Source organism: Benincasa hispida, chromosome 1 (assembly GCF_027475165.1).
Source record: "Benincasa hispida cultivar pf3 chromosome 1, pf3_genome.v1.1, whole genome shotgun sequence".
NCBI lineage: Eukaryota > Viridiplantae > Streptophyta > Magnoliopsida > Cucurbitales > Cucurbitaceae > Benincasa > Benincasa hispida.
The window spans coordinates 84052082-84124170 of record NC_143478.1 but is presented as its reverse complement, the minus strand read 5'-3'; the positions used below and the strand labels follow the sequence as shown (position 1 = coordinate 84124170).

General features: G+C 35.2%; 2 protein-coding genes and 2 pseudogenes across 5 annotated transcripts; 2 read left to right on the top strand and 2 right to left on the bottom strand.

The window, feature by feature from the left end:
- Nucleotides 1-10437: 10437 nt before the first annotated feature.
- Nucleotides 10438-11464, top strand: LOC150038785 (uncharacterized; annotated as a pseudogene).
- Nucleotides 11465-38688: 27224 nt separating this feature from the next.
- LOC150038784 (uncharacterized) lies at nucleotides 38689-41420 on the top strand (annotated as a pseudogene).
- A 10232-nt stretch (nucleotides 41421-51652) lies between these two features.
- On the bottom strand, nucleotides 51653-54911 carry LOC120090001 (uncharacterized). The gene is made up of 2 exons (XM_039047471.2): nucleotides 53843-54911; nucleotides 51653-52187 (listed from the first exon to the last, which is right to left on the bottom strand). Exons 1-2 carry the CDS (start codon nucleotides 54061-54063, stop codon nucleotides 51746-51748), a joined length of 663 nt encoding a protein of 220 aa, XP_038903399.1. The 5' UTR covers nucleotides 54064-54911; the 3' UTR covers nucleotides 51653-51745.
- A 144-nt stretch (nucleotides 54912-55055) lies between these two features.
- LOC120089982 (E3 ubiquitin-protein ligase DA2L-like) lies at nucleotides 55056-64185 on the bottom strand. Of its 4 annotated transcripts, none has more exons than XM_090316697.1 (11): nucleotides 63741-64158; nucleotides 63401-63530; nucleotides 63075-63152; nucleotides 62465-62905; nucleotides 62072-62123; nucleotides 61949-61994; nucleotides 61759-61840; nucleotides 61500-61644; nucleotides 61295-61403; nucleotides 57908-57974; nucleotides 55056-56137 (listed from the first exon to the last, which is right to left on the bottom strand). In XM_090316697.1, the coding sequence occupies exons 4-11, from the start codon at nucleotides 62654-62656 to the stop codon at nucleotides 55511-55513; spliced, it is 1320 nt and encodes a 439-aa protein (XP_090172823.1). In that variant the 5' UTR covers nucleotides 62657-62905; nucleotides 63075-63152; nucleotides 63401-63530; nucleotides 63741-64158; the 3' UTR covers nucleotides 55056-55510. The 4 variants fall into 4 exon arrangements, with proteins under 4 accessions (XP_090172823.1, XP_038903377.1, XP_038903386.1 ...); XM_039047449.2 differs by having other exon boundaries at nucleotides 57908-57983; nucleotides 63741-64153; XM_039047458.2 differs by lacking the exon at nucleotides 63401-63530 and having other exon boundaries at nucleotides 63741-64185.
- Between the last annotated feature and the right edge of the window lie 7904 nt (nucleotides 64186-72089).

The following is a 72089-nucleotide window of genomic DNA, read 5'->3' as shown; positions in this document are numbered from 1 at the left end:
TTTCTTTTACTGCAAGTTTCACATGGTACTAAGATGATGCATGAGAAAGGAAGAGAACAGAGAGTGGTTTTTTTTTTCGTGGAGGTGCCTGGAAATGAAAGAAATTGAGAGAGGGATTTTAAGGGAGAGAGAAAGAGAGATGGTGATTCTTAGGGCTTTTTTTCCCAATTTTTTTAACAAAGTTTATAATATATATATATATATATATATATATATATATATATATATATATATATATATTATATATTTTTTCTTTTTTTTTTTTTCCAAATTCTTCATTTTTTTCACTTTTTTTTTTCACCTTTTTTTTCTTTCTTTAATAACTTTTTTTTCTTCTTTTTTTTCTTCTTTTTTTTCTTTTTTTTTTTAACCATCTTTTTATTTGCATCACTTTATACTTCATCTTTTTTCAATAATAACTCGTTTTCTTTTTCTTTACGTAAGTTAGAACAATTGCGCCCCAATATTTTGGAGATGAAATGAAAACATACCAATATTTTAAAGATGAAGCGAAGCCGCACCAATATGTTGGGATGAAGCGAAGCCGCACCAATATCTTGGAGATGAAGTGAAGCCGCACCAATATCTTGGAGATGAAGCGAAGCCGCACTTATCTTGGAGATGATCGAAGTTGCACCAATATCTTGGAGATGAAGCGAAGCCGTACCATATCTTGGAGATGAAATGAAGTCGCACTAATATCTTGGAGTGAAGTGAAGTCGCACCAATATCTTGGAGATGAAGCGAAGCCGCGCTTGACTTGTGAAGATGAAGCGAAGCCACGTTTGACTTGTGAAAATGAAGCGAAGCCGCACTTTGACTTATGAAGATGAAGTAAAGCCACACTTTGACTTATGAAGATGAAGCGAAGCCCTGCCTTGACTTATGAAGATGAAGCGAATCGTGCCAGACTTTAGAGATGAAGTGAGCCATGCCAGACTTTGAAGATGAAGCGAGCCATGCTAGACTTTGGAGATGAAGCAAGCCACGCCGGACTTTGGAAAACTTTGGAGATGAAATGTAACGACCCAAATTTGTATGCATACAGGAAATTAAATGTCAAATAATAAGCAGGACGAAATTTTATTTAAAGGGGTGGAAATTTAGAAGAAAAAAAATAATAAATAAAATAAATAAAATAAATAAAATAAATAAATAAATTGGAAATTGGAAATTTATTCATTATCCAAAAGATAATGAATAAGGGAGCAAGCGAGAGCGAGAAAGTGGGAGAGAGCGAGAGCCACACCAGCGAGAAAACTGGAGAAAACGAGATTCTGAGAAGAGAGCTGCGGGATCGAAGAAAGAATTGGAGAGCGAGAAACCCAGCGAGTGATGCTAGCGAGAGTAGAGAGAGCGAGATCCCTGGAGAGAGCGAGATTGAAGGAAAATTGGAGAGAGCGAGAATTGTAGCAAGGAAGTTGGAGAGTAAAGAGAGCTATTCTTAGCGAGACAGTAGGAAAGAGTGGGAGCAGGAGCAAGAGCGAGAAAGCTGGAGAAAGCGAGACGGAAGAGAAAATTTGAGAGCGAGAGTGGAGAGAGCGGGATTTCCAGCAAGAAAGCTGGACAGAGTAAATTCCTAGTGAGAAAACGGGAGACAGCGAGATTTTAAGAGCAGAGTGAGCGAGATTTGGACAGAAGCACGAATTATGCGTTGAATTTGGCCACGATCTTATAGATTATACATAGAAAAACCATCAAATTGAATACAAACAAATAATGATGACGTAAGGGCAAACGTTAGCCAAGATTAGGTGTCTTATTGAGAGGAAACCATAAACCGTAAATAATTTTAAAGAAGCCACCTGTACGATGATTTGTCACACTGAGAAGAGCTGAAAACTACTATAAATAGGACCCTTTGCCGAAGATTTAACCCATTCTCAAACAAATCTCAGTAACAAAGAATCGTGTGAAAAAGTAAGTGTGAGTGAGGAAGTTCTGTGAGATTAAAAGAGAAAAGCTCAGATAAAGTGCTGCCCAAATTTCTTCTTTTGATTTAAAAAGGGAAAACTCTGCTGATAAAATCATAAAGAATTATAAGGAATAATTAGATCACAGTCAAGGTAAGTAGTTTATCTCACCCTCTCTTTAAATGTTCTATGGTAGTGTACCTTTATTATGTTGCATGGTTATGTTAATTGTTATATTGCATTACATGTTTAGAACACGTTTCTCTACAAGGGACCCCATGCATTATGTTTGTTCACGATTATGTTAAAATCAAGTTTTAATTAGGTGTAAGTTATGCTTTCAGTCTAATCTTATGGTTATGCTAATGGTTGATGTTGGATGCGACTCTGACCCTACTGACTGCATGACCCGCTAATCATCAGATGGTTAGTTTCCGCTTAGGTCCTCATCTTCCTATCAGGGTGGAGAGATTTATGTTGGAAGCATAACGTTTATGCTAATGGTTGATATTGGATGCGACTCTGACCCTACTGACTGCATGACCCGCTAATCATCAGATGGGTTAGTTTCCGCTTAAGTCCTCATCTTTCTATCAGGGCGGAGAGATTTATGTTGGAAGCATAACGTTTATGCTAATGGTTGATGTTGGATGCGACTCTGGCCCTATTGACTGCATGACCCGCTAATCATCAGATGGGTTAGTTTTCGCTTAGGTCCTCATCTTTCTATCAGGGCGAAGAGATTTATGTTGGAAGCATAACCGACCACTACATGTTATTATACGTTTTCGGTCCCAATCATATATTTTCATGACATGTTGCTTGTGATTGTGCATTTGGTCACTACCCTACATGAGAACTACTTACTGGGTATATTATATACTCATCCTATATTTTTACAGACTTTGTAGGTAAGGACACAGCGTAGATGGCAGAGTTGGACGTCGCTCAAATGGCTAACCATCAAACTCACTATTATAGGCACATGCATTTTGTACCACCACGCTAATGTTTTATGGATCCTGGTGTTTTGATAAATAAATTTTTTTATAGTTTTCTACCTAATTAATAAAATTTAGATATGTTCTTTAAAATTTCAACCAAAACTCATCTCATGATAGAAAAGTCTAAGTATGCATGTCGTAGCGGTCGGATCATAAGGTGTAAGGATCCGGGCGTTACATGAAGACATTGAAGATGGAGTCAAGCCATGCACACCGACCATGAACTTGAAGATGGAGTCGAGCCATGTACACCGACTTAGAACTTGAAGATGGAGCGGAGCCCTGCACACCGACCTTGAATGTGAAGAGGGAGCGAAGCCACACACACTGACCTTGAACTTGAAGATGGAGCAGAGCCAGACACATCGACCTTGAACTTGAAGATGGAAGCAGAGCCATGAACACTGATCTTAAACTTGAAGATGGAAGCGGAGCCATGCACACCGATCTTGAACTTGAAGATGGAAGCGAAGCCATGCACACCGCCCTTAAACTTAAAGATGGAAGCGGAGCCATGAACACCAATTTTAAACTTGAAGATGGAAGCAGAGCCATGCACACCGATCTTGAACTTGAAGATGGAAGAGGGGTCATGCCCGTCAATCTTGAACTTGAAGATGGCAGCATCGATGGAGCGTCTGAACTTGAAGATGGAGAAGCATCGACAAGACCTTCGCATTTGAGTTTGACAAAGCATTAGCGAATTCTCTACACTTGAGCTTGAAGAATCGACAAACCCTCCACATTTTGGCTTAAAGCATCAGCTAATCCTCCGCACTTGAGCTTGTAGCATCGACGAATCCTTCGCAGTTGAGTTTGACAAAGCATTGATGAATCTTCACATTAAGCTCCACTTTGTGACTTTGAGCATGAAGATAGCATTGCAAAGCCTCCAGACTTGAGCACGAAGATGAAGCATCGATGAAATCTCTGAACTTGAAGATGGAGGAGCATCGATGAAGCCTCTGAACTTGAAGATTGTAGAGCATCGACGAAGCCTCTGAACTTGAAGATAGAGGAGCATCCAAGTTTGATTTTGAAGAGGAAACGAAGCGCATTCCAAGTGTGTGCTTTTTATTTACTATGCTAGCTTCTTAAGACGGATGAACATCTTCAATCCGTTGTTTTGCCCCAATAGGGATGAACTTCTTCAATCTGGAGTGTCATTCTTTAACAGGGATGATCAACATCAATCTTGTAGTATCATACTTAGGTGGTTGTGGTACCCTTTCTGATGGACTAAACTTAAATTTCTTTAAGTTGCCTTCGTACCCTTAAAGAAAGGGATCAAATCATGATGTAGTTTAAGTTTTTTTTTTTTTAACTGGACTGAACTTGAAGTTTCTTTCAAGCTTCCTACGTACTCTTTATAATGATAGAGATAAAGTCATAACATAGTACAAAAAGAATGTTTTTTTTTTATGTGCAATTGAACTTAAATTTCTCTAAGTTGGCAACATACCGTTTATAATGACAGAGATGAAGTCGTAACATAGTTCGTACAAAGTTTTTTTTTTTTTTTTTTTTGGGGGGGGGTGCGTTTACATTTTAAGCTCATGCGTGCCAGGAGCATCATGCAGTTTAGGCTCTTGCGATGAGGAGCTTTTACATTTAAATTTCAAAAGCTCTTATTTCATCATGGCTTTCATCATCCTCTTCATTTGTAGGATTCGTCAATATGATGAGTTTTTGCTTCACTATCAAGGAACCTTCTATACCTATGTTAGCAGAAAATTTCCTCTTCATGCGTGAAGGGACACGACTGTAAATCTTTTCATCGTTGTTTTCTTCATGGAATAATGTTGCCTTCAAGATTTTCATCCTTCCTTTATGTTGATCGTTTTTTGGTCTTGAGACGATCAAAAGTAGATGTTGAAGATCGATATTTCTTTGATGTGGATATACTTAGCCTTTTGAAGGTTGAAGTTCATGTAGGAGTCACTAGAAGAAATTTGGGCTTTAATGTCGGTTGGAAAAAGTTAAATCGAATGTATAATGTCGATTTAAAAAAAACGGATCTTTAATGTTGGTTTTAAACCGACATTGAAGATGGGCTTTAATGTCGGTTTAAAACCGACATTAAAGGTGTAATTTTTTTTTCTTTTTTTATTAAATAATATATCCCTAATATCACGCTCCTTCTCAATTTCTTTACACCCAAACCCTATCTCGCCCGTGCCATGGCTCGTTCTTCACCTTTCTTCGCTCGTCATCGATCTCCTTCACGTCGTCGCTCACCGTGTCCATCGATCTCCTTCACGCCCTCGATCTCCTTCTTCACTCGTCCGTCGATCTCCTTCACGCCGTCGATCTCCTTCTCTTCCATGAGAGGTGATTATTTAAACCTCTAATCATTTGCAACTCCTTTCATGTTTGAGCAGTGTTGGAATTTTGAGCAGTGTTATTTGAACCTCTGAGCAGAGGTGATTAGTTAAACCTCTGATCATTTGCAACTCCGTTCATGTTTGAGCAGTGTTAGAAGTTTGAGCAGTGTTGGAAATTGATCAGTGTTTAAGTTCTTTTTTCCTTTCCATATACATTCTTTCACAAAACCATTTACAGGGTTATTCTGAATAATCTTTCATTTCAAATGATAAAAGAAGCAAGTGAAAATTTCGATACAATGTAAACTATATACATGTTTGTAAGCAAATTTCTTTTGAATTCATCGTTTAGCTTGTAAAATGAGTTTATTATGTTGATGAAATTTTGTTCATTTGATTTTGGTTGCTACAATTTTTCAAGGATAGAACCAAAGGGAAGGGGAAATTTTATTAGGAGTGTTAATTACTCAACAGATGATGTATATTTTACTTTTTCTTATATAAATTCGCAATTTCTATAGATTATGTTAATGGCATTAATTTGACTTCTCAATTGTTGTTTGTGATAATGTCTGACTGAATAAAACCCAATAGTTTTAGTAGAGAGAGTGTGAGATTGTTGGATGGTTAGGGTTGATAATTGAAGTCATTTTTAGCTTGCCCACTTGAGGAAATGACATCTGCCAAACTTATAGATTAAGCCCTCTGGTCAAACTAGTTGGATACTTTTGATTCCTTTTGCTAAATGATGGAGAACTCTGATGATATTGAGGCTTGAATACAACAGACTCTAAATCTTTGTTTGGTTTTTGTGAATCATTATCAGGTGTGAGCTTCTAGAGATTGAAAGGGCCAAACAAGTAAGAAAGATGAAAGTTTCTTTTTCTTTTTCCTTTACATAAAACATCGAAAATGAGGTGATGTATTATGCAGCAGTTATCAATCAATGTAGCTCCTAATTGGTATGCCTGTTTTATTTTGCTTAATAGATGTTTGAACTAATTGGATAATGGTTTCACTATCTCGTTTTCTCTATGCTTAATTCGCTTGGAATTAAAGAGTGCAAACTTTGAATTGTTAGTGAAGTATTTTAGCCTTTGAGTTTGCTTGTTCAATTGCATAGTTAGAATTAAACATTTGTTGCTTTCAGTTAGATATTACTTGTATTTTCTGAACACAACTTCTTACTTTATTATTCAGAATAACTCTGGAATTTTGTTTTTTGGCTTTTCTTTTCATCGATAGGAACGGAGTCCTTGATATTGACTCATACACAATCTAAGGACACGGTTTATTGTGATATTTGTTTGGATTGATATTTGTTTTGATTCAATACTTGATTTTGAGTGAAGTTTTTCATTTGTTGGGTGCAAGTTTGACGTGTAAGGCTAAATTTTGATACTTGGGGATTTGGAAGGAAGATAGGAAAATTGCATTGGATGTGTTTTAAGAAGGTTGACAAGTGGAGAAGGTGCACCCAACACAAAAAGGACTTCATAACAACATGAATAACGAGGACAAGGTAATATTTATAAGATGCTTATCTTAAAAGTCTAGTTGTTCTAAATTTGTTGATGTTGCATATTTTACAATCATAATTTTATGCTTTTAAATTTTTCTTTTTATTTTATTATTTTATTTTATTTTTGTAGATTAAGTTGCATATTTTAAAATCATGGATAAGTCATGGATGAAAATGAATAGAATGTCAGCTGAGTATGGTTTAGGGGTCGAGGTGTTTATTAAAAATGGTCTACAACGTTCAAATATACTGAATGTCATGAGTTGTTCATGTTTGAAGTGTGTTAATGCAAAGATTCTAGTGAACAAAATATGAGAACACTTATTTTTTAATGGTATAGATCAAAGCTATCATACATGGATTTTTCATGGTGAATCATTACCGATTAAGAGAAACAATGAAAATGTGTCTACTAGTGAAAGAGACTCGTTGATGAGAATGATGTTGATGTTGATGACACAATTGGAATGTTTAAGGCTGCATACAATAACTATTTTAGTGGAAAATCTGATAATTTTGAAGAATTATTAGATGATGCGAAGAAACCATTGTAACCAAATTGTAAAACTTTTTCCAAAATATCTACATTGGTAAAGTTATATAATTTAAAAGCTAAATTTGGATGGAGCGATAAGAGTTTCACTGAGTTGTTAGAATTAATTCATGACATATTACCTAGTCCTAATGAAATTCCAACTTCTACTTATGAAGCAAAAAAGATGTTGGGTACTCTTGGAATGAAGTACGAGAAGATTCATGTATGTAGAAATGATTGTTGCTTGTCTAGAAAAGAACTCTCTAATGCAAATGTATGCCTCATTTATGGTACGTCAAGATGGAAGCTTCAAAAGAATTTAAACGAAAGGGCTAAGAATATCCCAGCAAAAGTCATGTGGTATTTCCCCCCAATTCCAAGATTTGAAAGAATGTTTCGAAGTAAAGAAACAGCAAGTTTATTGACGTGGTATGCTAAAAAAAAAAGAAATAGATGGTTTATTAAAACATCCCAAAGATGCCCTATCGTGGAAAAAATAGACAATTTGTGGCCAAAGCTTGGGTCAGAACCTAGAAATCTTCGTCTTGCTCTTTCGACAGATGGGGTAAATCCACGTGGAGATCATAGTAGTAGATATAGTTATTGGCCAATGATGTTAGTGACGTACAATCTACCTCCATGGTTGTGCATGAAGCAAAAAAAATTTATGTTGACTGCACTAATATCTGCTCCTAAACAACCGGGAAATGACATAGATGTTTATTTAGCTCCATCAATAGATGACTTGAAAAAACTTTGGAAAGATGGGGTAGAATGTTACGATGCATATGAAGAACAACTTTTCATGCTTAAAGCCATTTTATTATGGACTATTAATGATTTTCCTGCGTATGGTAACTTATGTGGTTGTACGGTTAAAGGACATCATGCATAATTTGTGGAGAGAATACTTCATCCACTTATTTACCAAAAGGGAAGAGAATGTCATATCTCGGGCATCGCAAGTTTCTACCCCGCCATCATCCATATAGAAAACAAAATAAAGCTTTTAATGGCGCACAAGAATTATAATTTGGTCCAAAACCATTGAGTGGGGAAGAAATTCTTGTAGAAACAAGTAAGTATCAATATTCATTTGGTAGGAAAAGTATCAAAGAAAAGAATAGTGGAGATAGCACTTCAACTTATTGGAAGAAAAAATCTATTCTTTTCGAGTTAGAATACTGGAAGTATCTTGACGTGCGATATTGTTTAGACATGATGCATATTGAAAAGAATGTATGTGCAAATCTTATTGGCACATTGCTTGATATTCCTAGTAAAACAAAAGATGGAATAAAGACTCAATTAGATTTGGTGGAACTGAACATTAAATCAGAGTTAGCCCCTCAAGTAGGAGAGAAAAAAGTCTTTTTACTCCCACATGTTATACATTAACACGAGCTGAGAAATTGAGCTTTTGTAAGGTACTATAAAAAATTAAAGTACCTGAAGGCTATTCTTGAACATTCAAAGTTTAGTGTCGCTCACAGATTTGAAACTTTACGGACTTAAGTCGAATGACCATCACATTCTTATGCAACAATTATTACCAGTAGCCATTCGTGATATTTTACCCAAACATGTAAAACTTGCAATTACTCGCCTATGCTTCTTCTTTAATGCTATATGTTGCAAGGTGATCGATTCATCTTAGTTAAAGGGTATGCAAGAGGATATTGTTGACACTCTATGCCTCTTAGAGAAGTATTTTCCTCCATCATTCTTCACAATAATGGTACACCTTGTAATGCATCTCATAAGAGAAGTTGAGTTTTGTGGACTTGTTTATTTGAGGTGGATGTATCCTTTTGAACGATACATGAAAGTGTTGAAAACTTATGTACGAAATAGAAATCAACCAGAAGGATGTGTTGGAGAAAATTATATTGTTGAAGAGACTATAGAGTTTTGTTCTGAATTTGTATATGGTGTTAATTCTATTGGGCTAAACTCATCAACAAAGAAAGCGAATTCAAACATTGATAGAGCATTGTCAGCTGCTTCTTTTATCAGATCGAGTAAGGATGAGTTGGATCAAGCTCATCTTTATGTCATTCAAAATGTAAATGATGTGCTTCCTTACGTCGAGTATGTAGATCTTCATCTTATTCTCGTTTTAGGTTACTTTATTATTCAATAATCTACTAACTTTGACATTTATAATAGGCAACATATGGATATTTTGTCTAAGCTCAATTATGGTAAAAATGAAAGTAGAAAGTGGCTTCAAGAAAAGCATAATCGTACATTCAGTCGGTGGTTGTCCACACGGGTAATCTCTAGAGACCTACTATTTGATGTATAATTAAATGTTAACTACTAAAATATTATGAAATATATCGTAGGTTGCACTAGCTCTCGAAGTTCCCAAAAATTCCATATCGCCTTCTTTGAGATGGATAGCTAATGAACCTTGTCCAACTGTGGCAAAATATTCTGGTTATGTGGTCAATTGTTACTACTATCACACAAACAATCGTGATGATGTTAGAAGGGTTCAAAATAGTGAAGTTAGTATAACGGCTAGCACAATGCAAGTCTCTAATGCTAAGGATAAAAGGCTCGTCATGTCAGATATAACCTTTTATGGTGTAATACAAGAAATGTGGGAGCTTGACTATCATGGATTATCATTTATTTTATTCAAATGTAATTGGGTTGAGAATAGAATTGGAGTCAAAACAGACGAGTTTAGGTTTACTATTGTGGTCCTCAATCATATTGAACATAAATCAGACCAATTTATTTTAGCCTCTCAAGCAAAACAAGTGTTTTATGTAAAAGACCCCGCAAATTCAGGTTGGTCAATTGTTTTAACATCTCCACAATAAAAAATTGAGGATGATTTTTATGAAGATGAAATAGGAGATATGCTACAAGAGTGTGGTTATGGAGGTATGCAAAAAATGCCCAATGTTGATACATTTACTGATATTGATGATACAACATCCACATACATTAGACATGATTGTGAGGGTCGATGGGTTGATAAATAATGTATTAAACATGGTATGTCATTTACTATGGTTATATGTATTTAAATATTAAGATTATATGTTTTTTGTGTGAGTAATGTTTTTTTTTCTTCCAGATTGACATGGAAACTTCAACAAGTGGCATCGAGGATGATAGAAATATGATTCCACAAAAACATAGCAGAATAAGTATACCACGTGGCCCAACTACAATGTCTAAGTAGGCACAAATAAGTACATTTAGGCAACGATTGACCATCGATTATAATGAACATGGACAATCCGTTGGATCTGGAGCAAAGAAGATGCAAAGTTATATAGGAGTTTGTGTTCGACAACAAATTCCTATAATGTATGATTTTTGGAAAAAAGTTCCAAACCATTTAAAAGACAAACTTTTTGATTGTGTAACGGTATGTTTTCTAAACTTTTAATTCATGTGCATAGTAGTTTATTAGTTTATTGTTTAACTACTTTTTTCATTGTGTAGATGTCGTTCAATGTGGACTCTAAGTCCAACATTGTATACTAATGTCTACATCTAGGAAGTTTCGGACTTTCAAGACAACGTTGACTCAAAAGTTCATACTTCCATTTAAGGATGAACCCTCGGTATTGCAATTTCCACCGCAACAATATTCTCATATAAAGCAAGATCATTGGACATCGTTCATCAATGAACGATTGAGTGAAGAATGGGAGGTAAGTCATTCACAATAAATTACATGTCAACATTATCATTGTTTTGATAGGTAACTTCAACTAGATTTGTTGTACAGAAAATCAGTCGTGTTCAAAAAGAAAGACGTGCGAAATGTATATATAATCACCACATTTCTCGGAAGGGCTATGCAAATCTTGCCCAAGAATTAGTGAGTTATTCGACTTAAATTAAATTTTTTATCCTAATATGTTTATGCTAATTAAATATGTATGTTCATGTAGAACCTATCAAATGACCATTCTTACCAGGCGACTTTATGGAAAGAAGCAAAAAAAGGAAAGAATAATGAATACTTTGATGAAGTTACTTGAGAATGTGCCAATCGGATTGTAAGTATATATTATGCAAAATTTAAGATGACATATATATAAGTTTAAGATAATATAGATATTGTATGAAAATTGTAATATGTTTTACAGGATAAATTGGCTGAAGTTCATGAAGGTGAAGATGTTCTTGCCTAGGCGTTGGGTATATAAGAACATTGGGGGCGTGTTAGAGGAATGGGTGATTTTGTTTCCCATTCTCAATATTTCAAATTAGTAAAACCAAAGTCCTCTATGAGCCAAGAAATTGAAGGATACTCTAGTCAAAAAAACGTTCGACATGGTAAAGTGTCAAGAGAAAGAACTCACAGTAGACAATCTCATCAGTCCAAATCATCTATTGGAAGTGTTGCACTAAGTGCATCTGAAGAAAATACTGAGAAGATGTCTAAAGAAGATTTGGAGGTAATTTATTTACTGTGACTTTTAAATTTTAATCATATTGTACGTGCTTAACCATGCATGACATAAGTTCTTTTAAATTTGTTAAGGGGACACCATGCCACTTGACTATAGGAACTGTAGATAATATTGTTGCTATAGCCACAACATTTGATGATGATGTGTCATGCTTAACTGTTAAAGTTCTAATTGACATTGTCATTGGAGAAGATTTGCCTATATCAATTCCTGTGAAGGGTAAAATAGAGTTCTTAAAGCAAGCAATGGGCAACTTCGTAAAATGACCTCGTGAACTTGTAGTTATGGTTGACAAGAAAAAAGTATGTTTCCTTTTCAGTATATGAGTTTGGTCATTTATTATTTTTCCTACTTTGAATTTTTGTAACTTTGGTTATGGTAGGATCATTCACCAATTAAAAGCTTCAGCCAGTCCTCCAAATATACTAACACTAATGGTACTATGAAATTATTGACCGAACATGCCATGCATAACATGAACGATGTAGACATGATCCATATCTCTTTGGACAAGCATATATTTGGAAGAGACAAATTTATTTATTTAAGCCGCGATGATCTGCTCCAATATTGCAATATGGTTGAAATAGGTACATGTGTATTTTGACATACATTGCGTAAGTATTACTCATCTAGATTCACTCATGTATACTTTGTTTCATGTTGATAAATAATAACTTTTACTTTGTTTAGGTATCTTTGGGATGAATGTGGTCGTGATATTATGAAGAAATTTTTTATAATTGATCAAGCAAGAATATCGCCACACGTGAAGTCTCAAGATACCTGATCCAGAAATTTAGCCAATCAACTAGAATTAGCTAATTTAGACCAATTAGTCTTCATTCCACATAACACAGGGTAAGTAGATACAAGTTCTTAAGATATTTTTAATTTTCATTATACACGTACTAATATTTCAAAATTGTTGCTTATTATAGTTATCATTGGATATAGATTGTAATCAATCTACAAGAAAATTGTGTTTATGTTTTGATTCGAAATAAGGTTCAAGAGGATTTCCATGGAGTTATAAATATGTAAGTGTAATTGAACTTTCTTAGCTCTTAATTGAAGTATTTATGTTTAACTAATGTTTTTAAAATATTTAGTGGATTGAAAACATGGCAAGCCAAGCACGATCTCCAACACTATCGGTCTTCTCCAAAATGGAAACCTGTAAAGATAAATTTGTATTCATTTTTTTAACAATTTATGTTCATTCAACTTCTTTGTAACAATTTAACAATTGTTTTCAACTTCTTTATATGCAGTGCCCTCGTCAATTAGATTCTGTAGGATGCAGGTACTATGTGCAAAAGTATATACACGAAATAGTGCATAATCCTACTACTCCCATTACTAGCCTCGTACGTAAATTATTTATTTTTTATATAGTACTATCTTTAATTAATAAATGGACGTAAACTTATGTTGAATTTATCTTTTCTTTTACCTTTTTGTAGTTCAATACAAAAGATGCATATACGCAAGGAGAGATCGACGTAATTCGAGCCTAATGGGCAAGTTTTGTTGGCCGATTTGTGTAAGGATGTAATTCTTGTTTTTTGTCTTAATAGAATGTAAATTCTAGCTTAGAATGAATGTAAATTTATGTAACCATGATCTTTGTGAATGGAATTAGTACTAATATGATATTTGTGAATGAGAGAAATGATGGCTTGGGGTAAGTATTCTATGAAAGTTTGGTTCTGGTATTGTGATGCTTGTTTGTGGATAAATTCATAGGTGGAAGACATGATCTGTTTATTATTGGAAGTTGTATTCATGGTATTGTGATTTTTGTTTATTCATGGAATTAGTACTAATTGATATTTGTGAATGAGAGAAATGATGGCTTTGGTGTAAGCTGTATTGTATGAAAGTCTGATTCTGGTATTGTTTTGAAAATTTTGGTGGATAAATTCATAGGTGGAAGAAAAATATTGATGAGTATATGTAATGGATTGGAAATATTGATTCTTGTTTGTGGATAAATTCATAGGTGGAAGACAAATATTGATGGGCTCACCATGCAATTTCTTTTATACTTTTTAGTATAAAACAATGATGAACATTTCCTGACCCAACACGAGACATATAATATCATTTTTAACTTATTTGACCAAAAAAAATGGATTCAGCAACGGAATTTAAAAAAATGGATAGATTCAGGCTTTAATGTCGGTTAAGAATTAAAAAAAATAGGCTTTAATGTCGGTTGCAACCAACATTAAACACCTTCAATGTCGAGACAGTTAATGTCGGTTGCAACCGACATTGAAGGTTGTAATTGGTGTTATTGAAGCCCTTTAATGTCGGTTTAAAATCGACATTAAAGGCAACCATTATTAAAGGCCTCTAATAACACTATCTTTAATGTCGGTTGCCAACCAACATTAAAGCCTGAATTTCTTCTAGTGAGTAGTCGTTGGACATTGGTCTTCTTCTCCTGTCGTGGGCATACTCAATCTTTGACTGAAGATCGAGCACTTGAAGGCTTGATACGATCGAAGACAGAAGTTCTTTACTTCATTTCTTTTGACTCATTGAATTTTTTGGCAGCTATATGATTGTTGTCAACTTCTACTATGCCGACAATGTGACATGCAATAACTTCTTATACTTTCTCTGAATGATTATTAAGAAAACTTCTTGGTAGAAATTCTGCCAAAGTTGTTGGCCGTCGGAATTAAGGAAAATCCTTTTCTTCTTTCTTAGTAAGCTTAGGCTTCCATGTCATCTTTTTTCTTTTCTTTTTATGAGTCTTATTCCTTCTTCTATAGCTTCGATAGGAATGCGACTCTTTTTGGGTGGAGTTTGGCTGTCTTCTTTTTTGACAAGTCACAACTATCCACCATTCGTTGTCATCTTCAACAAGCTCATCTTTCTTTTTGGAATTTGTTGTTTGAATATCTTGTTAGAACCGAACAACTATAGGCTCGAAGGCTCCAAACTAGACCAGGCTTTGTCTTTGAGCATGGGACACAGATAGTGTTGGAACATTTGAAGTTGCCTCTACTGTAGCGTGATTTGCCTGAGCTACTTCATCCAAATCTAGCTCAATCTTCTTTTAACGAGCCAACTTCAGAATTCGTTCCTTTAGCACGAAGCACCTTTCAACTAGGTGACTAACGACCCGATGATACTTGCAGTAGTTAGGATCGTCAACTTTTCCTATTTGTTTCTGCATTCCGGTAGCTAAATAAGTTGCTTCTTTAGCAGTTGCTCCAACATATCTGCCACATCAAAGTCAAGGAATGGATAAACCTTCTTCTGTCTTTCTTTAAGAGTTGGACGATACTTCTCGCCTTCATTGTGCCTTCTTTCAAATTTTGTTTGTTTTTCTTTGGAGGAAAATTTCAGCGGGGTCACATAAATGACCATAGATTCTTTTGTGGCACTATCCATGATCTTTTTAGTGCCCTTGGCTTCATTCTTGTATTTTCTCCCTTCAGGGACTAGGAAATTTTAGTTCCCCTATTGACGATGCTTAGCTCTATATCATGAGCGTGTGTTGCCAACTCCTCAAATGTACGAGGTTTTATCCCTTTGGATGTAGAGAAGCTCCCAGTGCATGCCTTGAGTGCACATCTCCACTGCAGATAATTCAGTGAGTCTATCTTTGCAATCCAGACTCAAAGCTCTCCATCGGTTGATGTAATCAATGACTGTCTCTCCCTTCCACTGTTTGGTGTTCGTCAGCTCCATCATGCTAACAGTATGCCTTGTCTGTAGAAGCGGTTTAGGAAATCCCTTTCTAGCTTTTCCCAACTGTCAACCACTTCTGGCTCCAAAGCAGTATACCAATCGAAAGAATTTCCTTTCAAGGTACGAACGAACTGCTTGACTAGCTAGTTTCAATGAAGTGTGCAACATGTTGTGTTGGATTGCCCTTTCCATCGAACTGCTGAAAATTTGGAGGTTGATACCTAGCTGGCATTCTCAGGTTGTCAATTCTCTTGGTGTACAGTTTGGAGTACATAAAGAAGAACTATGATGGTCCTCCGTATTGAGCCCTTATGGAGTTTTTAATCATATCCTATAGCTGTTGAATTGACAGGGTGGTGACAGAGGTAGATTGTTGCAATTGGTCTTCCTACAAGACGGTCTTTCCTTTGTCATTGACGTTTGTAGCTGGAGATTGACTCGACTCAGTAGTTTCTCGAGCCTGTATTTCATCTCTTAAAGCAACAATTTCATGATCTCGCTCTTCTACAACTTTCATTAGGAGATTTATCTTTATCTCCATCTTTGCCATGGTCGACTCAGTCGTTACATCAGTCATCATGATAGACACTACACCAAAATGTGATTCTTTCTTTGATGACGATCCCACCTTTAGAAGATCCCATCAGCTGGTCCCAGATTTCCTCCGTGATGACAAAACTTATGTAAGTGTTGCTTGCGACGCTAGCTTTGGATGCAGCTTCCTTTGGTGCCATTTGTAGATTTGTTGACTTGGATAATGATAACTGGTAGAAAGACAAGTTATTGTAGCCTCTTATTTAGAATTATGAGATGTTACAAGTAGAATATGTGATGATTATATTAAGAATTCATGTGAAAAGTGAGCTTGCATTGATCAGCATTGAAAACCTTGGCTAACCCAATATTATGCGTTATTCTGCGACAAAACGTCTATCTTTTGTAGCTATCGCAGGAAATGATCTCATGCAGTGAATCCCAGTCCATCGCAAGGGTGATCGCGTATGTTCATCACATGGATGTTACGGCTATTAATCGTATGCATCCATCGCATGGATGTTGCGGCTATTAATCGCATGCGTCCATCGCATGGAGGTTGCAGCTAAAGAGTAATAACCATAAGAGAAGGGTGATCGTAAGGGTGGTGGAATGCGATGGTACTTTGGAAACCAAGCATGAATGCATACCTTGGGAGCATAAAAAAGATGATGTTGACATTTCACCTACCACGCCGTTAGTAGCAGAGATTTAAAGCAGGTCTATCATGCCGTTAGTGGCAAAGACTCAGAGTGGCACCATCAATGTTGTCGGCGATTGAGCTCTATAAATAGATCCTTAGAGTCCAAATTCAAGGCATCTGAGCTTCTGCCTTAAAACAGATCTTTGTGATCACAGATGAGAGCGTGAGAAGACATTCTTTGAGAGTTATTCATTCCTTCACCCATTCTGAGTGACAATTGGAGCTTTGCCAGAGATAGATCTCGAAAGACACTACTCCACCACCCTTCCATGGCACCACCGGCAGCCTTGACACACATCTAATGGAAGAAAGAGATTGCCTACATCTAGCCTTCATCTCTCTTCTATCTCTGTATTGTATTACATTTTTGCTTAAGCCATTAATACATTTTGTAATCAATGCATCTCTTTATTCCCTTCGACTCCATCTTCATTAACTTCTTCTTTATCATCCTTTGCTTTCATTGTAACGAACTAAGTAAGATTGCGAAAGTATCGCATACTCAATCATGCGACACAGATATATGAAGCATGTAGCAAACCACCAAGAGGTGTGCGTTGCGCGAGTATAGTGAGTAAATCCTCTTTGCTTAGTGTAAGGCTGTAGCAACACTTGTCTATGAGCTGATCAACGGCGACTAACTGCCCGGAAGGGTAAGTAGTGGAACTCACTAAGCAAAGTAAGCAGTGTTCCTAGAGATATGAATAATCTTATGTTTAACCATGTTTTATGTGATCATCTTGTTTTATGAGTGCATCATTCAGTCTTTGGACATACTTGAGAGAGTAGTCTAAAGACAGAAGCTAGGCTTGAGAAAGTCAGATTAGAATCGCATAAGCAAGAAGTAGAAACTTAGACATAAGTTCTTTTGCTATTTATACGGTGCATGCGCCCTAGAAATAGGATGTGGTGGTATGTGGTCACCTTGTCTTATGTGTGTTAGATCGCATGAGCAATAGTAGAGACTTAGACATAAGCCCTATCGACATTTTCGCATATGCATCACATGCATATATTTGTGTATAGCATGATCGCATAATTTTTGTTGGTTGGGGTTACCCTTGTGATCAAGCTTAATGATACGATGAAGTTAGCCCCTCCACTATTTTCCATGCATTTTCTTACGAGTTAACAGTTGTTGCATCTCTACCAACTCTCATAGTCATACTTCCATTGCTTAATCTGTTTAGTTAAGAGTAGGAGTAGCATATAGTCCTTTAACTTCATTGTTCTTTTATTTTTCACCACAAACACATCACTTCACAACATCTAGCTACAAGTTCCTGAGTTTGACCTCGGATCACCCCGAGAAACTTGCAATCTCGTTATACTTGGCAAGAGAGCAAGAAACCTTGTGGCAGTAATGCATGGTCATCGCATATATTCTTAAGTGCATCTTGCATATTTCTTAGTCCAATGCATGACCATCGACACATGGAAAACGAACACATATCATAAGATGCCCGCATATTTACTCTCCATTTTCCACCCATCAGATAAGTAGAGAGGGATGAGAGGTAGTGATATCCCACTAGGCGTGCCAATTTGTTCGCACGAGATTTCAAGAGAAATTTATTTCGTGGAATGTAAACTTTGTATTTGTATTAATTTTATGGAAAGTGAGTACAATCTCTAATACATAATATTTTGATGCTTTCAAAATAAACTATAGTCTTTAAGTTGGTTGATCTTCTTGAATGATCGGCCTTTAGGCTTGTTGATCTTCTTGGATGAGCGGCCTTTGGGCTTGTTGATCTTCTTAGATGATCGGCCTTTGGGCTTGATGATCTTCTTGAACGATCGGCCTTTAGGCTTATTGATCTTCTTCAATGATCGGCCTTTGGGCTTGTTAATCTTCTTGCATGATCGACCTTTAGGCTTGATGATTTTCTTGGATGATTGGCCTTTGGGCTTGTTGAACTTTTTGAATGATCGGCCTTTGGGCTTGATGATCTTCTTGGATGATCGGCCATTGAGCTTGTTGATCTTCATGGATGATTAATGCTCGCACGAGGCTTCCAAAGAAACTTGTTTCGTAGAGTTGAACTTAAGTTGGTGTTGATGTTGATGTTGATTTCATGCGATGTGGTTCGATCTCTAGTACTTGATCCTCTGATTCTCTCTCAATCAAATGCGTACGCTATATTTGAGGAAGCGAAGTGCGTGATGATCTTAGAGTTGAAGTCTTAGAAGAATGCTTGTATCTCCAAATGACTTCGATCTTCAGAATGCTTGTATCTTCAAAGGACTTCAGTCTTCAAGCGTGGTCAGATTGCTTGTATCTTCAAAGGACTTCGATCTTCAGAACTTTGATATGTCTTTTGATCTTCGGAGCTTTAGCGTCTTCTGATCTTTAGAGCTTTGATATGTCTTATGATCTTCAGAGCTTTAGTGTCTTTTGATCCTCAAATCTTTGGAGGAGATATGTTCTTCAGATCCTTGGAGCTTTAGACTTCAGATCTTCAGAGAGATTTTGCCTTCAATTCCTTCTCCCTCCCCCAAATGAAGAAATAAGACCTCTATTTATAGAGGTTTCTCATGGGCCTTACATGGGCTTGGGCCTAATTACTTTATTGGGCCCAAATTGGGTTTGGGCTAAAGTTAGGCTTGGGCCCATTTATTGTTGGACCAAAATATTGGGCTTGAGCTTAATTCTTTTAATTTAGCCCAAAATTTCACCATGGATTTGAATTGGGTTGGCCCAAGCGATTTTAATTACTCGGTCCAATCCAACTTATAACTTTTTCAATAGACTCGAGCTTTCATTGGTGGTGTGGCAACTCGTGACTCGCCGAAATTTTTCATTCAACAATTTCATTTATTTTTTCCATTTCATGCAATTAAGTGTGATTGTTGTGAAGACAGTTTCAATCTTTCATTTGATTCATCCACTTTTGTCTCTCTGTTTACATTCCATTGTATGTGATTGATGCATTCCTGACTTGTTGCATGCCTAATTTCCAAGCTTTAATAATCTTGATCACTTGGTTGAAGTTATAAATCAATTAAACTATTTAAGAGAATATGATAGTTAGAGAACGCATTGAATCAGAATGCATAGTATATTTTGAGATAAAAATATTTTTGTTTTACTACATTCTATGACCAACACATGCACCCTAGAGATAGAAATATATGTGGCATTCGCATTGAGAAATGTTGAATAATATGATCAGAGGAACAAAAACCTAATGCAGCTGCATACATTTGGTTTGTAAACAAGCATTCCTGTCCTCTTCATTTCACCCTTACACCTTCACACACGTGTTCATCTTATTTGGAATCAACGCATATCCCAAGTGTCTAGCATCATTCATTCATAAACCCCTCTATTTCACTTGAACTCTTACATCGTTCTGTATACATGCATTGAGATTATTGTAGATAAACCTCTCTCGCATTTATCTAGGATCTTTCTGCAACTGAAGTAACACAAGGATTGCATTAGTTTGTCATAAAATTCATGTGTTCGACCTTAGACTTACTAGGAACCTAAGCTTGATTTATATTTGGATCTGATTTAGGAAAAGATTGTATGCATTATAGAAAGTGTAATGCATCATCTTAATGTATAACCTAATCTTCTCACCAAGAGGAGTCACTATTCATCTTCATTCATTCCAACCTCGTTATTCACCCTTACTTATATGCACTTTTAAACACAAATCACGAAGCACGAACAATTTTATATTTCTATCATTTGACACTAATTAATTTTATTAAATCTGTGAACTCCTCAACCTATTAGAGAATCTAATAGCCCAATTAGCCAAATTTGATATTAAACCAAATTAGCCCTAATTCAATTTACAACTCTTCTTTCTTAGCGAAATACAAGTTAAAACCGAATTGCAATACAAAAATGTTCAATTGTTGAGACATACTACAAGCCGAAAATGCCATATCTTATAGCATGATTAATTGGGAAAGATTAAATCAATGCATACATGAGTCTAGTCAGAAAAAGTCTAGACCTTACACATGCGATCCTAATTTGTGCAACTAAATCAATCAATATTGCATAGGCTATGATGATTTTGCAAAAAAGAATTTTAAATAAACCAATTTGTCAGATCAATTCATAAAAGAATTCATTAATAGTTAATCAAATCATCCTAAAGAGTTCACAATGATTAAGTAAATTAAGTTAACTCGAGACAGACTACTCCACCACCCATTCATAGCACCACCGGTAGCCTTGACACACATCTGATGGACGCAAGACATTGCCCATCTGGCCCTCCATATCTCTTCTACCTCTATATTGTATTACATTGTGGCTTAAGAGATTAATACATTTTATGATCAATGCATTTCTCTATTTCCTTCGATTCCATCTTCATTTTCTTATCATCCTTTATTTTCATCGCAAAGACTAAGTAAGATTGCTAGAGTATCGCATACTTAACCATGCGGCATAGACATATGAAGCATGTAGCAAACCACCGAGAGGTGTACGTTGCGCGAGTTTGTGAGAAAATTCTATTTTCTTAGTGTGAAGCTGTAACAACTCTTGTCTATGAGCGGACGCAATGCTTGTCTATGAGCTGATCAGCGGAGACTAACTGCCCAAGAGGGTAAGTGGTGGAACGCGTTAAGCAAAATAAGCAGTGTTCCTAGAGATAGGAATAATCTTATGTCAACCATGTTTATGTGATTACCTTGTCTTATGAATGCATCATTCATCATTTAGGCATACTTGAGAGAGTAGTCTAAAAACCAAATCTAGGCTTAAGAGAGTCAGATTGGATCGCATAGGCAAGAATAGAGGCTTAGAGATAAGCTCTGTTTGCTATTACACAGTGTATGCACCCTATATAGGATATGAAAGTATGTGGTCACATTGCATGCATCCAGGAGTAGGATATGGTGGTATGCAGTCATCTTGTTTATGTGTGAGAGCACGTGAGCAGGAATAGAGACTTAGACATAAGACCACTTGACACTATCGCATATACATCGCATGCGTCTTTGTCAAGTTGTGTAGCATAATCGCATAGCTTGCGTTGGCTGAGGTTACCCTTACGATCAAGCTTATTGATGCGGTGAAGACATCCCCGCCATTTTATCTATTTTCCCATGCATTTTATTACGCGTTAACAGTTGTCGTGTCTCTATCTCTCACGGTCATACTTCCACTGGTTAATCTGTTAGTTAGGAGTAGGAGTAGCGCATAGCCCATAACTTCAATATTCTTTTATTTTTCGCCGCAAACACTTTACTTCATAACATTTAGCTACAAGTCCCTCAGTTCGACCTCGGATCACCCGAGAAACTTGCGATCTCGTTATACTTGGCGAGAGAGCAAGGAAACTAATGGCAGGAATGCATGGTCATCAACGCATATTGCAACACATCACCAGCGATGCATGGAGAACGAACAATGAACGCATATTTATTTACTCCATCATTTTTCCAATGCATCAAGTTTTTGTCACCAGCATATCAAAAAATCAATCAAAGATGTAAAAAGCAGGCTGAATTTGATGAAATTTGCACAATGATTTGACTCAATCGGCTCCCAAAAATGTCCTCAAACACTAAATTTCTTACATCCCTCGGCTAAACTCAAATACATCAATTTATAGATATGGCATAGCATCGCAATGCTAGGGAGAGCATTGCAATGTTGCAATGGCATAGATCATAATGTTGAGGAAGTGTTGCAATAGGGCTCTGAATCTCGATTGTGTGCGTGTGGAGGGGCTTGTCCATTGAAGTCCGTAGCGTTGCAATGATCAAGGTGAGCATTGCAATGTTGGCCATTTTGCCTTTCAGTGTTGGGCAGGCATGTTGGGGTGCATCACAATTGTGGTGTTGTCTATCTTCAGAGCGTTGAAACATTTGAGATGGCATTGAAACGCTACCCTGCACACCAGCTTACTGTCTTCAAGCGTCAAGCAAGCATTGGACTTAGGAAATTTAGGAGCATTGCGACACTAAAACAGGGTATTTTGTTCTTTTTGATATCTTCGCTCAGTGTGATGCATTCGGCTCCAAATTTTTCATTCTTTTGGCTCGATTTTTCATCTCTGCAGTGTACTTACTCCACTGGATCAATTCTCCTACAAAATAAAACAAATAGAACACAAGAATAATCCAAAATAGAAGAATTAAGGACATAAAGGTAGCTCTTTTTTAGAGCTAACAAACACCCCCAGCTTAGTTCTTAAGCGTCCCAAGCAAGTTCATAACATTCAATCATGCAATTGACAAGAGATTGTTCACTCAAATTATCGATTCCTATCTCAAGTCTCAACAATCTTTAGGGTCACATAATAATTCACATAATAATCCAAATCAACTAACCAGTCAATTGAGACTCATTTTAAAAAGAACTTTTGCAATCAAAGCCATGTATGAACGAACACTAAGCCATGAAAACTTTTTCATAAATCGAAAAGCACCCAGAAAAGTTTTATTCTACTCTCATTTCATCTTCCCTCTACTTTGGCTCAGTTATCAGACTAAGACATATCGTTCTTGCTAATCAAAGAGCAACACTAGTCAAGATTGCCTAAAAGCTCATACACGCAGAACATAGAGGACATTTATTTTACCTAGAGGGAAGCTTTCACACCTCACCATACCAATGAGACAACCCAAGTTTTTGTGTAATTTAAATACGTTGTTTGTAATATTTGATAATTTATTTGGATTCTAAAGGTTAAATTTAAATTATTGTAAAAGGGGAATTCAATTTTAATTTATGCTTCAATGAAGGATTTTGGAATTTAAGTTCTATATTAAGGAGAATTTGGGAGCTTAGTTTTTAAAAAAATGGAATTTGGGATTTGAGAAGACATTTGGATTTTGAAGAGGAAAGAGGAAAGAGGCAATGAATTTACATATTATATTTATGTATATATATGTATTGGAATTAAGTGATAAAATAAAACAAAAAGAAAAAAAAGGATTTGGCTTTTCTCTCTCTTCTTCTCATGCATGGAAAGAAAAAATAATAATTTTGAAGTGTGTTTCTTCACGCGAGAAGCCTTAGTGCTGTCGGATTTCGACTGTCATCGATGCTCGCCGCTTCTCAACCCTCATCCCTCGTGTCGACATCTCCGATCTGTTGTGTCGTTTGCTCTTCTCCAGCGATCTGATGTTGTTGTTCGCCATTTAAAGCTCGTCTGTCGATTGCGCCACCGATTCTAGTCGAGGATGCCCAGACATAGTCCGTGATCTCTCCCTCTCTCAGTTGCTCGTCTATGCATCGGATTGATCATCCACACCTCTCCTCGCCGCCGACTGCAAAAGTTGGAGTTTCGCATGCCTCTGCCCACATCGCATCGATCACCATCGACGTCAGTCGTGCCGCTCTGCCCATCAACGTTCCTCGTCTTCAGCGGTGCCTTCACTGACCAGTTGTCAATTTTGGCCGAAAACTTTGTTTTTGGGTATGATTTGGTAATTTTTGTGGGTTTCCTGAATTTTCTTGAATTTCCAACAAGTTTTCTTTGGCCTAAATCTTTTGGTTTTTATGTTTGAAGCTTGGATTGAAGTGTTGAAAGGAATTGAGGTGCTGTCCAATAGGTGTTGAAGTTCGATTTGGGTGAAAATTGATAAGTTCTAGGCATTGGTGACCTTTGTGTAGGCGTATTTTAGTTGACTGGAAAATTTGGGCAAGTTCTTGTTAAATCTGTTGGATTGTCATTAAGACTGTCATATGGGTTTTAACTCTCGAAATGGTTATGTTTGGGTTAGAACATGTTGAGTTGTGGGCTTGTGATGATTGTTGGACCAACACATTTTGAGTAGATTTATGTGGTGTTATTGGGATAAACTGATGCATAAAATTTTGGTCTAAAGCTTTAATCTAATTTTGGCTCATGACTTAGGGTCAAATTCAAAGATTGTGGGAAGCTAAAAGAGGGATTGATTGTTGGATTAATTTATGGGTTTAATTCGAGGTAAGTAATTTTGCTACTGGAACCGCCTTCGTGTCAAGCGATGAATTTAAGAATGATTATGAGGATTTTAAAACTGTTTACATCAAGTTGCATGAGGATAAATAAGTTGATCTTGATTATGTTTTGAAGCATGTTATGAGTGCTAGCATGAACTAAGTTATTTTGTTATTAGATGAACATTGAGCATAATGTTATGAATTTTCATGTTGTGGGACTATGTTTTATTATGCATGTTATGTTTATGATTGTGGTACTTTGTAATTAGATATCCACCGGAGGTTGTGATCTCCTTCAGGATTTCACCAGAGGTTTTGTGTTTCCTTCGGGATTCACCAAAGGTGGTGATCTCCTTTGGGATTTCACTAGAGGTTTTGGTTTTTCTTTAGGATTCACTAGAGCTGGTGATTTCCTTTGGGATTTCACCAGAGGTTTTATGTTTCCTTCGGGACTCACCAGAGGTGGTGATCTCCTTCGGGATTTCACCAGAGGTTTTGTGTTTCCTTTAGGATTCACTAAAGGTGATGATCTCCTTCGGTATTTCACCAGAGGTTTTGTGTTTTCTTCGGGATTCACTAGAGGTGGTGATCTCCTTTGGGATTTCATCAGAGGTCTTGTATTTCCTTTGGGATTCAATAGAGGTGGTGATCTCCTTCAGGATTTCACTAGAGGTTTTGTGTTTCCGTCGGAATTTCACAAGAGGTTTTATGTTTCCTTCGAGATTCACCAAAGGTGGTGATCTTCTTTAGGACTTCACAAGAGGTGGTGATCTCTGATAGTTGGTAGAAATGCAAGCTATTATAGCCTTTTACTTAGAATTATGAAGGCAAACAAGCAGAATATGCGTTGATAATACTAAGAATTTATGTGAAAAATAAGCTTGCATCGATTAGCACTAAAAATCCTTGCTAACCCTATATCATGCATTACATGGTGTCAAAATGTCTATTTTTGTAACTATCATAGGAATCAATCGCATGCGCTGAAGCTAGACCATCGCAAAGTTGATCGCATGCGTTGACCTTCATGAAGACCAATTCGTTGCATAGAATGTCGTTGCTACAGAGTAATAGCCATGATAGAAGGTTGATCGCAAGGTGGGTGGAATACGTTGGTACTTCGGGAGAAACAAGCATGAACGTATACCTTGGGAGTATAAAAAAGGATAAGATGATGTTGACATTTCGCCTATCATGTCAGAAATGGCAGTGATTCAGAACGGGACCACCAATGCTGTCGATGATTAAGCTTTATAAATAGAGCCTTAGAGCCCAAATTCAAGGCATCTGAGCTTCTGCCTTAGGGCAGATCCTTGTGATTAAGGGTGGAAATAGTTCAGTTCGTTTCGGTTTGGTGATCAAACCGAACCGAATCGATTTATTGGTTCAAACCGAACTAAAACCGAATTGCATATATGCGGTTCGGTTCGGTTTCAAATTCAGTTTTGGCATTTTAAAAAAATCCATATTATATTCTTTTTTTTAATTAAAAACAGTTCGATTCGGTTCAGTTTTAAATTCGATTTTGTTCTTTAAATTAAAAGTGGTTCGGTTTTAAATTCGGTTTTACTCTTTTTTTAAATATATATAATATATCAGTTAAAAACGGTTCGGTTCAGTTTCAAATTTGGTTTTCGAAAATGAAACCAAACCGAACCGAATTTTTCGGTTTCACTGAGTTTTTGGTTCAGTCTTTAGAAACAGTTAGGTTTTTGCAGTTTGAATGACCACCCCTACTTGTAATCACAGATGAGAGCATGAGCGAGATTTTCTTTGAGGATTCTTCACCTCCACAACCCATTCCGAGTGATGATCAAAGTTTTCGCCGGAGATAGAGCTCGAGAGAGACTTCTCCATCATCCATCCATGGCGCCACCAGCAGCCTTGACGCATTTCAGATGAAAAGCAAGAGATTGTTTTCATCTAGCCTTCCATTTCTTCTCTTGTCTCTGTATTGTATTACATTTTGTCTTAAGACATTAATACATTTTGTAATCAATGCATATCTTAATTCCTTCAATACATCTTCTTCATCTTCTTCATCTTTGTCATCATTTACCTTCATCATTTAGTTATTAAAGGTGGTCACATACTCAATCATATAGCCTAGAGATAGGGCACATGTAGCAACCCACTGAGAGGTGTGCATTGTGCGAGTATAGTGAGTTAATCCTCTTCACTTGGTGTGAGGTTGTAGCAATGCTTGTTTATGGACTGTTGCAATGCTTGTCTATAAGCTGATTAGCCGCAACTAACAGCCTGAGAGGGTGAGTACTGGAACACACTAAAGCAAAGTATGCATTGTTCCTAGAGATGGGCATGATATTATGCTCAACGCAACCATGCATTATAGAGATATAAGCATGTGGCTAACCACCGAGAGGTGCACAATGTGTTAGTGTGGCGAGCTGGGATTACTCGGGCGACCTAACATAATGAACATTATTATGCGTTAATGACTGCTGCATCTTTATCAATTCTCATAGTTAAACTTCTATTGCTCAATTTGTTTAGTTAGCAGTAAGAGCAGCGCATAATTTACTTTTATCTTACTTTTATTCATTGCCTTAAATGAATTACTTCACAAACATTGAGTTACAAGTCCTTGTGTTCGACCTCTGATCATCCTGAGAAACTTGCGTTCTCATTATACTTGGCGAGAAAGCGAGAAAACTTATGGCAGGAACGTATGGTCATTGCATACATGCTTAAACGCATATTGTATATTTTATAGTCGAACGCATGACCATCGATGCATGGAGATCAACGCATAACATAAGTTGCATATTTATTTTCCTCTTCTTTTTTCCATGCATCAATCTCCTTCGGGATTCACCAACAAATATAGAGTTCCAAGTCAAACCACTATCTAAAACCTTTCTAGCAGTAGTTTTAGGGCTAAAATTCCCTACACACACCATCTCATGACAAAATGAACGTACGGACTCAAATTCCTCATTGGGGACACACTTCCTAACGATTTGGTCAGAGCAAATCTTCCAAAGTTATGGCGGGTCCCAAACAAAGTATTTCGAGTCACTCCTTAATTTAGCCTTCCTATAACTAGGCATATCATAGGGGAACTTACTAGTCATGAGGAAATTTACCATGTCAGCATACCATGATGTCAATGTGGTGATATAGAATAGGAACTCATCAGGGAAATCCTCACGTACAGGCGTAGGATCCTCTTCCTGCACAATCTTGCTCAAGTGGTCTGCCACTGAATTTTCTACTCCCCTCTAGTCCTTTATGGTCAAGTTGAACTCCTAAAGAAGAAGTATCCATTGAGCAAATTGAGGCTTAGACTTCTTCTTGGTCATGAGGTACCTAAGAGCAGAATGGTCAGTATAAATAGTAACATGAAAGCTAAGAATGTAAGACCAAAAGATTTATCTAAAGCGAAAACAATTGCCAAAAACTCTTTCTCAGTTGTGGTGTAGTAAATCTAGGTAGGATTCAAGGTCCTCAATGTGAAGCATATAACATGAATTTTCTTTTTAACCCGCTACCCCAAAACTGCTCCCATTGCTAGATTACTAACATCACACATTATCTCAACGGAACGTCCCATCATGGGGGCTGAAGAATTGGGGTGGTAGTCAACTTTTCCTTCAAAGTGTCAAAGGACTTCTGACACTCTTTGTGAAACTCAAAAGGCACATCCTTCTACAACTATGTGGTGGTACAGTCAACTTTGAAAAATCCTTGATGAAATGCCTGTAAAAATCTGGACTACCAAGAAAAGAATGAATCTCCCTAATACAAGTAGGATAGGGAAGGTTAGCAATAACATCTATCTCTGCCTTATCTACCTCAATTCCCTTAGCAAAAACTAGATGTCCTAGAACAATACCATGTGAATTCATAAAGTGACACTTCTCATAACTCAACACAAGATTAGTTTCAATGCAATGTTTCATCACAGGACCAAGATTATGCAAACAATCATCGAAAGTCTCTCCACGAACTGTAAAATCATCCATGAAAACCTCAATGCACTTCTCTATGAAATCAGAAAAAATACTCATCATACACCTTTGGAACATAGCTAGGGCATTGCAAAGCCCGAATGGTATTCTCCTAAAGGCATAGGTCTCGTAAGTGCAAGTGAAAGTAGTCTTTTCTTGGTCCTCTTGAGCGATCAGGATTTGGTAAAATCTTGAGAACCCATCAAGAAAAAAATGGCTTTCCGGCGAGCCGTTCCACCATCTGGTCGAGAAAAGGGATAGGAAAATGATCCTTTTTAGTTACCTCATTGAGCTTTTGAAAGTTGATGCACATGCTCCATCCGTTTTGGATGTGCATCAACACCATCTCACCTTTATCGTTGTCCATAATCATCATGTCGGTCTTCTTTGGTACCACGTGAATAGGACTTACCCATTTACTTTCAGGAACTAGATAAATTATATCGTCCTCATTGAACTTGATAATTTCTTTAAGAACAACGTCCTTCATCGTGGGATTGAGCCTTCTTAGTGGTTGAACTGTGGCTTTGGCTCCTTCCTCCAAGGTTATTCTGTGCATGCAAAGAGAAGGACTTACTCCCTTAAGATCATAAAAAGTCCACCCAATGGCCTTCTTATAAGTTTTCAGGGTCTCAACTAAAGATTCCTCTTTGTGGGTATCAACTCCCTGGAGATTATAACTGGAAAGGTGTTTCCTTTGCCTAGGTACATGTATTTCAAATGACTTTGGAGAGCTTTCAACTCGATCCCTTGTACCTGCAAATCGACAACATCAGAAAAAGGTTCATCGTGGTTGCTAACATCAATAGAAGAGAGAGATACATCATGCAAGTCATGTAAATCCAAATCAATATATGAAACAATCAACCTATCAGAGTCGTCGTCACCATCATGTAAGACAATCTCATCCACTATGTCTTGTGTTTCAATCATACAAACGGATAGATATTCCTCATGAAATTTCATAGCATTATAGATATTGAATGCAACCACTTCTCCATCAAACTGTACAGAAAGACAATCCTTGTCAACATCGATTTTTGTTTTCGTCATTTTCATAAAGGGCCTACCTAATAAAATTGTAGAAAAAGAAGAGGAAGAGACCTCATCCATTTTCAGAATATAGAAATCAATAGGAAAAATCAAATTTTTAACTTGCAACAACACATCCTCAACTATCCCTAAGGGTTAAATGTAAAATCTATCAACCAATTGGATACACACAATAGTTTTTTGCAAATCTTTAATTTAAGATCTTCATACACATGATAAGGTATGACATTAATAGAAGCCCCCTGATCAAGCATGGCATGTCGAATGACTCTACTACCAATGACATAGGGTAAATAAACATACCTGGGTCTCGGCATTTCTCAGGCATATTATGTTTAAGAAAAGCCGAAATATTTTTACTTATCACAACCTGCTCCTTATCCTTACCTATCATCTTCTTAAGTTCCTTGAGGAACTTAGCGTACCTTGGAATCTACTGGATTGCATTCAAGAAGGGGATATTGATTTGAACCTTTTTAAACATTTCAATCATTCTTTGTACATGTGGTCCTGCTTCGACTTTTCCAACCTACTAGGAAAAGGGGCCTTAGGAATGTAAGGTTCAACTGAAGGCAAGGAAGAAGTACTTATCTTAGGAGTAGGAGGGTACGCCTCGGGTTCAGTCTCATTTTCTCATCTTGCTACACTTCTTTATTGGGCTTACTAGGTAGAGACGAGGTGTCTAACGAGGGTGTGGGTGATGGAAGCTTCTTACCACTCCTGAATGTGATGGCACTTACGTTGGCATGGTTCGGGTGAGCAAGTAGCTTCCCCAAACCTTTGCTTTCTAAACAACCCACCACAACAGCTAATTGTGTGACTTGAGTGCCCAGATTTTCCATACTCGTCCTAGTTTCTGCTGTCATGCCTTGGTGTCCTGTGATAACTGGAGGGAGTTCTTTTTGCAGCTGCTGGATATCCTACTGGAATTTTAAGGAATGGTCAGCCAAAGATTTGGCAATATCCTCTAACGACATACTTGAAGAGGATGATGACGGTGAATGACTGGAACTGTTATGCCCTTAATTGTGGCCTTGACATTCCCATTTGAGATTAGGGTGATCTCGCCATCCTAGATTATATACTGGAGCATGGGGTAATATTTCCTATGATAACCTCCAACTACATTGACTTGGGCTTGAGGACATGCTCTAGAGGTGTGCTCTATCACTCCATAAGCTCCACAAGCTTTCACTTGAGCTACTCCTCCTTGAGCCATTTGTGTCACAAGAGAAGTCAACTTAGAGAGCTAAGATCTAAACTCCTTTACCTCAGAATTAGCAAGTGAGTTAGATTCAGTAGCTCTAGGCCCAAAATTTTAATCGTTTTCAGCCATGCACGAGATTAATTCTTGGGCCTCCCTAGGTGTCTTGTCAGCAAGAGCACCTTCAGTAGCAGAGTGAATGGAACTCCTATCACTAGAAAGTAAGCCACTATAGAAATATTGAATTAACATCTGATCAGAAATCTGGTGGTAGGGGAAACTAGCACATAATCTTGTGTATCTTTCCCAGTATTTAGATAGGGTTTCACCTATAAATTGTTTAATTTCATAGATGTCTTTCCTAACTGAATGGGCTCTAGAAGCTAGAAATTTTTTTTTAAGAAATTTCTTTTTTAGGTTATTCCAAGTAGTTATCGACCTTGGAGCTAAGTAGTACAACCAATCCTTAGCATCATCCTATAACAAGAAAGGAAAAGCCCAAAGGTTCAGTTGTTCTTCTGTAACTCCATGAGGTTGCATACTTACGCACACGACATGGAAGTATTTGATATGTTTGTGAAGATTCTCTTCTGCTATCCTCTGAAGGTTGGCAACAAGTTTATCAGCCCTGGCTTAAGCTCGAATGGTACAGTGGTAGGAAGAAAGACTATGCATAGGGGTTACTAGTCCATGTCTGGTTCTATTAGCTCCCTCATAGTTTTCTCTCAAACTTTTTCTCCCATTGCTCCTATTGTGTTGTCAGCAACTTGTCAGGTTCCTTCTTTTGATATCTCTATTCTGCGCCTCCTTCGGATTCTTCTCTCCTCTTGGTTAATATCTACAACAAAAATAAGGTCTGCACTCTAAGAGAAGCGGGTCATAAACCAAAGGAAAGCAACAACACACTCTTTTTTTTTGTTTTTTTTTTATTTATTAAGAATCCTAAAATTCCTTAGGCTAGTTGCCAAGTTTCCCTAGCAACGGTGCCAATTTGTTTGGATTTCAAGACTAACAGAAACATTGTGCAGACATTCACTGACTCAAACAAACAAATAAAATCACCGATCCTATACTTATACCCACAAATGCTGTAAAGCAGTAGAACGGGGTCGAATCCACAATGAAACTAATGACTAGTCAGGTTAATTAGAGAATTCCAAATGACGAGTTTGGATTTGTGGAAACAATGACTAAAAATCAAAATGCAACGTAAAGAAACAAAATTGAGCATGGAAAAAGGGTTAGATTAAATCAATAAAAAAAAAAAAACTCTTGGGATTAGTATATATGTTTTATATTTCTATCATTAGGCACTAATTTATTTTACTAAATCTGTGAACTCCTCAACGGAATCTAATAGCCTAATTAACCAAATTCAATATTAAGCCAAATTAGCCCTAATTCAATTTACAACTCTTCTTTCTTAGCAAAAATACAAGTTAAAACCGAATTGCATTACAAAAGGATTCAATTGTTGAGACATACTATAAGTCGGAAAAGCCATATCTTATAGCATGAATAATTGGGAAAGATTAAATCAGGGCATACACGAGCCTAGTCAGAAAAAGTCTAAACTTTACACATGCGATCCTAATTTGCACAACTAAATCAATCAATATTGCATAGGCTATGACGATTTTGCAAAAAAGAATTTTCAATAAACCAATCTGTCAGATCAATTCATAAAAAATTCCATTAATAGTTAATCAAATCATCCCAAAGAGTGCACAATGATTAAATAATTAACTAGAAATCCTTCAAGAATTTAATCATACAACTAATCCTAAGAAAAAGTTACCAAGCCTTGCATAGGCATATCAAAAAATCAATCAAAGATGCAGAAAGAAGGCTGAATGTAATGAAATTTGCATAGTGATTCGACTCAATCGGCTCCCAAAAACATCCTTAAACTCTAAATTTCTTCACACCCTCGATTGAACCCAAAAAAATCAATTTATAGATTTGGTGCAGCGTCGTAATACTAGAGATAGCGTTGTAATGATGTGGCGGCATAGATCACAACATTGAAGAAGTGTTGCAAAGAGGCTCTGACGCTCGATTGTGCGCGTGCAATGGGGGCTCGTCCGTTGAAGTCTGTAGCATTGCAACGCTGACCATTCTGCCTTTCAGCATTGGGCAGATGCATTGGGGTGGTGTCACAACGGTGGCATTGTCTATCTTCGGATCGATGCAACGCTTGGGATAGTGTTGCAATGTTGCCCTACACACCAGCTTATGTCTTCAAGCATCAAACAAGCTTTGGACTTAGGCAATTTAGAAGCATTGTGACGCTGAAACAGGGTACTTTGTTCTTTTTGACATCTCCACTCCATTTGGTGCATCTAACTCCAAATTTTTCGTTCTTTTGGCTCTATTTTTCATCTCTGCAGCGTACTTGCTCCACTAGATCAATTCTCTTATAAAATAAAACAAATACACAAGAATCATCCAAAATAGAAGAATTAAGGACATAAAATTAGCTCTTTTTGAGAGCTAATAGCTAGTTGCCTTCAGGAACTAGTTCTCTAAATGAAAGTGCAAATATGATTAGCGGTGCCGGAATCCAATATCCAGGTTAAATGAGAACTTTCCACTAAACATGTTTCATTTAGAAGTAAATTAAATTTACCTTGATTTTCCTTTTCAGCCTTCTTTTCTGCAAGATATTTAAGGTAATTCCTTTTCCATCGATCCTTGTTGTAGTGGAAACACTTTCCTTTTTGCTCTTCTTAGCAAGAGCTTTCTTCTTCCCTTTTCCCATCTTTTTCATTTGGATACTTTTATTCTTTGAAGGACTAGGCTTTTTTTTTCAAAACGTTTTGTACCAAATGTCAATCCTTTCATAAATTTATTTCGGGTAACAACATTTGCTTTCCCTTCTTGATTTTTATTTTTCATCAATTATTGGTAAGTCTAGAGTTCATTTAAAAGATTTTTTAGATTGTATTCGATCTTATTCATCACAAAATTTGTATAGAAAGTTAGAAAACTCTTTGGAAGAGATTTCAAGATCATACTAACTTGACTCTTTTCATCTATTACAATACTATTTGCTTCTGCTATATTGAAGTGGACCATCATATCCAAAACATATTCTCTAACAGAGGTCCCTTCCTTCATACGGGAGCTGTAAACATATTTAATAGCATCGTGTCATATTGATAAGGACGGTTGTCCAAACATCGCCTATAGTGACTCCATGATCTCTCTAGCGGTGACCATGGTTTTATGCTTTTTAGTAAGCACATCAGATATGCTTGCTAAGATGTTGGCTCGAGCCTTTTCATTAGCCCTAACCCATCTGTCATAAGCATCCTGAACACTTCGATTTGCATTTGCACTGGGAAGAGGAGGATATTCCTTTTTTAAAACAAACCTCGAATCATCTACAACTAGTATTGTATTAATATTTCATTTCGTGTTTGAGTAACCCTCGACATTGAATTTATCGGAAGCTGATAGTTGGATAATTGAGTTCGACATGTTGAAACATAAACAAATTCTATCAAAAAATTATATCTAAATCCAAATTTTAGCAAAAATAATAATGTACCCAGATTTCATTATTTATTTGCAACGATATTTTAGTGAGTTAGAAAAGATACTACCAAGGGGCAGTCAAATAGTCCTTTATTGAAGTAAGTCTTTTCTTGACTAAATACTAATTCCAGAATAACTAAGTCTTTTCTTGACTAAATACTAATTCCAGAATAACTCTTATTTCTATAGCTATATAGTTATCATTTTCGGTCAAAAACTTACTAATATTTAGTAACTTTTATAAGTGTGACCCTCCATTTTTAGTTTTCATAGAATGGTATCAACAAGTCTCCGAAGTGAAAGACAATGTTGAAGATGGAACTAAGAAAACTTTATTCATTTTTTAAGTTCGAGTTGTTCCGAATCCTATGTTACAAACCTTCGAAGGAATAGCTGTAAAAAAAACGACTAGCTAATGCCACCTAAAAATAACAGCAAGCACAACATAAGAATCTCACAATTCAAATTATTGGAAGAGACCGTAAGATATGTTGACACATTTCCTTCACCCACTTACTATGAACAACTTCCCATATTCACCTTGTTATTGACCCATGCAAACACTTTTCGAATGGAGTAGTCACAGTAAAAGTGACATGAAGTCGAGCATGGATCTCACAGTATGAACTCTTAGGGATATGAGAGCTAAAAATAATATATCATATATAATGTTAATCTCCACTGAAGTGTTCTAATGGATTGGGTATATTTCTTTACTTAAGTATATGTCGGCTAAAACATCCTAAGTCTAGGTGAGTTATCCAAGTATAATGATTATAATTGGATTTTAACCTACAATGTCTAAGTGATAAAACCATTTTATTACCTCACATCGCCCCACACATGCTCATAAAATCAGGTTGACAACGCTCAATAGTTCAGCTATAATCCCCAAGTAGTAGGTGTTCCGTAAACTGTCAACTTAAGTACCTCCAACCTTAGACAAGGTTATAGACCGATTTAGTTTGTAACTAGAGTTTATTAGATAACGATCTATTTTAACTATTAAAACAAGTTGTTATTTGTTAACTCTTAGTGTGCATGCTTCTTATCTTTGGTATATATTTTTTAAATGTCTTAACCCATTTTATAATACTGTATAAAATTATAGACATACTATAACATACGTCAAGCATTCCACATTTTAATATAACAATTATATTAAATAAATGAAACTCTAAATCATACATACTATATATTATAACATATTATAACATACTTTCAACGCAAGATACATGCTTCCTATGGTGGGATTTTAAACCTATATGGCATACTTTATGAACATACAAGATTTAATTTAATTAAACATACATTCATAATGCATGAATAATAAACACAAATTAAAATGGACTAGTTTTGGCATCCCAAGCAAGCAAACAAGCTAATTATTACATTAATAATTGAAAAACAAAAACCAAAAACTTTTGGACCTCTTAAACCGACCCAAACTAGACCCAAACAGTCTGAATTGGACCTTCAAGGCTTCAAAATGGGCTAAACCGATAAAAAATGAGTATATAAAACTCTAATCCCTCTGTTTCTCTCTTCCCCAACTAAATACAAACACAATGAATATATAAAACTCTAATATATTTTAACGAACAAGTAAGTATTTTGATCTTATCAGATTGAATTAGATTCATTCGCTGAAGGTTACTCTGACTTGTTAAGATGGCTTGCAAATGGGCCAAGAAAGCATGCAATGTCTTATACTGGATACATCATATATGGGAAACGATTTCACGTAAATAGTGTTGAAAAATCAACCCAAAATAGTGGTGTTTATATAGATGCTACAACATTATGTAGATCCAATTCTAAAGTAATCTCAAGTTGTGAACCTAGTTGCTTATTATGGGGTGTTACAAGAAATAATCTTGTTAAATTATTATGCCTACAAACTTCCAATCTTTAGATTGCGATTGGGCAAATGTTCGTAATGGAGTAAAAGTTGAGGAAGGATTCGCTCTTGTTAACTTACATCAAAGTCAAAGTATATTTATCTTTGCCTTTCATCTTTACCTCACAAGCCAAATAGGTGTTTTATGTTAAAGAACATGACACCTCAAATTGGTATGTCTTATTAAAAGCACCACCAATAGGATTTCATGACTTAGAGATGTACGATAAAAATTATGATGGTATTGTTATTAGTAATGAACAAATTCATAGTGCAGTTGAAGACGTTGATGAAAGTGATGAGCTTACTTTTGCAAGACAAGATTGTGAGGGTGTTTTGATTTGAGGAGTAGTTTGATGCATTGTATAGATGTTTGTTGTGATTGTATTAAACTTTATAGTATTTATTTTGTAAAGATACTTTGATTACATGAAATCAACCTTCAATCACGAACTAAAATTTGTTTTGTAAAGATTTTTTCACCACTTTGGTGAATATCATATAGATGTTAGTTATTTGCTTATATCAATTAACTTTGTTCATACCTATTCTTTAAAAAAAACAACAAAAACAAAACAAAACAAAACTTCGTTCATAAATACTTTTTTATAATTTTGTATCAATATTTAGGTGAATGTCATTGGTGCCTATTGATTATTTATTAATGATGCTTTTAGGTTGAGATGGAGGGAAATATGCTACCAACTCAAACTGGACAACACATACAAGATAAGTTGAAACTATAAGTCACAGGAAAAAAAAGGTCTATGAAGGAAGATTTGTAGTGATGAAATGTTACATGACCATCAACTAGAAAAGGTAAGTGTCCAAAGGAAAAAAATCAAATGTATCTAACCATGATTAAGATAGTTTACCTCTTCCGATTGACCAAAACATGGAAAATCTCCCATTAGTGTCCACCCTGAAAATTTCTCACCCAATCCTAATGAGAAGGTAGTTATAGGTAACCCTATTTCAATTCCTGCATTAGACTCACCTGCTGCTCAAACAAGATTAGCAGTTCGTAGGCAAGCAATAACTTCTAAAGAATAAGAGGCCCTACAAAGATGAAGACAATAGTTAAGAACCCCCAAATGAAACAACAATTCTGCCAAAAAGAATAAGAGGCCCTACAAAGATGAAGACAATAGTTGTTAATAAACAATCTAGAGTGAATCTTGTTTTCAATAGTATGAACAATCCATTGGGGATGAATCAGTAATATTAGCTTCTTTTCTTGGTCCACTAGTGAGAGAGGTTGTACCAATGAATTTAGAGAATTGGAAAAAATTACCTACAAGGTTGAAAATTGTGTTATGGAAGTCTATCCAAGTATAAAGTTACTTTATTTCATTTACATAGTTTAAATTGAAGGCACATATTATTTTCTCCGATAATAACTATTTTATACTTTAGTCAAGATACAATGTAGATGACATAGTTTGATAGTTTGTAAGCATTGACTTTGTTGGGATGTTATGCTTATAGGGTATGTGAAATTTGGTTGAAGATGATATCATCAGACTTACTATGTTTTTTTTCTTAAAATTTTGTTAATAAGAACCGACCTTGTTCGAACAAGAGTTTGTGGACTTTTGTTGAAGAATGACTTGACTAAATTGTACTATGTTTTTTTCCTTAGGGGGAGGGCTTGAAAAAGTTTGTAAGCATTGACTTTGTTGGGATATTGTGCTTATAGATTATGTGAAATTTGGTTGAAAATGATATCATTAGACTTACTATGTTCTTTTTCTTAAAATGTTGTTAATAAGAACTGACTTTGTTGGGATACTTAGCTTATAGAGTTTGTGGACTTTTGTTGAAAAATGACTTGATTAAATTGTACTATGTTTTTTTTCTAGGGGTGGGGGAGGGGAAAGGCTTGAAAAAGTTTGTAAGCATTGACTTTGTTGGGATATTATGCTTATAGAGTACGTGAAATTTGGTTGAAAACGATATCATTATCATTATATTATACTATGTTCTTTTTCTTAAAGTGTGGTTAATTAAGAATTGACTTTGTTAGGATAGTTAGCTTATAGAGTTTTATGGGATTTTTTTGAAGAATAACTTGATTGATTTGTACTATGTTGTTTTTTTGGGGGGTGGGGGTTGGGGACGTGAAAGGGTTTATAAGTATTGACTTTATAACAATTGACTTTGTTGGTATAATTAGCTTATAACTATGTTTACTAAGTTTAAATCTTGGAAGAGTTGTCCTTGTGAATCTGTTGCTAAAGGATAGGCAGAAATGTGGGATTTGTATTATGTAATTTTGCACATACTTGTTGCTAAGAGCGCATTGACAAACTAAGGCCGAGACGATAACTTTAACAAATAACGTGGTTGATGATGCTTTGAGTAAAGTTCTTGGCCCTAATTGTGGGCATGTAAGAGGACTTGAGTTTAGTGTGACTCCTTCAAAACTATCTATCTTGTCTCAACAAGATAACAAATACAAGGATCTTAAAAAAGAATATTTACAGATGAAGAAGGAAATGATAGAAATGAAATTAATGAAAGATGAAATGATAGAAATGAAAGCAATTATGTCATGTTTAATAAAGAAACAGGTAATCTTTTTTCGTTGAGCAATTTACATTTATTTTGTTCTATTATTAGTTAACTTCACTTTTTTTTTTTGTTTCCTATAAAATTATCATAGGTTGAACCTGAAGGAACTCGATATGAAAGAGATCCATGAGTGGAAGCGGATCGTCCAAATTCTATTTAAATTGAAAATACATACATTTACAGTAAACTTACAGATTATGCATTCTAAGTAAAATTATAGCATGCTTTTAAACAACAAAAAGGGTTCAAGTGATTATACCTTTGAAGAACACTTCTTCTCATACAACCCTCGAACAGTCACAAACTCCTGGAACAGCAACAAAAATGAACCAAAAGGTTGAAGACACTACCACTTGGTATCCTCGGTATTCTCAGGGAGAGAACCCAGGAGTGGTGGGCTCTGACTATTTTGATGAGGAGGGAGTTTATGAGTTTAGAGGAGGAAGACGATTGAGGAAGAAGCACTATCATATAGCAAGATCTCAATGGTGTAGTGTATCAATGCCTATCATATATACTCTCTTTTTTGTGTAGTCTTGTTATAGAAAAAATAAAATCTTATTTTATTTATCCCGTTTGCCATAAAAAATACTCAAACACCCACTAAGGTGATTGGAGAGGGAAAAAATGGTTATTATTCAAAATAATAAATAATATAAATAAATATGATAACCAACTTATCATATTATATTTATAATCTATAGTTTTAATATTGCATCATATACAATATAAACTATAGTTCTTTTTCTCTATTTTATGGCATTTAATATTTAAAACATATTTATATTAAATTTAACAATTATTTGAATCTCATTCAAATATTTCTTTCCTCCAATTAAACTATAATGTAACAAATACATTATAATAATTATATCATATATAATTGAATCAATTTAATTATATCATATATAATTAAATTTCCTCTTATTAATTTGAACAATTCAAATTAACCCAAAAACTTATTCTCAACTAAATCTTTATGAGCTACCAAGGGGACCTTATGGACCTGTAGCTTGAAGCTCCACCAGTATGTGAATAAGTAATTAAACTCTTTAATTACATTATCCACCATCCGTTAACTATCGAGCACTCCACTAAAGATCGATAGTTGCACTCTTCGCACTACAAATATATTTCTATGTCCATTGGATATAACCAATCAATAGTACGATGACCCTTCACAAATTGCTCTTAAGTACAACTAGGCCAAATTACCGTTTTTCTCTTGTAGTTACCTTTAACTCCTTAAGTACCATTGATCCCTCTAATGAACAATAAATCATAGTCCTACTATGACTATATCCCTCTTGGGCCAAGAGAGAGTGTGGCGCTACATTGTTCAAGACCCGGAATCAGACCTTAAGGGAGAAATTTATCTACTTACTTTGCTTCAGGGAAGGAGTGAATTCCATCTTGTGTAGCTGAGTTTCCAGCTCCCCAATCAGACGAATCTCCAAAATGGTAGGCTTGTTGAGTGGGCGATCTGGCCACGCTCACCTATAAAAATTAAAGGATCGCCCTCATAGGCAGGAGTTCACAACTCACTCAGGATTAAGGTCATGTTACCTATGATCATCCTAGTGAAATGAAAGTCTCTATTATGAACGGTGTTATATAATGAGACTAAACATTTCGTGGTCCGATCTTATACAAATTCCTTTGTATAGAATATCCCAGCTCGCATATCTAATACATGAATGATCAGGATCAGATCATTTGTAGCACTTTATAGCATTTGTAACACTTACAAAGCGGGTCATACTCGTAGTGTTACCAGGATAAGGTACCCAGCCTTATCCATATACTACAGACCATTTAGATTATCACTTAAACATGATCCACCTGTATGTCTCCACATACATATTTAAGTTACAATGATAACCTTGGATGTTATTTTATTGGTTTGTGGTTAATTCAACTAAAATATCACATATTTCATAGATGAGGTGAATAAAATATCAAATCTTATTAATCACATATAAGTTTGTTCATACAAGGTTCACAAACTATAGGACCCTATGAGATTTAAGGCATCAACCCCAACAGAATCAAGTGAGGATCTTTCAAATGCTACTATAAACATACCTAAGCCAATAAACATTCCTTCAACTTTTTCAATATCTTCTCCATCGGTAAATTTATTTGTAATATGGTTCAAGTTATCCTTAATTTCATTATTATCTAATTCTAATATCTCATATTTTTCTTTTGATAGAGTATCAATAAGAATAGTCAAATTAAGTGCAAGTTATTAGATTGGTTCAGCTTGAGAGAGATTGCTGCAAAAGAACGATGATCTTCTAGTGATCCAACTGCTCTTGTTTATCACATTCCTATTAGTCCACATGCAGTTAAAGTATGGGTTGATGTATCAAAGAAACCCAACGCATATTTGTGGAGGCCTACATCAGAAATGACGTGTATTGAAGAAGCTTTGGGTAGTACAGTAGCATGGCCATTTGATAAAGTGGCCATTGGTATGTTATTTTCTAAGCTTATTTATCTATATATATTAAAAATTTTCTATATTTGCTTAATATTCACTATTGTTGGTTTTTACAAAATCATATATTGATATATATATAATAAATTTATGTAGATGAATGAAATGATGCCATTTGTTTGTTTTTTCAACGAGTATTTGCTTAAAACCTAATGTAGGTTAATGTATTTTTGTTTTCAACAATGCGTTAGTATTTCCATTTAAAGCCTTTAATTTGACCGATTACATACAGTGGAAAGAGTCTTATAAAACGTATTTTGTGGTAAATGACCTCAAATTTGTCATGGTTGAGGAATGTCCTCAAGTCCTGACCCTTAATGCACCATGAAGTGTTCGCAATGCATATGAGGTGTGGATAAAGGCTAATTTATTAGCCCGACTTCACATTTTGGCTAGCATACCTGATGTTTTGGCTAAAAAGGTTGAAAACATGGTCATTGCACACGATATCATGGACTCGTTGCAAGATTTGTTTGAACGTCGGTTCTTAATTTTCGAGCATAGAGGGATGGATGACAAAACCAGTAGTGTCAGTTCTCAAGTTAAACTTCAGAAAGAGGAAGCAATTGTTGCTGACTCTGTTCAGGTTCATGGAAGAGAAGTGTTCTCTGAAATGAAACTTGGAGCTTATTTAGGTTCTGATACAGATCCCACTACTCTCCAAAAGAGGAGGATGTCCAAAGACAATAAATATGATTTATTGGTCTTAGAGACGTGTTTGGTAGAGAATGATGATTCTTCCTGGATCCTAGATTCGGGTGCTACCAATCATGTCAGATCCTCTTATCAAGGATTCAGTTCCTGGCAAACGTCGCCACAGGGAGAGATGACTCTTCGAGTCGATACTAGTGAGGTTGTTTCAGCTGTTGTTGTAGGTAGGCTAAAGTTGTTTTTGGACGAGAAACGTTATCTATTACTGGATAATGTTTTCGTAGTTCCTCATATCAAGAGGAATTTAATCTCGGTTTCTTGTCTCATTGAACAAGGGTATACCATCTCTTTTTCTGAGAATAAAGTGTTTATTTTCAAGAATGGAATGGAGATTGGTTTTGGTTCAATGGAAAGTAACTTATATGTTCTAAGGTCGTTAGTCATAAAAGCCTTGTTTAACACTGAAGTGTTCAATACAGCGACAACAACTAAAAGACCAAAGGTTTCTCCTAAGGAAAACGCCTATCTTTGGCATTTAAAGTTAGGTCATATCAACCTCAATAGGATCGAGCAGTTGGTAAAAAGTGGACTTCTAAAGAATTTAGAAGAAAACTCCTTGCCGGTGTGTGAATCATGCCTTGAAGACAAGATGACCAAACAACCTTTTTACTGGAAAAGGTTATAGAGCCAAGAAATCCTTAGAGCTTGTACATTCTGACCTCTGTGATCCGATGAGTGTTAGAGCTTGAAGTGGGCATCAATATTTCATCTCTTTCATATATGATTATTCAAGGTACGGGTATCTCTACCTAATACAACATAAGTCTGAAGCCCTTGATAAGTTTAAGGAGTATAAGGCTAAAGTTGAAAACTTTTTAGGTAAGAAGATAAAAAACACTACGATTTGGTCATGGTGGAGAGTATATAGACCTCCAATTCCAGAACTATATGATGGAACATGGGACTGCATCCAAACTCTCGGCCCTAGGTCCATCTCAGCAGAATGGTGTATCGGAAAAGAGAAATAGAACCTTGTTGGACATGATTCGGTCTATGATGAGTTATGCTCATCTTCCAGACTTGGTTTGGGGTTTTGCAGTGGAGACTACATGTTATATTTCAAACAACTTTCCCTCGAAAAGTGTTTCTGAAACACCTTTTGAGTTGTGGAGAGGCCGTAAAGGTAGTTCATGCCATTTCGGGATTTAAGGGTGTCCAGCCCATGTGCTTGTGACTAACCCGAAAAAGTTGGAACCATGTTCGAAATTTTACCTCTTTGTAGGCTACCTCAGGGAAACGAGGGGTGGATACTTCTATGATCCGATTGAGAACAAAGTGTTTATTTCTACAAATGGTCTTCTTGGAAGAAGACCACATCTAGGATCATAAGCCACAAAGTAAGCTTGTTTTACATGAGATTTCTAGTGAGACTGAGACTACTGAGGGCTGAACAAGAGTTTTTTAACAGACTGACAGATTAACAAGAGTTGTTGAGGTCGATATGTCTAGTCAACCAGCTCAAGAGTTGAGACTGCCTCGACATAGTGGGAGGGTTATGAACCCACCAGATCGCTATATGGGTTTAACTGAAGCCCAGAACATCATTTCTAATGATGGGGTCGAGGATCCATTGTCTTTTAAGAAATCAATAGAGGATGTTAACAAAGATGAATGGATTAAATCCATGAACTAAGAGATGGAGTCTATGTACTTCGATAACGTCTGGGAGCTTGTGGATCTGCCTGATGGGGTAAGACCTATAGTGTGTAAGTGGATCTATAAGCGAAAGAGATGTGTAGATGGAAAGGCGCAAACCTTTAAGGCTAGACTGGTGACAAAGGGTTATACCCAGGTTGAGAGAGTTGACTATGAAGAAACTTTCTCACCTATTGTCATGCTTAAGTCTATCAGGATACTCATGTCCATCGCCACATTTTATGATTATGAGATCTGGCAAATGGATGTCAAGACTGCCTTTCTTAATGGTAATCTTAAGGAGACCATCTACATGACTCAACCAGAAGGATTCATAGTTTCAGATCAAGAGCAAAAAGTTTGCAAGCTTAATAGGTCCATTTATGGGTTGAAACAAGCGTCTTGATCATGGAACATTAGATTTGACACTGCAGTCAAGTCGTTTGGCTTTGATCAGAACGTTGATGAGCCTTGTGTTTACAAGAAGATCATCAACAACTCAGTAGCTTTCCTGGTACTGTATGTGGATGATATCCTACTCACTAAGAATGATGTAGGGTATCTGACTGACATTAAAAAGTGGCTAGCTGCCCAGTTCCAAATGAAAGTTTTGGGTGAGGCACAGTATGTTCTAGGGATTCAGATCATTCAGGATCGTAAGAACAAGAGGTTAGCCTTGTCTCAGGTATCATACATCGATCAAATATTGATCAGGTACAGGATGCAGGATTCCAAGAGGGGTTTGTTACCCTTCAGGCATGGAATCGTTTTGTCTAAGGATCAACTAAGACACCTCTAGAAGTTTAGGAGATGAGATGGATTCCCTATGCTTCAGCTATAGGAAGCTTAATGTATGCAATGTTGTGTACCAAACCCGACATTTGATATGCAGTAGGGATTGTCAATCGGTATCAGTCCAATCCAAGATTTGATCTGTAACATCCACACCTTTTTATTTATTTATTATTAATGTTAAACTTTTCCCTTTTCAGTAATTGTCCTTAGTTGAAGGACATGTTTGGAATTCTGAATTTAAAGTATAAATGCGAGAATTTAAGTGTTGTCGTGGAATTTATTCAAAAATTATTCAATTTGAAAAGTTATGGCAGGAATTAATTATTTTTGGAAAAGGGGAAGGAATTAAATAGTATAAAGTGGGTTAAGGAAAGGATCTAATTAGAGTTATACTATTTTCCTTTTATTATTATTATTATTACTATTATTATTAGTATATTTTTTAAAATAAAAAGAACCCCCCTCACCTTCTCCCTCACTCACGCGAGCCCCTCCCCCCCCCCCCTTCATTTTCTTCTTCCTTGTCGCACACCCAGCCGCCACAACCCCAGTCGCCGTGCACCTCCAACCGACCACCGTTCGTCGACCTTGAAGCGCCGCACGTCCGCTTTCAACCAGTCGCACCACTGGATCCAGCCCCCGCGTGCTACCAGTCGCCCAGCCATCGACCTCCCTCCAACTATGTTGCTCGCCATTCGTGGGTTTCGGCCGACCAGATCCCGCCAGTCAGACCACACCACTACCGGTCACCGTCATCCCCGCCGCGTCGGGTTCGCTTTGGTCTTTGTCAGAATCTTGGATTAAGGGTAAGTGTAAATTGTTTTGATTGGATTCCTTGAGGATTTTGAGCAGTCACTAGAGCTTGGCCTTGAATTGTTGGTACACGTCATGTTTTGGATGTAGGGAAAAATTTTAGGTTGCTAAAGTTGTCATCCAGCCGAGTAAAGGGGTAGTCGACGAATCTTGGTGAAGAGTAAGGCTCTAAACTTATGTGGGTTGTTAAGCATGTTGTATGTTTATGAATTTCTCGATTTAAGTTTGACTGAACCATGGACTGCGGCCTAAAATAATTTGCCATGATGTTGGGTGTTAGGTTTGGATCTTGAGGTGTCCTGGTGTCTTTGTTTTGGGTGATTTAAGTTTGATCCTGTGGGCTTTCGGTTTCGTTGGACAAGGAAGAAGTTGAGCTTGCTAGTTTCTAGAGTTTGCAAGTAAAGGTAAGTAATCTTACTACTAGAACTGCCCACGGGCCAGGCTTTAGTTGTATGCTAGCATGATAAGCGTATGTTATGGTAAATGTTAGCATATTGATTGACAGTATGACCTAAATCAAAGTATGTTCTGGCACGAATTCTGATTTGTTTACATACACCCCTAAGTACTTGATCGTTAGTATGTGATAGTATGTGTTTTCATATGTCAATGTTTGATCGGCTGGTGTTGAGGCATACTTGCATGTTGTGGATTTATGATGTAAGTTAGGCATGGATGATGTATAATATGTTGTTAAGAAATATGTGTATGTGATGAAGCCATGGTATCAAGGATTTTTGTGTATGTTTTAGAACTGTACAATGTTGAATCTTAGCACGTTAAGACTGTGTGAATATCCTCATTGATTAGTTAGATGCTCACCAATTTGTGTTTCCTTCGAGATTCACCAGTTTTGTGTTTCCTTCGAGATTCACCAGTTTTGTTTTTCCTTCGGGATTCACCAGTTTGTGTTTCCTTCGGGATTCACTAGTTTGTGTTTCCTTCAGAATTCACCAGTTTTGTGTTTCCTTCGGGATTCACCAGTTTGTGTTTCCTTCGGGATTCACCAATTTTGTGTTTCCTTCAGGATTCACCAGTTTTGTGGGCATACTTAACTACAATAGGATTGGACTCAGTCTCTTATTTGTTACATGTACTTATGTGCCATAAGCGGGTATCTAGAGGACATAGATGCCTAGCCTGACCCCAATGGTGGGTTACTTACTGAGTATTTCATACTCATTCTTTCTTGTGTTGATGTTTCAGGTAAGGGTAGAGATGCACCGGTGATGGCGCAGCGAAATTCATGATCGAGCCACTGGAACTAGTTTTTACGCTTCCGCATTATGAGATTTAGAGTTCTTTTCATGTTTCCCTTAATGTTTAGTTTTGATGTTTGAAACTTATTATTAAGAATTTTTTTTCATATGTATTTATTAACCTTTATGATTTACGGGTACCCTATTATTATTTTTAACGATTACATTTAATAAATGTCTTTTGAACTTCTCTAGTTTTTAATTAGCATTTATTTCAAATGACTGAGCATCGTTTTAAATTCTTTGCATGCATTTATTTTAGTAATGGCCTTACCTAGGTCCTAAGGGGTCAGGTCGTTACTTGATCACTAGACAGCGATCAAGACAATCCTCAAGTATCTTCGGAGAACAAGGAACTACATGCTCATGTATGGAGATAAGGATCTGATCCTTACAGGATGCACAGACTTTGAATTTTAGACCGACAGAGATTCTCGTAAATCGACATCGGGGTTAGTGTTCACTCTAAATGGAAGGGTTGTAGTGTGGTGAAGCATCAAGCAAGGATGCATCACGGACTCCACTATGGAAGTTGAGAACTACATGCTCGTGTATGGAGATAAGGATCTGATCCTTACAGGATACACAGGCTTTGACTTTCAGACCGACAGAGATTTTCGTAAATCGACATCGAGGTTAGTGTTCACTCTGAATGGAAGGGTTGTAGTATGGCGAAGCATCAAGCAAGGATGCATCGCAGACTCCACTATGGAAGCCGAATACGTAGCCACTTGTGAAGCAGCTAAGGAGGCTATTTGGCTGAGGAAATTCTTTACAGATTTAAAAGTTGTTCCAAATATGGATTTGCCTATCATTCTTTATTGTGATAACAACGGGGCTGTGGAAAATTTGAAGGAACCTTGGAGTCATCGTTGGGGCAAGCATATAAAATGAAAATACTACTTGATCAGGGAGACCATGCATCACGGTGATGTGATAGTCATGAAAATCGCATCGGAGCACAACGTTGCTAATCCCTTTACAAAGTCTCTCACGGCTAAAGTGTTCGAGGGTCACCTAGAGAGTTTGGGTCTGTAGGACATGCGGCATCTTGTCTAGGGCAAGTGGGAGATGATACTAAGGTATGCCCTAGTTTATTATATATTGTACATGTATTTATCTTGTATTGTACATTAATCTCCTAAGGCATTAGGACAAATGGGAGATTGATAGGATTGGTGTCCTAATTCTCCCCAAGTATCGTTGCTTGGAATTTATACACATTATTATGAATAAAATAAGAGTTATTTCATTCTGGCATTTACTCATATCCAATAAACAAAGCTCCACAGTTATCGTATGTAAACTTAAGCATGTATATGAGATATACAAATGGATCATGCCTTAAGGATAACCTAAATAGGTCTATGGTATAAGGATTAAGGTGGGATACCTGATCCTGGTGACACTATGAATATGGCCCACTTTGTAGAGGTTTGCAAGTATTGTGAACTACTACAGATAGTAGAACCTGACCATTCATGTAGAGACATGCAAGCGGGGGTGTCTTATACAAAGAGTTTGTATAAGACCGGACCTCGAGAGGATTCGTCTCTATATATAACATCGTTGATACTGGAGACTTACATCTCACCTAAACGACCATAGATGACATGACCTCCATCCTGAGTTTTGGGAACTCCTGTCTTTGAGGGGCGGTCCTTTGATTAGTATGGGTGAGAGTGGCTAGATTACCAACTCAACATGCCTACCTTTTTGGGGACTTGTCTGATTTGGGAGCTGGGAACTCAGTTACACCAAATGAAATTCACTCCTTCCTCGAAATTGAGGTAAGTAGATAGATTGCTCTCTTAAGGGCTGATTCTGGGGCTTGAACATAGTGGTCACAGATTCTCTTTGGAAGAGAGGACTCAGTCATAATAGGACTATGACTTATGTTCATTAGAGGGATCAGTGATACTTAAGGAGTTAGATGTAACTATAGGGACATAACGGCTATTAGCCCAGCTGTACTTACGAGCGATCTGTGAAGGGTTATCGCATTGTTGATTGGTTGATATGGATACATAATATATCTATGGTAAGGAGAGTTCAATTGTCGGTCTTTAGTGGAGTGCCTGACAGTTAACGGATGGTGGATCCCGTGACTAAAGAGTTTAGTCAGTTATTCACATACTGTTGGAGCTTCAAGCTACAGGTCCATAAGGTCCCCTTGGTAGCTCAATGGATTCAAGTTGAGAATCAATTCTTGGTGTTGATTTGAAATGTTCAAATTGACAAGAGGTAATTCGATTATATATGATATGATCGGTATGGTGTATGAGATACATCAAGTGGAGAATTAATGTAAATGAGATTTACATTAAGGACCATGAAATAGAAAAAGAGCTATGGTTTATATGTTTCATGAGATGACATATTAAAACTATAGGTTATAAGTATACTATGGTAAGTTGGTTATCATGTACATTTATAATAATATTAATTATTCGATAGTATACTATGATAATTATTGGTAGTTTCATGGTAACTGTGAGATAAAAGAAAAAATATTTTCCTAAATTTAGTAAGATTGAGATTTCCATTCTCGGAAAGATTCACGGTTGGTTGTCAAGTAAATATGATTTACTAAACGATAGCTGAAGAGAGACTAGATGATCGTGGATTGTTTCTATACGATAATCACTCAACTAGCTGATTAGCTAAACGATCGTGCAACTTTTGCTAAACGATCGCATACCGTTTGTTAAACGATTGGGCATTGTCTATATGATAGACTTGTCATCTCCACTTGCTCAATCGCTTACACGATTGTTCTCCTCCGGTCTCATCCTCTAACCAAGTCCACACATAGCCCACACTTCTGGATTCTTATACTAAGAATACCAAGGTAGCCATTGTGGTGGTGTCCAACTCAACTCAACATTGTGGAGGTTTTGTGGAGGTCGTTCGCTGTGTTCATGATCTGGGTGATCGTTGTGTTCGAGATTGTTGTGGATCGTGTAGTGTAGTGGTCATTGTGTTCGAGCGTTCGAGTTGCAGTCTTGCGAATTGATCAAGCGTTCGTGATCAAGGAAGATTGAAGATGAGTCTTCAAAGGTATGTAATTCTTCCCTTGATCTTCTTAAAAGCATGTTGTAATTTCGTTGTATGCATAGCCTATAGTTTCTGTTTCTTGTACTGTAATTATTGTTGTTCAAATACGATTGAAATTTGGAACGATCATTCCGCTGCTCATGGAAATCCTCATATCCGATTTCCTTCATATATGATATAATTAAATTGTTTCAATTATATAAAATATAATTGTCATGATGTATTTGATATATTATAGTTTAATGGGAGGAAATAAATATTTGAATGAGATTCAAATATATTTTCTATGAATATGATTCATAGTTGTTAAATGTAATATAAATATGATTTATATTAAAGGCTATAAAATAAGAAAAAAACTATAATTTATATTTTATGTGATATAATATTAAAACTATAGGTTATATGTTATATTTGATATAACTTATAATTTAATATTAATATGATAAGTTTGTTATCATATTTATTTATATTATTTTATCATTATTTGAATAATAACTTTCCTTTTTTCTCTCCAACCACCTTAGTGGGTGGTTATTGTTTTTGTGGCAAGAGGAATAAAAGAAAATTGGTTTTTCCTTCTTCCTCTACAGCTAACGTTTTGAGATTGCTAAACGATTGAGAGTTGCAGAAAAGTTCTATGTGTTCTCTCAATCTTCTTCCTCCATACAAACTATCCGTCCTAACCAAAATAGTCAGAGCTCACCACTCTTAGGTTCTCACCACGAGAGTTGCAAAAAAATTCTTTTATATTCTCTAGTTGAAGAGTAGGAAAAAGATGTGAGTAGTCAAAAGCTTTGAGAGAGTCCTCTTCTCTAGTTGGAGAGTAGGAAAAAGGTGTGAGTAGTCAAAAGCTTTGAGAGAGTGCTCTTGTAATTGGGATCGAGGAAAGAATTATTATGTGTGATTATAACAATTTTTCACATAGTAGATTTCTTTATGGTGGGTCGTGGTTTTTCTCCGAAATTTTCAACGTAAATTTTTGTATTTCCAATTTTATTGTTTTTTTTAATTTCTCTATTACTTTTCTACTTATTCTTGCGATAAAAGTTGGGGGTTTTCCCAACCCTAACATCCATAAAAACTACACAAATTAAAAGTTTTGTTTGTTTGTTTATTTTCTCTTAAAACATGCATACAAGAAAAAACCAAACACGTTTTTCTCATTGATTAAACCATTTCGCATATTAAAAAAGTTTTCATTTGTTTATTTTCTCTCCAAACAGGGAAAAAAAAGCCCGAACACCTTTTTCTTCTCCACTATACCATTTGGATCCACTGCACACATGTTCTCAAAGAAATGTTTTTGTTTTTTTTGTTTTTTTCTTTAACAGGTAAAGCCAATAGAACAAGTCTCAACCTCCATGGGAGAATTCAATTGGAAAAGAGTAAATTTGTTTTCCTCTGTAGGGACAAATATCAAAAAGCAAAGAATACACCCTATTAATAAGCTTGATAACTTTCAAGGCATTAGATTTGATCACAGGCGGCGGCAGTTTCCTTCCAGACCACTCCCGCTTGAAGGCTTTGGAGTATATTTAATTTATACTTTTAGACTTTGAAACTTCTTTAATTTTATTTTTAACCTTTGAAATTGTGGCAAAAAATATATCTTTTTCATTGAAAACTAACGTGTAAGAATCAAAATGTATACATGTGCTAATATTTGCAACTACATAAATCATTAAGATATTTTTTTTACCATTTATTTCATCTCAAAAAATATCATAAAAAATCATTTACGCAATTTTTATATATGGTTGCCACACCAACTTAAGAAAATAATTCACATACTGTCACATATGTATTCTAGTTCTTTCCACAGTCCTCTAATAAAGTATTTTTAGAATAAATTCCAAAGTTTAAGAGTAAAAATGAAAATCCTTAAAGTTTAAGAGCACATGATTGAAACCTCCTCCAAACTTTTAGGATAATTTGTACCCAGAAAAAAAAAAGGCTTAAAAAAGACCCAAACATTTGAATCTAACCTATGAATAGTGAAGCAAAACAAAACCATACAAAACAAAAGATCAATATCTGGAACTCCCTAATATTTTATTGAAGGATTTTGTCATAAACAAGAAGAGAAAAAGTTTTTAATTTAGCATTAAACACTAAATTTTATTTCTAAGCCTGAGCTGCAGCTACATCTTCAATATCAAACAAGAACCAAATCTCATTGACTCGACCTTCAAACTCAAAAGGGGAATTGTACTGAGCCACAGTATAAATGGAAGCACCACTGCCACCACCACGGCTCTTGCTTATTGCTGCACCCCACTTTGTGTCAAAAACACTTTCATCCAAAGCAGCAGCTTCACTTCCAATGTTTTCGTCAGAAACAAACCCTCCAAATTGTCTAACTGCTACATATGTTGAATTCCATCTCTGTACATGAAGCCCTCTGGCTGGGGGTGGATCTGCTTGGTTCACTCCCGGTACGTAGAAGCTAACGACAAATGACGATTCACAAAACGGTCCATCGCTCGGAGAAACCTCCGTGATCACCGGTGCTGTCATTTCTATCTTTTCGTTGTAACTGTTCTTTCCTTGAATGTAATCGAACAATCTAATGGAAGAAGTAAATCAGACAATCTAATAAATCTATTAGAAAATAGAAGTAACTAACGATTTCAGAGGGAAAAAAGGGCTCCTAGGTAGTCATGCCAAAAATTTAAGGCAATACTCATGAAGGTCTAAAAAGTATCAAAAGCAAATAAAGATGTTTAAGTGATCATCAAACTCATTAGTAGACTAAAACACCTTTAAGTGACAAAAATTGCATATTTGTTAAAATCCTTTAATCTTAAAAAGGACAAATTCGATTCACTCTAAATCTTAATATGAAATATCTTTTTATCATTTGGCACAAAAAGAATTCTTTCCAGTGGAAGATATAGTACTGCATCTAAATTTTTAAGTTTGTGTTTCTTTATAAATTAATTGATCTCTTAAATATAAATTTGAATTTTATGTCTAATGATATTATAAACTTTCAACTTTATGTCTAGTAGATTCGTGAATTTATAAGGATTTCAAATAAATCAAGAATTTATTAAACACATAATTGAAAATTCAACCTCCCACCATAGTTCACTTTTCTCCATATAACTAGTCAATTCTCTTCATGAATTTATTATTTACTTCAATATCTAGAAATGAAGATATGAACCTCTAACTTTTAGATTGATGATACAGTGTCTTAACCAAACATGAAAAAATTTCTAATATTTCTATTTACCTACCCTCTATGGTTTTTTAAAGGGGATGAGTACATGTTATTACCGCCGAATTATACTTACTGTGACAACTTACTCCTTATATCATTCTCAACTAATTAAATGTAGCATCTACTACCATAGTATTAAAAAAAAAAATGAATTCAAAAGATAGAGAAGCCCAAGCCCAGAAGCTTATCGATTTCCATGGTCTAAATGAACTCCATACTGAAAGAAAGAAACTAGAATTCACTCCTAAATGTTAAGGTTATTACGTACTAAATTTCTTTTTGGGGTTTATATGTCTTTAAGTTTTCATATCTGGTGCTTGAATTTTGATTTGTAATTGAATTACCATCTGCAGTTTAGTCTTAAATTTTAACTCCTAACAATTAAATCCCGTTTAGTAACGATTTCGTTTTTAGTTTTTTTTATTTTTTTATTTTAAGTCTATAGATATTCACTTCCATCTCCAAATTTCTTCTTTTGTTATCTACTTTTTATTAAAGGTTTAAAAAACTAAGTCGAATTTTAAAAATTAAAAAAATAACTATTAAGAATTTGTTTTTATTTTTTAAATTTAGCTAGAAACTCAACGGAGAAGAAATAGATTTGATTTTAAAAATAAAAAATAATACTATTTGTAATTTAAATATTGAAAGGATTTAGTCTAATTTAAAAAATCAATAAATAAGGAAAGTCAAAATTATTAAATATTTTTATGGGTGAATTAAATGGTTACACATATGGAGAATAAATTGAGACATGACAAAAAATAGGGATTAGGAAGAGTAAGAGACAAAAGAAAGAAAAGAAAGAAATGTATGTTATGGGTGAATGATGAATAATGAAAGAGCAATTGGAGAAAAGCTAATGGATGCATCAAACTCAGAAGGAAGTAAAATCTAAAATATACGAATGAAGGAATGAAGGAATGAATTGGAAATTAGATAATAAAAAAGAAAGAATTGGGAATTAGGAAGAGAGGAGAGAAGTAGAGGATTACTGGAGAAAGCCTGCTCTGGTTGCTTCACGGAGAGAGATATCGGGAATGGGAGCGGTGGAGGCCCAAACAGGGGAATTGTAACGCCGTATCTCGAACTCATCGCCGGAGTCTATGACGTCGTAGGCAGGGCACTCGATGCGATTGCAAGTCGGAGGAAACTTGGAGTACGCCGGCATCAAGATCACCATCACAAGGCTCAAGACACCCCAAAGCTTCACCATGGCGGAATTCCACTCCGAGAGAGAGAGAGAGAGAGAGAGAGAGCGATAAAACTTAAAAAAGGATGAGCCACGGGGTAAGTGACATCCACTCGTTCTTTTCTACTTTTTGCACTTCTTGTATATGATCTTTTACACTTCCATCAAATTCCAATCTCTCTTTTATTTGAATTATTCTTGGATAATAATCAAGGGAAGCCATAGCCTCCACACAATCCCAACATAATGTGCATCATACTTTAATTACTATTTCAAAAGTCTAATATTTGATGTCAAAGAGTTTACTAAAGTATAGTTCAATTGACATATACATATGTTAGAAACCACAAGATTTGGAATAGGAATTTCAAAAAACTCGATGGCTCAAAAAAAACCCGATCAACTTAATCCAATCCGTACAATCTTTGAATTGGAAACTTTCTTTCTTTACTATTAAAAATTTAGGAGTTGTTAATTTTTATTCAATATATGAAAATAGTTAAATAAAATGTTTACGCATTATGAAGTTGTTTGAGAACCTGGATGTAATAAGAATTATTGAGAATTAGAAAAATGTTGGAATACATGCTATGTCAAGGACGGAATGAAAATGAAATCGTGAAACATGATAACAGTGGGAAAGTGAGTTGGGTTGAAAACTATAGGAACGGAATGAAATTGATATTACAAATCAGATCCAAAACGCTTAACGTGAAATTTTTATTACATTCCATTCCAAACTCATCCCATTCCAACATAACAAACAAGCCCTAACATTTTACCTTTTTTAGAACAAAAGTTTAAATAAATGACTTGAGTAACCTAAATCAACTCAACCCAAATGTTTCATAATTGAATTGAGTTGAATTTATTTTCTAATAAGAGTTATTTGGGTTGAAGAAACTTAACATCCAAACAATTGGGTTAAATTTGAAAAATTCTCCAATCCAACCCAACATATGAATACCAGTAGTTCAAATCCTCTACCTCAACTATACTAAAAAAACGAAAAAAGGTTTGTTATGATAAGTTGACAACATATTATTTTGAAGAAAGTTTAATAAGGAACATTGGAGGGAGAAAAATACTTTACATATAAGACCCATACATTACAGAGTGCACTAGAAAAACACCATAAACTGCCTTCCACAACCTCAAACAAGATTTCAATCATTTTTATATTGAAAAAAGGTGGAAAAAAAAAGAAAGAAAGAAAGAAATATTGCCAACCATGAACTTGAATGAACCACCAAATTTTTAAATTCACTAAAAGAATTTGTATTCCCTTTTTTTTTTTCACCCGAGGGGCTGGGGGAAGAGGAGTTGCCACCTTCACCTTTCAACAAACAAACATTATGCCACTCCTTGTCTGCATTCCCTAGCTCGCAGCTCGGTTCAGCCAACCGACGTTCTGCCAGTTATATTCATGTTGACTACAATCGAATCTTCCAGTTCAGATATGATCACACAATCATTCCTGCCAGGAATGCCCCGGTCCAATAGACACTTCTCGAGCCTCTGCTAGAGAAACAGCCATGGCCAGCATCATCTGCTCTTCAAAATTTTGAGGAATGATGGGCATTGTTGCTTGGTTTCCACCATCCATTGCATTAGCTGTAGGTAAAGCACATTCAGTACCATTATCTTCGGTCGAGTCTGACGTTGGGTAGCTTGTCCCAGCTTCAGCTTCTTCTGATTGATGGTCTAGATTCCACTCTCCATTTCTGGTCAAGATCATCCTACAGTCTGGTACTGCATCGATTGTTGAAACTTGTGCAGGTGCATAATTTTCTGCACTGATCGAGACTTGGGCAGGTGGATAGTTTTCTACATTGTTGTTCATCCTGTTGTAGAATTCCGTGGCTCCAGGAAGCATGTTGAAGACAGGCGAATCTCCATTTATGCAAGTGGATGATGGCCCCCTGCCAATCTGCTGCTGCTCTGCAAGAGCAGCTATGGCACAAGCAAGACCTCCAGACGGGGATGATGATGTTCCAGCCAATGGAATGGTGGCTGGAGAGACATATCGACCTTCTGTTGCATATTGATCAGAAGAAGCAGCCTCAGGGTAAACAGGATCTTTATGCCTTCCTTTCTCCTGAATATTTCAATTTTTATACAGTTTAATGAAGTAAACACGAATAAAACCATACTACAGCCTATTCAAACGTGAGTCAGTAGGCAAACCATCAAGCATAAAAAAAATCAGTAGTTTTGTCTTTTTCTTTTTCTTCTTTTTCAGATTCGTAATATTACGTATTTTCAAGCTACAGACTCCCATTATATGTCTTCTGTACAAATGAAACTTGGAAGTCCTCTACTCAACACACACTGTACAAACATTTGATAGTAGCTATTATTAATTCAACCACAATAATTAAGCCAACCAATGAAAGGACGTCGTAAATTCAGGTGTATTTGGAGTTGGAAGTTAAAATCATCATGGCTCCTACAAAAAAGTTAAAATATTCTGCAAGAGTCACTGAAGAAGATGGTCCAAATTTTGAAATGATCCTTGGTTTGCTAATTTGATTCTCCTTGGGTTGCCAAGATTGTTCCAATTACAAATAGCAAGAACTTCAGAGTATGCACAGCATGCTGTGCTGACCAAGCTAATGCCCAAGTGTTCTTTCAAGAAGGGATAGACTCATGAATATGTCGGAATGCTTCTCTTTCTCGGAAAAAATTCAGACTGGAGTCAGAAGGCCGTGGCCATTTTTTTCAACCAAATCTATCTTGCAGAGCGGTTTTGCCAAAGAATCTTTTCAACAAATATTTTCAAAGATATCCCATTCGAGTTAAGTTATTCCATTCGGTTTTTACTTTGGCAGAACCAGCACGAATGGTAATAGCCAACACAAAAATCCAAACCATTCTAAGCATTTTAATGAATTGCTACACATCCGTTCTAGGATTGTCTCTTCCCCATTTGATCATGGTGGAACCTGCTCTGCAGCTCCCAGTCTGCACAAGGTCTCTCATGCTTGGGGTTGGGTCGAGTTGAGTACCATTAACCTCAAAGGAAAACCAAAACCTTTTAGGCACAGTGCTACAAGATCAATCCGTTGGAAGATACAGCTTGACAGAAACAGAAGAGTTTTCCTCAACACACTTGTAGGAATGGTAGGAGGTTTGGGATATTATGGTTATATAATAGCATCTTTATCAAGATCTTACTCAAAGGAGTTCTGTAATTAGAAATGGATAGTTATATATATATCTACGTTCTCTAAATTCAGATGCTGTAAGGTTTAGCAGATGTTCTCATAATTTGAGAAAGTTGCATATAAGCTTGCCCGCAGAGTCCAATGATTTACAAAAAGAAAAAGAAAATCATTGATATAAGGAAAGGGAGAAGGAGGAGGAATCCTCTATGAATTTTGTCAAGGCTAGGGAAGCTTGATGGTGTACTTTTCCATGATTGTGGACAATTCAATAACAGAAAAACCCTACTCAGTGATTGGAACGTGATTCCCTCAGCTACTAAAACCAACGACAAACCTCATTAGAGGTCATCAAAATTTTCAGGCTCCATAGATTATATAATAGATGACAAAGTTCATTAGGACGGACATCATTGTGGAAGTCAATACCCCTTGTTCATAACGAATCATCCTTTTTTTTTTCTGAAAAGTAACATGATACACCTAAAGATAGTTATGAATTATCTCTGGTTACAATTTTCCATCAGTGGAGAAAATAAAACCTTTTTTTTTAAACGATCCTTCATGTATTACTTCTTGAACCAAATTAGGTCTCTAGTGCCATAAAATAAAAACTGGGGAAGAGAATTCCACCAAAGGTATAAGAGGTTTAAAAAAAAAAAAAAACCTAGAATAGTTCTACAATATATTGGTGAGCTATTTACCTGAATTGAGAGCCAGATTGCTTCCATGACCATTATGTCCTCAAGATCCAGGTCAAATTCATCATCCCTGAAATTTCTAAATAGGAGATTGTTAGAATCCAGCCAGAAAAACCATCTCATAAAGCAAGGACACAACGTATAAATATAGATCTCTAGTGAATCCCCTTTTGTTGGCTAAAGTTTCTGTATGCCCTTGTATTCATTTCCTTCTCAATGAAAGTTGTTGCTTTTATCCAATATTATATATATATAGTTCGGACTACACACCACAACCTACCATCATCAGAAGACCATAGATCAAATTTATAAGAAAATAATCAAAATTTAGGTTTAAAAAGTCTGATTTCAGCAAATGTACTTCTGTCTCATGTCCCCTTATCGTCCCCAAAGAACATGACTTCCAAAGACCTTAAATAGAAAATTTTCTATAACAAAATAATAAAAACAACTTCTAGAAACGACTCTTCCTGGAGGGGAAAAAACAAACAAATAAAATTCTCAGCTTGTATTAACTATAAGAATACATGTCTAATGGTTTCTAAAAGCCCTTGAACTTTCCAAATGAAGAGACAAAGAAAATTCAAATGTTTCTGTCACCTAGGTAAGCTAAGTACAATGAAGAATCCTAATATTTCACTGAATTTTAATTGATTCTAGGCTTATATCTTTTTTTCAGTAAAAAATACTTAACTGACAATGTACCTCACATCACATGATTAAACTTAAAAGTATCAGAGTTGATCTGACGTGCTTTCTCCATTTGAAAGATACTCTTCCACGGCCCTAAAGGATTTTTCATTTAATATAAGGAAACTAGTTGAACAACCAGCAACCCTATGGATGGTTTGGGATTCCTTTTCTACCCACCCAAACCCCTTCCCAAACAGAGAGAGAGTCCAGAAATTTTTGTGGAAATTATAAGAAATACAGGAGGACAAAGAGCCCTAAAAAGCCAAGGGAAAGATTACAGAAAGAACTGATAAAAATATAATTGCAAAAACGTCTGGAAAAAGTCTAGCTAACCTTCACACTTCTTCCCAATCTCTGAATCTATCTTCAAAACTGTCTCTTTCTTTCCAAATCCATTGCAATGATGTTTTCACCACATTGGCTCTAGGACCTTGGCTTTTCCTTCAACCCCGTGACCACAAGGCAGACCTTGAATTTTTCTAGGGAAGCACTAGCTCATTCCATAAAATGCCAAGAGATTCATCCAACATTTATTCGTGCAGGGCTACTGGATACATTTGGGCCTGTCATCTGCTTCCTTTTGCACAAAATGCTTCCACTAAGAAACAAATAGGAAATATTGTATTTCCTCCAAGTTCTTAGACTGATACTACTGTCCACATGAATGAGCTTAGCACTGTTGGAACATTTAATTTTCAAACAGTTTTGATAAGACTCTAATGCAAGACGATATGTCTAGCTGTCAACTGGTAGAATATAGACTTTCACCGAATATCAGCTAGAATTCTCAAGACTGCGTCTTCCAGAATCCCTTAGCCTTGTTCGGTTTGAAAGTCTGAAGGAATCCATACAACCAGGCCACTTAAAAGACTCCTGATCCATAAAATTTCTCCCATCAGGTAGTTCCTACACTTTCCGCACTATTCTGGAGCTGTTAAGCCACCACTTGTTCAGAAAAGCATCCATAGAGACTGCTTACTATCCAGGAGTCCTCTAAAATGAAATCTTGTTACTATAGCCAGTCTCACAAGAATAAACCCACCCAACTTGCTACTTCTTTCCTAAGAAACCCCAGTGGTTTCTTCCACTAATGAGCTTACTCTTAAACCATGAACCACTAAATTAAGTGCCCTACAAATATATTTTACCAAAGCATCTCTTCTTTCCTTCCTCAGAAAATCACCAAATCCATTTGGAGAGTTAACAATGTGCTTCCAAAGTCTACAAGACCAAGACCACCACCATTATTAGAATGCAAGGAAATGATGATCCAATTAATAAGATGGCAACTATCTTCTCCCCCAAGCCAACACTCATAAAAGATCTCCAATTCTTCTCTCCAGCCTATGACCTACTGCAAATCTTTATTGGCATTTGAAAATGAAAGGGAAATGAGGAAGGTAAACAGAATAGATCAAACAGGAATCAACTGCACAACTTTGGCTAGAGATAGATTGTAAATTCTGAGGACCAAGAAAGTTTACCAAAGTCGGACTCCAGATCTGTTAAGTGGTGAGTTGGCGATATTTTCCGCCAGAAAAAAACCCCTAGAGCAAATAAGTAACTAGCCAGGAATGCCAAGAGAAAGAGTCTGGTAACTGGTCATATACATCCCAATAATCAATATTAGTTCCTACTAGCATGGATTTGGCCATGTTAGTCCTCATGCTGAAAGCCTTCAAGAAAAAAATCTAGGAATATCATTTGATTCCGTAGTTTTTTCCCATCATCCACACTAAATCTTCAGGTCATCTGCAAATGCAAGTGTGTGGAATCGGTATCATCCTTACCCACTCAAAAGTCCCCAATTATTGGCATAAAGCTAGAGAAAAGAAAACAATCTTCTATCTCCTTAACATCACAAAACTCCTTCCTCCAGATGAAAGTGGCTCACGTGTGAATTCATCCTTCCAACATTGGCTGCTAGTGATTACTTCTCTCCAATCCTGGTCCTTGGCCAACCTTTCAAGATATAGGCGAAAGCCAAAAGCTTTATGGAACCTCTCTATTATCAACATTTGGGGAGGTTGGAAAGAAAATAAGCTTTTATGTGAGATTTGGTGATAATAAGAGCATGCTAGGTATCACTTGTTTCCAGTATGACCATTTTGGGCAGCTAACTCTATAAATGAAATTAACCTTTTTTTTTAATTTAGGGGGAAAAAATCCAGTATACCAGAGAGCTTTCTTTGTAACTCCCTGGTTGCTTGGGTATATATCCACACACTCCGAGAGAAGGAGAGAACTTTATATCAACCTGACTAACTTATTCTTTGTCCAAAATGTATGTAAGAAAATCAAGCAACGAGTACTAGTCACAATTTCTGGGAGAGCAATGTTTGGTAGAAAATCATTTAAAAGAGCTCAAAATAGTTAAATTGAACCGTGGAAATTATTTAATGACTGTTAAAATAGAGAGAGAGAGAGAGAGAGAGAGAGAATGATTATTTGCTTGCAGAAACATTTTTGAAGCAAAGCAAATCAAAATGTACTTGTGTATGCAAAACTGATGTCGAAGAACAAGAGGGTTTGATTTTTTAGAAAGATATATATAAAGGAGTTCTCTCGCAAGTCTGACCATTCAACTTATTAGCAGAGAACATCTCTATTAGTGGCACAGGTATCAATGAAAGTACATTAATGGCAAACCTGTCCACTAATTGACAGAAACACAATCAGAATAGAACGAAAAAGAACCTGTTGCTTCTAATAGGAATAGGAGGTGGTGGCGGTCTGACTTGGGTCATACAAGAATCTTGCAAGCCAACTATTTCCTCATCTTCGGCAGGAGATTGAGAAGATGGAACTGCCAAAATGAAGCGCATAAAGGATTATAAACATTTCTCAGCAGTCAGAAAAAGATTTCACAAATACAAAACACCTGCATGATGTAAAATTCTACCAGCTGCAGGGCTGTCTTCACCATCTTCCACAGTGGTATCAGCATTAGAGGTACTTAATTCATGTCTTTTCTGCATTCTTTCCTCATCATCCTGAAGTTCCTGCTGCCGTATTCTAATCTTTGCTTCTATAACACGCTGTTCTTCCTGGGAAATTTCAATAAATGTTGTTTAATCATAGGTTTCAATTGGGATAGGAGCTTTAGATACCCCTTAGTTCCAATAAATAACAATACCAAATATGACATTATCGAATCTTACAATTTGCTCCAAGCTCTTCTCTTCTTTTGATTTCACACCTCTATACTCCACAGCATAATTTGAGGTTTTGCAAAAAGGACATCTCCTCAAGTTAAGATATACAAGCATGCCAGTGGTGAAGTAAAGCTTTAAAGTAAACTAAAAAAGCATATTATATATATGGAGGTATGACATGCATGGTGAAGGATACTGTGTAGGCCGGGTAGAATTTGGAACTTTCATCTGTAGAAAACACTCTGGAAAAAGAAGGGACATTTATCAGACTAAATGAAATTCATATCATAAATCATTTGTGAAATTTATCCCACTGTACCTGTACAAATGCTTTTCATGCAACATCTTGATCGATTGAGACTCGGATAATACTGAAAGGCAGGAGGAAAGAAAAGAAAAGAAGAGGTTACAACATCCAAAAATACAGATGAACTATAACATTTCAATTTGTTATCTAAAAAAATATGGAAAATGAAAGAGATTTAACAAAGGAACTCACAACATAAGAAATAGTGAAATAAAAAAACGATTAAATTCCTGTAACCGTTCCAAGAAAAAGAGAGCGAGAGCGTGTTGTTAAACTTTCTATAGCTATGTAGACAATTAATATTTTAATCCACCAGAGCCAGACGGAAAAAATGAATGAGACAAAGCCATCCAGATATAGGGAAAAAGGAAAAAGAGCCTTTAAAACCCAAGAGTGATGACAAACCAGAAAGCATATAGGGCATTCTTCAAGATCAGAGGCAGATTCTTCATCTCCAGGATAACATGGCGCAAGCTTTGATTCAAGTATGAGTTTCCTAAGTTTCTTATGATCCACTTCTTTATGGTTGTAAAGCCCCTGGGGCCTTGTGTACTTCTCATCAACCATTTGTCTCCTCCTTCCAAGCTTATTACCCATGTAATAAGAATTTATTTGAATTCAATTATTGTTCAAGTTCTTGAGCGGAAATAAGCTGACAGCAGCATCAGCAAAAACTCTCTAACGATTACTTCTATAAACAAGGAACCGCATGAGTTATACTAGTTCCTTGTTTTAACATGTAATAACTTGAAATTATAAACTATCCTCATGATATAATACACTAGCCATCTGATACTTTTCTGTGCCGTTCCGTGATATCCGTGGCAAATTGAAATGGTCACAATCCTGCATAACATGAAAGCAAAAGAATCACAAAACCTGAGAACCAGATTCTTATTTATTTATTTACTATTATTATTATTAAAGAAGAAGAAAAATCAAGAATTTGCAATCCAATTATCCAAATTTATCCCTAAGGTTATAAGGTTGGAGAATTATGGTCAGAGTCCTGTACCTGTTTTACCATAGTACCACCAGTTGAAGAAACATATGCATCTCTGGGTTTGAACGCTCAACCGAACAAAATCAAGCCCTAAGAAAGAAAAAGAAAATAAGCTTCACCACATAATAAAGAACAGAACAAAAACCAGACAAATTCATAATGTTAAGAACCCTAATTTTTCTTCCCTACAAGTAATGTCAAACAACAATCAGTATCCAAAACGATGCCAGAAACAAAGAAACAAAAAGAACATGCTGCAAAAATCCATTGAAACAAAGGAATTCACTAATAAGCAATGCCACATAGCTCGAAGATGGAAATCAAAATCTGGGACGAACCCTAAGTTCTTCGCACAGAAGCATTGTGAGCTAAAATCCACCACAACTTTAAGAGGCGAAGACCAATTCCGATCGAAAGAGAAAGACAAACAAGAAAAACAACCCGACCCAGTTCACTACACGCACTTCCCTACAAATTATCAACAAGTAGTTGCAGAAAACCAGCAAAATAAGAGACCCAACAGCAGCAACAACAACAGAATTCGAAAAGAAAGAACACTCAAACAAGAAAAGAAGAAATGAACAGGTATTGAGTGTTTCTTTAGACACAGAAAAGACGAATCAAAGACAAGAAAGAAGAAGAACGAGAAGAGGGAATTGGAATTGGAATGGAACCCACCTGGGAATTGGAAAAGAGAGAGTAAAGAAGACAAAATGCGGAGTGGAGATAGAGAGATAGCCTGCGTAAGAGAAGAGAATGAAGACAGAAAGATTTGGTTTGCTACCAAGAAGAGGAACACGATCAGAAGGTTCTTCTCTGAGAGCGCGCGAGAGAAAGAGAAAGAGAGAGAGAAAGAGACTAAAATGGGTTTTCTTCTGTCTTAATAAGCTTCCGCTTTTGCAAATTCGTACAACGAGAAGAAGCAAAAAATGGGGAAATTGGATAAAATTAAATACAAAAAAAGAAAAGAGAAAAAATGGGTTTGTTTTATTTTGGATTTGATGTTCGAAATCTGATAGGGAAAATTTAATATTGATGGAAAAAATTGAGGAGAATTGGATGAGGATTGAATGAAGCAAAGAACGGGCGGTGGAGTGACAAAGCAAGAAAAGAATAATCTCTTAAGTTCATTCACCATCCCATCATACATACATTCATACATACATATATTACATCATCATCATCATGAACATCATCATCTTATAAAGCCGAAAGGAGGAGCTGAGTCATCCGACCGTCTTTCTTTGCTTCACGCGCTTCTCTTTGCCGTGTCCTGCACTTTCTCTTGCTCATTCCCATTTTTGGCGTCGATAGATTATCATATTAATTTCCGTTTAAACAAAGTTTAACATTTTTCTTAAATTAATAAATAAGCATTTTACGTTACTTAAAGAAATTAATTTGTTTATTTATTTATATTATTTTTACATTAACATTTTGTTTCTTATTTTGTATGTTTCATAGATCTATTTACAATATTATTGAAGTATCAATCCACCACCCCTTAATGTTGATAGTGAATCTATGAAAATGTAGAAAAATTGATGAACATGTCACTTGTTGGTGAAAATTTAATATCACACGTTCATCAATTACCTAATTAAAGGTTTGATATTAGCATTAAGAGACAAATTGATATTTCTACTATATTGGGAGTCAAACACTCTATACCGTTCCAAATTATTGTCATACTCATTCTAAAGTGAAGGTAATTTTTAAAGATTCACAATATAGAAAAAAAAAATGTGTGTATTTTTCAAATAAATAATAACGCTTAATGGTATATTTGGTTTAATTGATAGAAAAATAAAAGTTTTAGGTCATTTATTGACTATGATAAATTGTCATAAAAAAATGTTACCATGACACGTAATAAATATCAATGAATGTTTCTTGTTGATTGAATTAAAAAGTCATAAAATATTCAATAATGATAGATTGTAGATGTATCATTGATGTATTTTTCTTGATAGTAGATTCAAGGATTGAAAAAAAATAAAGAAATGTATTTGTGATATTTTGTTAGAGACGGGAAAATCTGTTTTTGTTAGTATATTTGATTATTGTAATTTTTTTGGTAGAATGTTGATATACAATATATATGTATTAGTGATCGAAAAGTTTGTGATTCAAATCTCTTATATTATTGATGTTATATTTATTAAATTTTTTTATTCATACATAATCAATGTCATTATCCATATATATAATTGATGATTAAAAATAGTAAATAATCTAAAAATCTCCGTTTTTTATACATAATTAAAAAAAGTAACTGAATTCTCTTATTAGATAAATTCTACCTTCCGACTGTAAATTAATATTTCAGTGGATGTTTAGCCTCAACTTGTCTTGTGGAGTAGAGGTCAACTCAATGTTTTGGTCTCCCGTTGTATTAGTTGAATTTTTCAATTATTATACCACATATTTAGTTATAGTAAAACTTAAAGGGTATTCGTGGGTTGAGTTGAATTGGGTTGAAGAATTTTTTAGACTCAATCTAATTGTTCGAGTTGTAAATTTCTTAAATTTAAATAACCTTTATTAAAAAAATGAACTTGATCCAACCCAACCATAAATATTTGGGTTAGATTGGGTTGGTTCGGGTTACTCGTGTTATTTATTAAAATTTTTATTTTAAAAATAAGTAAAATGTTAATATGTAAAAATTTAATTTAATTATTTTCATTTATCCAATTAAGAATAAAACTCAATTTCAATTTTTATTTAATGAAAAATTTCTTTCCAAAGTGTTAAAAAAAACTATTTTAAAAGTTGTTGGAGAATAAGTTATCCCTTCGAAATTAAATAAAATTAAAATAAATATATGTATATATAATTGTATAAGTAAAAATATATATATATATTTTAAAGTTAATATATAATAAGTTTGAGTTATTTTAAGTGACCTATGAACCAATCCCATCTATAAAATTTTCATTTATTTGAACTCAATCTAAACTATTGGGTTAGCTTGATCGATTTTTCTAGGTAATCAATTTTTGTTAAGACCCCTAGTAAAACTATTTGAAAATCAACATTGTTTACGAAGTAAACTATTTTGTAATCATCTTCTCTCCTCATTTGTAACTCAGACTAAGTTGGTATGCCTAAAATAGTATGCATCCCAAATATGAGTGAAAGTCAATTCGATAGTATGCATCCATAAATATGAATGAAAATCAGTTCGGTTTTGTCGCTTTTAGGGCCAACCAAAAATCAAATCAAATCAATTAATTTTGTAGAAAAGGATCCATACTGATGTCCAATAAAGAAAAAAAACTAATTGATTGGTTTTTATTCAATTTTATTTATTATTGGGTTGGTTCTCGATTTTTTGCATTTTCTTTTTTCCTTTCATTCTTTTAATTAGCTCTTACTGTTATTTTCATATTAAAATTAGACCTATTTCTTTTTTCATAGATAAAAATTTGAGTCTTTTTAAATATTAAAAAAAAGATTTAAAAATATTTATACTTTATAGTAAATAGTTCCAAAAGTACAAGCACTTGTTAAACTTTTTGCTATAAAGTGTAAATATTTTTTAGGATTTTTCAATATATAAGAAACTTTCCATTTTTATTTTTTCTAGGCATACTTCTAAATAACAAACATTAATATTCTCCATAATAATTTCTCTTTTTTTAAACAACAAATATGCATGTACCATAATAATTAAAATACTAAGGATGCGTTTAGAGCAAGGAATTAGATATTATAGTCGCAATTATTATAGTTAAGTTATAATAGTTTGTGTTAAGGATGCAGATTATTTTAGTTCGGATTATAATAGTATGTGTTTGAAGTGTAAAGTATTTTAGTTTAAGAATGAAATAGTAAACACCATAACACAAAGAATAAAAATAATAATGAATGTAAAATAGTAAAAATTGTAGCAAATAGTAAATGTTGTAGTAAATGAAAGTTTTGAAATAGTATTGACTATAGCTAATTAATGGTTTTGAAATAGTATTTACTATAATAATAGGTGATTATTATAATCTCATGATAGTTTTTGCCCAAACATCCTCTAAGAGATAACTAATGTTAGAGTTTTCCTAAGGATATACATACCTTTGGTTTGATTTAGTTTTGATTGGTTTTTTTAACCAATAACCAATCCAAATCAATACTACTTTTTTGTTTTATCCGAATACAAATCAAAATGTTTTATACTAAAGAACCAAACCAAGTGAATCAGTTTGAATCGGTTCGATTTTCGATTTTTTTGTTGCACCCCCAATTTTAAACGTAAGCTATTGTAATTCACATGTTAATGAATATGAAAATAACCAACTCAACATTCCACGTTCCGTAAAAAATAGGATGATTCGATTTCTCATATTACTTCAAAATAAAAAGATCAAAAAGTCCTTTTTGTCCCCACTTCTCCCCGTTGACCCTCGTATGACTTGACTTAATATTGGTATTGGACCAATATTTGAGAGAGTATAATACACGCGGGTTTGTAAATTAAGTGAAGCGTATTATTATTATTATTAATCATAAATCAAAGATAAAGAGGGGAAAGTGGGGCCCACAAAATGGTTGACGTTTTGTTAAGATGTGTATCATACCGTTAAAATTTGTTGACCAGAATTCCCAGATTTTCTGACTCGTGTCCCTTTTTCCTATATGAAATTACCGTACTAGACATTTATTATTATTATTATTTTTAGTGTTGTTATTTTTAATTTTTTAAATTAATTTTGTTTATTTATGTCAAAGTCGGTCCAACGATTCATATACAACCAAATCACGTGATCATATCCTCTTCACTATATTCTTTTTTTTCTTATAAGCTCTTCAGTATACTCTATTATAGTATATATATATAGATATATATTAGTTTGTCATGCTTATTTATTTATTTATTTATTATTATTATTATTATTATTATTATTAATTCAACTCCATATGGCGTATTGATGCCAAAATTTAGATAAAAAAAATGTCCATAGCCTTACCTAATACTAGTAATAAGTAAATTTATCTGAACTATGAAGAGGTGAAGAGTATGGTTTGTAAAAGAGAAAACCTGCATATGGTAGTGTGCTTGCTGCACACACTATGCTGCTTAAGTTGTAGAGATGAAATAATACGGAAGCTACGAAATTTAAGAGTAGGATTCTAATTATCTCAAATGAATTTATAATGATGTATTAATAAAAGTGGTTGACGACCTATGTTATTCTTATAGGGTTTTAGAGTCATTTTAGGATAATCCTACAACTTATTAGGGTGAGGGGCGTATTTTTGTTTTGTGTTTGACTAGGGTCAGTCGAGGCAAGCATCTTTCCCTAGATCCATTTTGGTTCTAGGGTGATGCTTTAGGCTGGGCATGTGCTGGATATACCCTATTAGCTATTTTGTTAGGCTCGGTCTTGAAATTAGTTGAAGTCGAGTATGTTAATTTTGGCTTTGACGTGAACTAACTCTCTCCCCTAGCTCATTTTGAGCCCATGGTGCTTTTTTTTTTCCCGAAACCTTGTTATTGTCTTGCTTCTTTTTTTCATTTGATGTTGGTTATATCATTCAGTCCAAAATCACTCATAAACATTACATGAATCGAGGTTTTAAATTTTTGAATTATTGGTTGATGATATATGTCTAAACTAGTTGAATTGTATTCATATTGACTATTACAATCAAACTGACCATAGTAGTAATAATAGCTATAACATATGTTGTTTTCATTAAATAAATAGTTTAAGTTTCATTTTATCAAACCATATTAACAAAATAATCATTTTTGGCTGTAGTTACTTTTTTTTTTTTTTTTGGCAATATGTTACAATTTTTACTAGTTAATATATGTTCGTATTTGGAACCAAGTCATTAGCCATATTGTTTAAACAATTTATAACAAATTAAAGTTCATAGCTAATCTAATTAGCTGAATTTTTTTTAAATTACCAATATATATAGAGTCTAAAATTGAACAAATTTATAAATGTAGGGACTAAAAGTTTATATTTTGTAAATGTCAGTGTCAAAATAGAACTATCATAAAAAAGAGATTTAATCTTTCTAAAGTTTAACAGAGCTTGGTTTGAATTGTTCAATTGAACGTGGTAAAATACATGTTTAACACTAAAAAACCACATCTTAAAAAGAAATACTTTTAATTATTGCATTTAATTTGTATTTCTTTGTTCAATTTCAACGCTGTGTTTTAGACTTTTAATTGAGACCTACTTAAAAAGAAAAAAAAATGCATCGTATGACATTCAAAACAATAGGGAAAATTATAGGTATGTAGGATTTATCTTTTATTTGGTGTGGAAATTACCATATAACTGCATGTTTGAGGGAGTGGTTATAAAATTGTTGAAATTATTTTTGTTTAGGCATAAAATCACGAAATACATCTTTGATCATTCAAATTAAATTTATATTTTCTAAATCACAAAATAAATTCAATATTTATTTTTATATTTTTAAATACAAATTTCATATCATCAAAATTAGCTTTGAATAATAAAAAACATGTTTTAAAATAATTTTCGAAATAAAGAAATTTAGTATTGATATCACTCTAACTGATAATGGCCCATGTCAAAGTCAGTTCAACAATCCAAAAACAGCTAAACATTTGATAGAACTCCCAAAGGAAAATTTTATTTAGATTTTTTTTATTCTTGTTATTTTCTGTTTGTTTCTCGAAAAAATATGGTGTATGAAATGTTGGATGTTTGGTTCACCTACTTTAATTATCATGGAATAATCAATATTTTAGGTATTTGTGTGTGCTTAATGCCATTGCCTAATTAAACCTAATCATAATAATGTTGGTTTTTTATGTTCTTATAACCCATTATTTTAAAACTAATCTTGTTTGTATTCTTTGATGAGATGGTGTTAGCTATTTTGTAGATGTATGGTTTAAATGGTAAATTTGAAGTCATATTTAATTCAACTATAGTTGATATATTTATTTGGTCTTTGTTTTAATTAACTAATATGGTCGGTCGCTAATTCCATACCAAATCTCCTTTTTATCTCTTAAATTAATATACTTCAATATGGATGAGAGTAAATGTTTCCATTAAACGAGATTCAATTAGCATATTATTATTAATTTTCTTTTCAAAATTGTTTCTTCGAAAATAATATTTGTAAGAAAATGTGATTCTTTCTAAAATTGTCAAACTTCACTTTTATTCCAAGGAATATGACATACCAAAAACAAAATCAAAAGAAAAGTAAGGGGAAGTTACTTTCAAACTTATAATAGTTACTCATGTTTTTTTTTTTTTCCTTTTTAAATATACTTAATTTTTTATAAACAAAAATATTTTTATATGAATGACCATTTCATTTAATGCTAGTTATGGTTTTAAAATTGATTTTTTTTTTCTCAAAGATATTGGATTAAACAGTAGGGTGAGAGAATCAAACTTCTAACTTCGAAGTTGGTCATACAAGTACTATATCAGTTGAGCTGAGCTCATTTTGACAACTGATGTATATCAAATGTTAATATGTAGTCATCACATCTAAAAATATAATCATTATCCATAAAAATCATTTATCTGATACGTATAGGAAATACGGTAAATTAACTACTTAAATTTATCCAAGTCTACGACACTATACTATTGGATGAATCGTGAACTACCTAGGATAATTAACATGTTTATTGATTTTGTTTCTAGTTATTAATTAAAAATAAGAGTTTAATTGTTTTAATTTCTCAAAAAAGAAAAGAAAAGTGCCATATGTTGTTTTGACGTTCTTTTCTTCCTTTACTTAAATGCTTAACTTTGTTTGATCAAAATATGATTGGGTTAAAGTTCCACAAAACTCAAGCAAGGAATAAAAAAAATAACTTTTTATTGCAAATTTCAAACACAAATAAGTAGGAGGAGAAAGATAAATCTTTTTGGTACTATTTAGGGTTTTGCCTCCACTTTTTGGGTCACAATCTAGAAAGCTATGGTAATCTTTCACACGATTCTCATTCTCATTAACTTAATATTACAAGAGAGAGAGTATTTATAATAACCTACATAAGCAAGAAACTATTAACACAATCCATGTTGGATCCTGGGAGGAGACTTGAATGTTTATCATTGGTCTAAAGAAACTACATCTACTCGTCCTACTATTAGAACTATGAGAAAAATTTAATAACTGGATCAGAGGTGCTAATCTCATTGAGCCTTCCCATCATAATGGAATATATACATAGACTAATTTGAGAAGTTCCCCAACTATGTCCAAACTTGACCGGTTCCTTCACTCATTGGATTCGGAGTTGGGGACCCCGCCCCTTTAAATGCAATAACAGGTGGTTATCTCATGAAAACTTCAAACCGAAAAAATAAAAAGAGTCTAGCCAAGTTATCAGAAACGTGGACACCCTCGATTTGCATTCACGAGAAGACTGACATCTCTAGCATTTCATTGTAAAGCCTGGAACCTCAAAGTCTTTAACAAGAAGCAGGAACAAGCTGCTGAACTTGAAAAACAAATCTTTGATATTGACGTGTTAGAAGAAAATGGGCAGACTACTGAAACCGATTCCAATACATGAATTGTCTTAAAAGCTTATTCAACGTTATCACTGAAGCAAGAAAGTGGAGACAACTTTGTAAGTATAATTGCTTACATGAAAGTGACGAGAATTCTTTTTTTTCCCATACATCTTGTAAGGCTAGAAGACACTTTAATTTTATCTCAAAAGTCTACAATATAAATGGGAAAATTTGCTATACTGATTCCACTATAAAAAGGTTTTCATCAATGATCTTTGGTCAGTTACGCAATCCTGATCAATGGTAAACGGCGAGGCTTTATACAAGCTACAAGGGAAATCTGACAAGGTGATCCTTTTTCTCCCTTTCTTTTTGTTATTGCGATGAGATTATTTGTCTATACTTATTTCTGATGCTCAAAGAAAACATTTGATCAAAGGTTTCACTTCGTCAAATGGGGAGTTGCATATATCCCATTTGCTTTTCACATATGACATACAATTATTTTTGGTGGCTGATAATACTAAGCTGAAAAATCTTTTCTATA

Excerpts from the sequence above, each read along its gene's own strand:
- LOC120090001 (XM_039047471.2), bottom strand. The coding sequence starts at position 54,063 with ATGGTGAAGCTTTGGGGTGTCTTGAGCCTTGTGATGGTGATCTTGATG. Across the intron at positions 52,188-53,842 it reads ACCAGAGCAGGCTTTCTCCA|ATTGTTCGATTACATTCAAG; the intron begins GTAATCCTCTAC and ends TTCTTCCATTAG.
- LOC120089982 (XM_039047441.2), bottom strand. The coding sequence starts at position 62,656 with ATGGGTAATAAGCTTGGAAGGAGGAGACAAATGGTTGATGAGAAGTAC. Across the intron at positions 61,841-61,948 it reads AATTCTACCCGGCCTACACA|ATGTCCTTTTTGCAAAACCT; the intron begins GTATCCTTCACC and ends TAACTTGAGGAG. Across the intron at positions 61,645-61,758 it reads AGAAGAGCTTGGAGCAAATT|GAAGAACAGCGTGTTATAGA; the intron begins GTAAGATTCGAT and ends GAAATTTCCCAG.